The 72089-nt window shown below is 39.2% G+C and overlaps 2 protein-coding genes and 2 long non-coding RNA genes across 8 annotated transcripts in view; 3 read left to right on the top strand and 1 right to left on the bottom strand.

Moving 5' to 3' along the window:
• Positions 1-15798: 15798 nt before the first annotated feature.
• LOC129349453 (uncharacterized) lies at positions 15799-17455 on the top strand. The gene is made up of 2 exons (XR_008602465.1): positions 15799-15991; positions 16958-17455. It is a non-coding gene; the product is annotated as an uncharacterized LOC129349453 (long non-coding RNA).
• Positions 17456-31345: 13890 nt separating this feature from the next.
• LOC111580690 (rho-related GTP-binding protein RhoA-D-like) lies at positions 31346-51474 on the top strand. Its single transcript, XM_023288543.3, has 5 exons — positions 31346-31479; positions 45781-45936; positions 48052-48172; positions 49142-49272; positions 49393-51474. Exons 2-5 carry the CDS (start codon positions 45781-45783, stop codon positions 49564-49566), a joined length of 582 nt encoding a protein of 193 aa, XP_023144311.1. The 5' UTR covers positions 31346-31479; the 3' UTR covers positions 49567-51474.
• Positions 51475-51715: 241 nt separating this feature from the next.
• Positions 51716-62875, bottom strand: LOC111580682 (putative helicase mov-10-B.2). 5 transcript variants are annotated; one of them, XM_055012646.1, is made up of 24 exons: positions 62597-62875; positions 62423-62525; positions 60600-60781; positions 59981-60080; positions 59721-59862; positions 59379-59631; positions 59140-59253; positions 58770-58950; positions 57546-57688; positions 57242-57418; positions 56417-56529; positions 56121-56317; positions 54861-54958; positions 54620-54717; positions 54435-54533; positions 54187-54289; positions 53978-54095; positions 53226-53417; positions 53014-53085; positions 52811-52936; positions 52606-52694; positions 52382-52494; positions 52187-52274; positions 51716-52096 (listed from the first exon to the last, which is right to left on the bottom strand). In XM_055012646.1, the coding sequence occupies exons 1-23, from the start codon at positions 62728-62730 to the stop codon at positions 52213-52215; spliced, it is 3009 nt and encodes a 1002-aa protein (XP_054868621.1). In that variant the 5' UTR covers positions 62731-62875; the 3' UTR covers positions 51716-52096; positions 52187-52212. The 5 variants fall into 5 exon arrangements, with proteins under 5 accessions (XP_054868621.1, XP_023144299.2, XP_023144300.2 ...); XM_023288531.3 differs by having other exon boundaries at positions 52187-52277; positions 62597-62874; XM_023288532.3 differs by having other exon boundaries at positions 51716-52274.
• Positions 62876-67283: 4408 nt separating this feature from the next.
• LOC118471502 (uncharacterized) overlaps positions 67284-72089 on the top strand; it is an 8760-nt gene continuing 3954 nt past the window's right edge. Inside the window, exon 1 of the long non-coding RNA XR_004848826.2 lies at positions 67284-67367. This is a non-coding gene — a long non-coding RNA (uncharacterized LOC118471502). The remainder of the gene's footprint in view (positions 67368-72089) is intronic.

Below are 72089 nucleotides of genomic sequence, written 5' to 3'. Positions count from 1 at the left end.
GATGTTGAAGGTATTCACCTGAATGAAAACAACTTTTCCAAGATCTTGGAAATAAATAATAGCTTTGAGATGGATTTGTAGTTAGCAATGTCATCTGGGTCTAAGCTGGATTTCTTCAGTAATGGTGGCATAATTGCCTGCTTGAAGCTGAGGGGAATTATTTATTTTGTTAGAAAGTCATCAGTTATATTCAAAAATTTCCTTAAAGAGACATAATGGTGAAATGGGCAGTAAATCAGAGTTATATTAGAGATAGATTTTAGTCAGCTGCAAGGACAACACTGGTTGAAATTTCTGGATGATGTATCTCGGAGGAATAGTGGTCTATTGGTGAGATAAAAGATCTAACAATGTCGACTTATTTGAGAAAGAAATTCAGAAACCTCTCACAAGTTTCTGTAGTAGGAGCTGAGTTAGCCACAGTTGAAGCAGGATTCAAGAAAATTGGTAGAGTTAACAAGTAGATCTGTGGGAATATTTATTGATTCGTTCTACATTGTGGTGTCTTAACAGAGCTTTGATATGACCTTAAGCAATCTTGTAAAAAATTCATATGAGACTTGGGGCTTTTCTTTTTTTCCATTTGCGCTCAGTCCTGCTATGAGCTTGTCTAATGACACCAGTGGAGTCCTATAGCCAGGGGGTACATGCAGTGTTGGCCTTGTGTCTTTTGAGTTTTTGGGGAGCTATGCAGTCCAGGTTGTCAGAGCAAGAAGAATTAGAAGGTTACTAGCTCCTCACTACTGATGCAGGAGAGAAAATATCTGAGATACAAGATAAGTGCATAGTCAAAAATGTGTGAGGACCATGAGATAATCCTCACAGTTGTTTCCCACATGGCTCGGCTCTGTACAGTACTACTCATAATAGAAAAGTTACTTTTTGATAAAATTTGAAAGGATAAGGGTGCTGACGTTGCCCACAAACCCCATGAAAAGACCAAAAGTATTTGTGTGTTTGTTTATTTCTCAACACCTCATGACCTTCTCACTGTCTCTGGCTTGCACCCTCAGCTTATCGGCTCCTGCTGAAAATGTGACTCTTTAAACCTGTTTTAATGTATGGAAATATATCAAATGAAAATGTGAAGACAATGTAAAAAAAAAACCAAAAGGGTCAGTTGTAGAAAGCAGAAAATCCTCACCTGAATCTACAGCTCGCCTCACCTCTACAGCTTTACGTTTAGCTGCTCAGCCTGAAACTTCAGTCTTTTCGTTCACTCTCATTGCTCACACAGCAATGTTTCAGGCAGCTCAGTACCAAACAGCAGACAGACAAAGGTAAACAAAGTGAAGCATTTTGCCGTTAACGAGCTGGATATTTCCCTCTGGAGTTGCTGAAGAAACAAAGAGTGAATATTGGACTTACATGTGCCAGGTGGATACAAACACAACTCTAAATGAATGGTAATGTTGCTCCATGCTGGCTGCATGGTTAAATAGGTGACTAACCAGTTGGACAAGTCACACTAAAGGTATCTGATGTGACAATGTTAGGTTCAAAAATTGTTTATGTTGCTGGGGTTGAAATACACACTTTAATGTCAAACAAGTGAACACTGTAAATCTAGCAAAAAATCTAGAACATCAACATCCTCATTCTTTAGCCACCACCTGTTACAATGTTTTCTACCGGGCATCACAAGTTGCTACTACAAAACTGTGTAGCATTTAATTTCATGCGAGAAGAACAAAGTGAAGATGAAAGCTTTACCACGGTATTATGTGTGTGCTCGTGCCCGTGTTTCAAAGCCCTGCCAGATGACTCTTATTACCATCACTGTGTGGCACTCAGTGCTGAGCGCATCGCTTCATTTGGAGCAAACATACACAAACATTCATGCACATGCGCAAAAACACACATTGTCTTCCGTGTTGCATTGGCAGGCAGTAATACCAACATTAGCATATGAAAGACAGCAGCTGGAAGGTGTACCTGTCACTGTTGTTCTTACACGTTGTGTTATTCATTTTGATGGCAGTTTCTCTGTTCTTGCTATTCCTCGCCTCGCTAATGTTTGCTGCTGCTCTCTTTCCCATCTTGCTCTGTGTCCCTCTGTCTATCTGTCATGCTCCTTTTGTCCCTCCACGTATGACTTAACATGTCCCTCAAGAGATGTAATTGGCACACAGTACTAAATGCATTAAAAGCTCTGACAAATATGATGTCATGGAGTTTTTTCTCCGTCATAATATGCGCATGATAAAATCATATGCTGACTATTAGGAAATCCTGCAGGCAATTTCCTAAAAGTTTGCAAAATCTAGAAAATCTGTGCATTCATTTATCAAACTGCTGAAGTAGTCCTTTTTTACTTGAGCAGTGCTTCTCAGAATAATGTGAGTTACAGTGTAAAAAAAGTTCCAGTAGATCACTTATCACAGGCTGTAAGTTGAGTTGAAAGACAGAGCTGCCCTCAGCAGAGAACACTTTATCTCAGATAGCAGCAGGGTGCAACCTACCAACTCAACTCTCTCTCCTCTTGTCTGTTCCTCTCTCTCACTCAAAGATGTAAATGTTCAAACGGACTAATTCCTTCAAAGCTACCATGAGCATGAAAGACTAGTCTCCACCCTCATTCCTAATTGATGCCCTTGCATCGCAGCATGAAGGCTAGATGAGTCTTGCTTGAGACTCTCATTAGCGGTAACTACACTACAGTTAGCTCCATTAAAATTACATTACAGACATTCTGGAGACACCTTATACGGATCCCCTTTCAGCCTAATTCATTCATTTTAAATGTCATTTAGAGTACATGCAAGTGCACTAAATGTGTTCATTTCACAAAAAGTGCAAGGATAGCCCTATTGTTATGCATATAGTTTGACAGTTTAGCATTTCTGTGAGACATACAGTATTGGGCGCACCAAAAACAAGAATGTTGTAATTCAAATACAAGCCATTCAAAGAACTATGCTCAGATGATAAATTGAGGATGTAATAATTCTTTAAAAAGGGCTTCTAAATTAAAATCACTGTGTGATATTCACACTTAATTATCACCTTTAGCTCTTTTCACACCTGCTCTTTTTTCAGAAGGCATTTCAAGTCGCACTTCACCATCTTGTGACCGGTCACACAGAACTCTTGTAGAATGTGCCCTTCTCCTGGGGAAAAGCCGGTAGGAACTAGCATTACAAGCCTAGGCAACTGCTGAACCTCAGCCTCCAGAGCAACATGACATTATGACTGACAACATTTCTCAGATGTTCTGGCAGCACCAGGTGATCCTCCAGGGAGAGCTGCAGGGTGCTGCTTTAGAAAAGGACACCTGTGATGTTCTCTTTGTTCTGTTGCCTCTGTGCTCTTAAGGTAGATGAGCTGCAAGGATGTGGTAAATAAAAGTGCTATAACTGATCCTGTACGACATGCAACAAACTGTAAACACAACATTGGTGTTTTATGGCAAAATTGGAAGCAAGCAGTTGCCTCTTTACACATCCAGTGTATGTAGTGCAACGGTGTTTTTATTTTGGGTTTTGTTTTTGCTTACTCCATAAATAGTAGTGTAATGTTCACTCCCCTTTTAGCTCTGTTTTTGGTCTCCGCCAGTTCCTGTAAATTCAATCATCTGCCTCTTTAGCAGTGACAGCTCCATTTTGTTCACAGCCTCATCGAACATTTTACTGAAAACAGCTGCATACTGCTGCTGAAAACTACACTATGAAGGCAGTGGAAGTTCAAAAATACAGTAAGGGTGTAGGCCTCAAAACCAAAAGAGAATAATTTGGTAATTTTCTGTTGCATTACCAGCACAAATGACGATTCACCGATTCCAGTACATTCAGTCCATTGCTGCAATAAGTATATTGATTAATCAAACTTTAAATACATGCTGGGCTTCTGTGCTGTGGCCTGGAGGTTAGCCGAACTGATTCAGATGACAAAAACCAAATCACACTTTCTAGAATTTGTATGTTGATCTGATAATATTACTTCATCTTTATTTTCTCCTGATTCTCCATTACTAGTGATGCCGAAGGAGTAAGTAGCCACGATCGACACAACAAATCCAGTTTTCAAATATAAACTCAGTGGTTTAGTCCACAAGAGGCTCGAGGATATTCTGGACAGCAGCTTCCTCACATCCAAGTGACTTTGATAAACACAGTAAAATGGGCCACGCATCGTATCTCTAAGGAGGAAATGAGATGGACGCTGTCACTACTTGATGTTGTGTTCTCCTCTGTTCTCAGAGTGACACTTCGTTATGCCACCTTGTCAGGCTGTACACGATCGTAGACACAACAGGAGGGCCACAGGGACACCTCTGCAGGAACATACTGTCCTCTGCAGAAATAAAACAACACTGCTTTTTGGGTTCTTATACAGAAGGCAGTTCCACCAATTTTTAGTCTGAAGGCCAAAATCTGGAGATAATGTGATGATTTCAAAGCATTTCACACCATGGTTTTCTTTAACCATTCTTTCTCTTAGCTTTAATCATGTATGTTATTTGACCAAATTAACCCTTTATGCTCAAAAATGACAGTTTGCATCGGGCTTTTTGAGTTATGACAACTTCTAATGAAATTATGGTCAAGCAACAAACTGTTATAAGTAAGTGAAATTTGCTTTTCATTTATAATCAATTAATTTTGAATTGCCACTTTTAACTGTCTAAATTTATCCATGCATGCTAAGATAGAGGAGGGAACCTGAAATCACAAAGTCAAGGTGAAAAAAAATTAAGCTATTAAGCCATTTTCATTAAGTTACCTCAACTTGAATTGAGTTTTAATTCAACTAACACAGACATTTGAGTTGAAATTACACATAATATTGAGTTGATGCAACTAACAACATTATTAAGTTAACCCAAACCATCAAAATAATGCTTGCAACTTAAATAGTTTATAGGCATTTTATCTTTAGTGTTAATTAAGTGGTGGGAATAGGTTACTTAAATGACTTCTTAGAGGGTAATGACTATCGGTGAATGTTTTTGGTCTTTCAAGATTGCGATCACAGCTGCTTATTTTGACACTGAGTAATTATAGAGCAACATCATCCTTCAGGTATGTTTCTGGCCACTTGGTGAAAGTAAGTGCAATATTCACTTTTTGGCTCCTTCTTTGGTTTCGAGCAACTCCTAAGAAAAATATGACTTTTTTGTTGCAAAATGTTTCACTGCCTTTATTAGCTGCCTGTTATCTGTCTGAGTCTGTCGTTTATTGCTCAGCAGGTAGATGGTTTGCTGCCTTTTACATCAGAAAACAATAGCATAAGAGAGCTGAGAGTTGCTGGACAGACAGCTAGCAGAAACTCAATGTGAAGCTCTATGAAGCCACAGAGAACTGCAGATTTGAAAGCTCAATCTAAGTTGTTGTTTTTCACATTTTCACATGGTTTTGGCGTTGTCATTTCATACACTGTTATTATAAAAATACACATGATCACTCAGGAACCACAGTGATGATCCTTTAACTTATCAGATATCCCTGTGTGGATGGGAGTCAGTTATCCCATATGTGGAGGATGATATGCACGCCAACGGGAAAGCTCTCGTAGTGCAATGAGAGAGGGAGACTTGTTCTCATGGCTTTTTAATATATTCAGTGGTGACGGTGAAGATTACGGCACAGGTTTACGAGGTATTCTGGCCTGGGGAGTGCAAATAGAAGCAAATTTTTTATGTCGCATTATGACACCCAAAGGCTTTTACAATTTTCCAAGGACTAATAAAGAAGAAGAGAGAAAATGCCTGGATATGTCAGAGAAAAGACTTTTCTTTACTGGTTGTATTCAGCCATAGAAAGCATCTTATCTTTATTTTTAAACCTATTTTCTTTGCTGTCAGTCTTTCTCCCCATCTACCTTCTTTGTATCTTGAACAGGCAGCTCCACTCATCTGAGCAGCAAGGCCATGAGGTCATGTTTATAAACTGCTGCGCACAATGAGATACAGGCATTATAATGCAACAGCCACTCATAATCCGAAAGCTTTTCAGGAAAAACAACGCTCCAAAAAAAATCTGGGATTATGTTGTTCCATGCTACCGGTTCAGGGATAGGAATATCTCTCACGCCTTCTCTCAATCTTTTTTTAATCCTCTCTTACTCTCAGTTTTCCTGTCTCTCTCACACATGGCCTTATTCTCTCCCTCTTTCCTTCTCTAAATCTCGTAAACAGCTTTAGTTCTTATCAGGATGGGATCAGACAGAAAGGGCTTCATTTGGAAGCTGGAGAGAAAACTTTTCTGCAGCTTTGTTTGTCAGTTTCATGCTGTACTGTGGTACAGTTAGGAGAGAGTTAGGAGGGCAGAGGCCGACAGGGAGAGAGAAAGGCAGAGACAGTATAGTTTCTGAGGGTTTAGAGCCTGTTCTTCCACTTGCGTTGAAAAGTATTAGCAGACACTGTGCCCTTAACCCATCCCTGCATCCAACATCCTGCTACACTGTGGCTCAGTGTACATAAGCTGGATTAGAAGGTCTGACACAAACACAGGCATGGATGTACGCCTTTAGCTTTACATATTTGAGCAGCACAGCTGGATATCTAGCCCAAGTGAAACAGGATAAAACTTTTACTGTCTCCTCAATCCCACATTTTTATGTTTACGTGGCTCTCTCATGCCTGTAAAGTCTTACGAGAGGGTGGCGATTATTTTAAAAAAAAACTTGTGAACACAGTCTGCCAAACAAAAGTCTATCTGGGCTGAATTCATACAGGTTTAAATTGCCTGATAGTCACACAACATCCCATCCATACAGATGTGTGTCTATAGAGGCATCACTGTGCAGAGCACGGCCACTGAAACCAATTCAGTGTGTTTGTATACGCTGCCGGTGGGACTACACTGCATTCATTCATCCGTCTCAACCCTCCCTCACCCTCGCTCTCCCAGCTGCTCACCCCTCTCCTCTCACTCCTTTTCCTCCGACCTCCTCATTTTCACCCCTGATGACAACACCTACTAATGATTAATGATAATCCATGCTTCCCATTTGCTGCGATTTGGGAGCATTTTATGTGAGAGGCAGCAGGGGGAATTTTCACTCACTCTTTCTCTGTTCCCAATAGTGTCTTTTACTCAACTGACTTCAGCTTACTGAGGAAAAAGACACCAGAGGGAGCCAAGATAAAAGACACTTTGGAGAGGAGAGAACCAGTGAGCCCACATTCCCTGCTACTAATAGCACTATTTTGAAGAAAAATCAGCTCCGAGCATGAGTAGGAGGAGGCAGACGAGGTCGGTGGTTATAAATGTCATCTTGTGGAGAAATATGATTCTTTTCATTTGAATTTGGCCTAGTTTAAAAATCCTAAACTTATCTTCTGAACAATAGACAGCGGAGGTTCATGGAGTGTCAGTGCTGGTAAAATTAGTCCTCATAAAACACCTCACTTGTATAAAAAAAAAAAGAATTATGCAATCATAAAGAAAGAAAAGCATGCAGAGAAGTTTTCTATGTGGTTTGAGGGCCATCTAGTGGTCACATCTGGCTGTTATATAAAGCATTTCAGGTAGATGTGAGGGAAGACGGTTTAATTTTCGTCCACTAAATTTAATTGAGGAAGTGTCAGTCAGACATCAAACTGATAATATGAAATGGTTCATCTTCTGTAACGGCCAATCAGACAGGCAAGCCAACTCTCAAACACAGGACATTTTTCCGGTTATTATTTGTCTTGGTGTCATATATTATTTTGTTGATCTATTTATATCCCCGCCTCAACACCTCCGGTCATCCCCACTCCCCTCATCCCCACTCTTACCCAACTGGTCAAGGCAGACGGCCACCTTCCCTGAGCCTGGTTCTGCTGGAAGGTTTTCTTTTTGTTCCTTCCCACTGTCGCTCATAGGGTATCCAAAGGCAACTTTGGGTTGTTGGGTTTTCTGTTCTCTGTTTATGATTCGTAAGGTCTGTACCTTACTATGCTAATCGCTGCGAGATGACATATGCTGTGAGTCTGCACTATACTAGCAATTTAATTGAATTTAGTTTTCACATTTTTCATTTTTTGATGAATTTTTGACCACCTGTTGTGTTGCTTCAACTATTCACTTGAAGGATTCCACATGAAATGTTATCTTGATATTCTGAGGAATATCATACTAAAAGTAAATGATTAAACTGTCATTTGTGAGATTTGTTTTTCTTCAGGGTTGTGTTGATCCTTCTTCTGAGTATGAAAATCCTTGTTGCCTCCTTAATCTAATTTTTGGAAAATTTCCAAATGATTAGGGCTGCACCTAACAGCTGTTTTCATTACTCATTCATCTGTTTCTTGTTTTCCCCATAATCAACCATTTGGGCTTAAAAATGTCCATTCCTAGTGAACACAGTCGAGAGACTGTAGTTTTCAAATTCTGAACAGAAAGATACACTGTGAATCATTACAAGTTTAATCTGCTTAGAACCATAAGTTCCCCTGCTGCCTGAAAAATGCGAATTAACCACACTTCATATGATTAATTAGCTCAAAGTTACCTTCAGAGTTGTGAAAGTTTAAAATTGAATGAGCTGAATTAATTTGAGAAAGTTCAATTAGCTTAAGATATTAAGTTGAATCAACAATTTACATTTACAATGTTTACAGATAGGATTGTTTTCCTTTTACATTTTCTATGTTTAAGAAGTTTCTTCTATATTTGACATGAATACTAGCAGTTGCAGCCATTGAAACAACTTTTGATCTGAGTCCGTGAAAACACAACCTATAAGGCTGTATCCAAATTGCAAGTCTCTGACCGTACCAAATTCATAACGAACTTTTGTTGTGGTTAGAATTGCTTTGGTTTCCACCATGTCTGTTCTCTTAAGATACAATAGATATGAGCTTCTGTGTAGTTTGAACTCTCTGACAATGCATCATGGGAAGTCAGCTTACATTTTAGTTTTGTTTCTAATGAACTTAATTTATTGAATTGAGGGAACTCTCAGCTGTTTATTCTTTCAAATCATCATTAGAAGTCAAGTTTTTAAGTTCTCATGTGGTGTGAAAGTAAGAATTAGACATCTTAAATAAAATTAACTAGAAATTTGCTAAACTCATATATATACACATTAAGGTTGTTGGAAAATATAAATTGGTTTGACTGAAGTTCTTTAAGATGTTCTACAGTGTATTCAGTGTACTGTCGTGAAAGTCTAAGAAAAGCAAAGAAAATTAAACTTTTTCAAGGCTGCCATTTTTGCCATTTTTGTTTAAATACTACTGATGATTAACTAATTATAAAACAATAATAATATACACGACCATTCAAAAGTTTGGGGTCACCCAGGCAATTTCATGTTTACCATGAAAACTCGCACTTTTGTTCATGTGCTAACATAACTGTACAAGGGTTTTCTAATCATCAATGAGCCTTTCAACACCATTAAATAACACAATGTAGCATTAGAACACAGGAGTGATGGTTGCTGAAAATGTTCCTCTGTACCCCTATGAAGATATTCCATTAAAAATCAGACGTTTCCATCAAGAAAAGTCATTTACCACATTAACAATGTCTAGACTGGATTTATGATTAGTTTAATGTTACCTTCATTGAAAAAAATGGTTTTCTTTCAAAAATAAGCAATTTCTAAGTGACAACAAACTTTTGAATGGTAGTGTACATTTCTTAATATTATTTTAAAATTACTGTTCATCTTTTTTTCTACTTTTATTTGTACTCTATACATGTTTGCATCCATATTTTGTTTCATCCATTTTAAATCTGCTTTTATCAGTTTTTGCTTTTTTTGTTTATTACCTCATATGTTTTCTTTGCAGCTTGTGGCTTCAGTATAAACATGGATCGTTTCAAACTGTGACATATAGAGAGCATACACAACCTTTTCACAGTATAAAAAATAGCCCACATGCCGACTTTTTTCTTTTAACCACAACATGTCAGATGGTTCTCTTATAATTTAACTTGCAGCTGAACAAAACAATGAAAGCAGCATCAAACTGAGGCTTATGCTTCCTGTCCTTCAATATTTCCCAGTTAGATGTATCCTGGCTGTACTATGTGTGCAGCACCACTAAGTGTCACTGTGTCCTCACCTTTCAACACTGTTCGTGGCGTAGAGGTGAAGTGAGGACACCAAGTCCAGCTCCACTCTTATGAGTAAACTTCCTCGCAGACATGATGGGTGACTCAGTAGTTCACAGCAGCCTCCAGCTTGTTCCTTTATTTACTGTGTTCACTGATCCATACTGGTCAGTGTGGGAAAAAGATGAGAAATGCCAAATCTGGGTTATACAAAGACTTTATTGATATGTTTTGATGCCGTGTTCTGAGTGTGAAGATGCTTTATGACCGCAATACTGGAAGCTTTGATAAACTGATGAAAGGTTTTGGTCACTGTATGCACAACTTCTAATGCAGTTATCTTACAGTTAAGCTTTGGTGTTTTATTTTACATGAAAATACAAAAGAAATGTTAATGAATTTGCTTCAGTGACAAATATTTGAGAATGAGATGTTATATTACTTTCACATATAGAAGTGGGAAAAAAATATTAGGAAAAGCATCAATATGTTGATTTTGAAGCTTTACAAAACAGTTACACACTGTAATGTCCTAGAATATATTTTTTTAATAACAACATCAGGATAAACTTATAGAAAACACTGTCTGGCACTTTATGCTAATCAGTAGCAGTTATGTCTATTGTGGTTAACATTTTTATTATAATAATTAATGTATAAAACAGCAGTGTAAAAACAATGTATAAAGTGGTCAGTGATGAACCTACAGAGAATTGCCAGCAGAATCTACAGCTTTACAGAGCTTTATAATAAGTTTCATCATGCCATTTAACTGTCAACTCTGCAGCTTAACTCTTAATTCACTCTCATCGCTCATATAGTGTCATTTCTGGCTTCGTTGGCTGCCAAAAACCTACTGAACACTACCTGCTCAGCCTTTGTATTGCTGCAGAAAGTCCTAGTTTTTGACTAACTGGTGAATATAGTGGAGAATTTAGTAACAAAAGCAACAGATATTTCCCTCAGTAATTGCAAGGAAATAAAAACAAATCCAATCTTGAATTTAAACTCACAAGTTGAGCACAAACACACCTCCTAATAAACATAGTGGTACTTCCACTAGTGTTCAAATGAAGTGCATCACCTAGGAGATATACACTTCTAATGCATTTTTCTGGTGGTATGTTAGATTAAGTCCCTCTCTGAGCATTGATTAAACTTCTAAAAACTACTTTCTGTGTGTAAAAAATACATGTTCAGATGTTTTGTCCATGAAAATAATCCCTTCCTGCCAAAAAAAAAAAGATTTAAATGTAACTCTAGACCATTGCCTCCCTTAGAATGCACAAATATATGAAGTCCCCTTACATCCGTTAACCCGGCTCTCCAAATCACTGCAGCTCAAGCACACCAGCTAACACTCAACTCTGCTCAAACAATGTGAAACTATTGACAACTTGGACTATTGGATTAATTCAGCCATCCGTGTTAAAACCAGGAATTAATTCTGAAGAAAAATGATGATATGCAAAGCCGGAATATTTTCAGAGGAAGTCTTTAATGACTAGCATCACAAATAGAAGTATAAACAAATATATTTATACCGTCATTAAGGCAAAGTTAGAACTAAAATTTGACAAGTCCTGTCAAAATACACTGCCTGGCCAAAAAAATAAGTCGCTACTTGGATTTAACTAAGCAAATAGTTAAGAGCCTTCCATTGGATAATTTATGCACTGATAAATACATTTCAGCTGCAACAACTTATTTAACCCTAGATGATGCAGTGAGGAGCTTCTCATTTCTTAAACAACCATGTTGGAAGACAAATCCTGTGGTCATGGAAAGGATGCTAATCTGTCTCAGAAGGGTCAAATTATTGACCTGCATCAAGCAAAGAAAACAACTAAGATTTCTGAAACTACGAAAATCAGTTTAAGAACCGTCCGACGCATTATTAAGACCTGGAAGGATAGTGGTGAACCATCATCTTCCAGGAGCAAATGTGGTCGATCATGTGGTCTGGTGAGTCCAGATTTACCCTGTTCCAAAGTGATGGGGGCATCAGGGTAAGAAGAGAGGCAGATGAAGTGATGAACTCATCATGTCTAGTGCCTACCAGCCTGTGGGGGTTAGAGTTATGATCTGGGGTTGATCAGGTTCAGCAACGTTATGTTCCCAAAGAACGAAGTTGGCTGACTACCTGAATGACCAGGTCTTTCCATCAATGGAGTTTATCTTCCCTGATGGCATGGACATGTTCCAAGATGACAATGCCAGAATTCATGGGGCTTACGTTGTGAATGAGTGGATCATTTTAACACATAGATTGTCCTCCACAGAGTCCAGACCTGAGCCCCATTGAGAACCTTTGGGATGTGCTGGAGAAGACTTTGTGCAGCGCTCCGACTCTCCCACCATCAATATAAGAGCTTGGTGAAAAATTTGTGTGTCTCTGGACAGCAATAAATTATGTTACAGTGCAGAAGCTTATCAAAAATGATGCCACAGCGAATGAGTGCCATATTCAAAGTTTAAGGCGGTCCAACAAAATATTAGATTGTGCGACTTTTTTTGGTCCTGCAGTTGCAGAGTATTTCGGTTTTATACAACAGTTTGAGTAAACACAAAAATTTGGGTTAAAATTCCATCAGAAGCCCTCAAGTTGCTTCTATTCATCATTTTAAATGAGAAACAAGACAAAATGTTCATCATCCAGACACGAACAGCTTTTACAGAGCGTGCTTATGTAGCTGAAGGTAACAACTGATGCAATACTACATCATCACCTACACGTGTGCATATTACTCAGTGCAATCTGTGAAAAATATTGCGACATACTCAGGTTATTAGGATAACGGAATGACATGTCGATTCATTGTGTTCACAACATGTTCCTGCTGCCAGTTATTGCAGGTTTAAATATAAAACTGCTGCCTTTAAATTTGGCAGTACACTGTCTAATGATGACATTTTAACTTGTTTATGCGACATCTGCACAAAGCAAATGTGCCACAATGCCGGAGATATTCCACACATTGCTGATTTTTACCTACAGCTCTGTAATTCATTTGCACAACTTAGAATTCTCTCTTTTTTTCAAAGATGTGACATCTGTAGTAATGGACATTTCATATTTTTATTTGACATTACACATTTCGATTTACCCAGACCTCAAGACAGTTTCACTCTTTAACCCTCCTGTTGTCCTACGGGTCAAAACTGACCTGGTTTAAAGTTTGAAAAGGTGGCAAAAAAAAAAAAATTTCACAGTGAAACTTCTGATGTCCACATTTTCAACATTTTTGGGAAATTTTTGAACATTATTTGGTCAAATAAAGAAATGTTAAAAATGTTTCTTAAGAACATTCACAAAAAAATCAATCAAAATCCAGCGAATTTCACTGGATTTTGGCTGATTTTTATGTGAATGTTCTTAAAGAAAATATTGGAAGTTTTACTGATATATATGGAATCACTTTAGATATTTTAAGGATTTTTTGAGAAGATTTTCACTCATTTTTAAAAAATATTTACAAGAATTTTCTTGCCAAATTTGGGGGATTTTTTATTTTTTTTTTAAATGAAGCTTTTAAAGAAACTTTTAAGGAATTATTGGAATTTTCTTCCTAAAGGTTTTGCATATTTTCAGAAATTTGGGGAATTTTTTAGCTGAATTTTTGGATTTTTTTTCAGACAAGGAAACAATATTTTTTGGTGCCCGTAAATGAGGACAACAGGAGGATTAAAATTATAAATAGGAAGACTGTTAATAGTATAGTTCTGGTTGGTGTTTAGGAGTGTGGAGCCAGGTACAGTAATATCATTTTTTCTTTATTGTAACTTTATAGTGTGACAGTGGCACCACAATGCCAAAGGGTCAGTGATAAAGTCTATAAAAGTGATTCTGGACACAGCAAACAAAGCTAAGTTCAGAGGTTGTTGTTTTACTGAATGGTTATTTTGACAGCAGTTGTACTTTGACTCCTCTTTCATTCACAGTTCCCGTACTGTGCTGAAGGCGCTCAGTTATTGTCAGTTGTCTCAAAAGTGGTCTGACCTGCTCCAACATCAGGTTCTTCATGTATTTATTTTATAATTGCGTCATCTCAAGCTTCTATATTGTCAGTATACTATATTTCTATGCTGAGCGTCCTTCTTTGGTTGATCTTCCTGAGATTTGTGATACTGAGCAACATAAGGGTCAATATATAATTGCGGGACTTTTTGTAACATAGTTGACATTTTTGCTGTTTTCAGGCCTAAAATCAACATGGCCGCCTATAACCAAACACCACATGACATTTTTACAGAAAGATTCTTCTAAAATATTATTGAGTAAAATTTAATTTGAAAGTTATTTATAAAGATATTGTAGTAAACCTGTTGACATGCCATAAATCCACACTTGACCCACACACTACTTTATATTAAATAACTCAGAAAGCCTTGGAGTCTGGCCAGTCTTTTCTTCAGGAGGAAATGACATCATGTGGAGCAGTATCTCAACTCAATAAAAAGAACACAATCAAAACAATTCTGAATAAACTCATTTTATTATTGTTTAGCTAATTAGAAGGTGGTTGTTATTAAATTCAGATGGTTATTTAGTTGACATTTTAGTGATATTCAGTCATTTTTTTATTAATAAATGATTGTTTCCATAATAAATAATTATGGGATTTGTGAAGACATGATCATAATGAACATAAAAAACACTAGCTTTTTTTTTTTTACTGTTAATAAAAATGTATGCAAGATATGTCCTATGGCTTCAAAAGTCCTTCAATTACATATTGACCCATAAAGCAAATAAATTGATTGCACTTGACTTGACCCCTCTTTTGAAATTCTGTTAGGTTCAGCAGTAGCACTAAATGCTAGAAATGCCACTCCTCTCGGTCCATGCAGCTGTTTAGTGATTATGTCAGGTGCAGCACCATATACTCAATACAAATTTCATTGCAGCCAGCTGATACTGCAGAGAGGAAGGTTTCTAAATCCTTGTTGTTAATTTTAATGTTACCACGTTTTGCATATTGGTGAAAATAAAACTTCAATTTTTCTTATGCTGCTGTCGCAATTTTTTTTTTTTTTAAAAGATTCAGAAAGTAGCACACTGAAATTCAGCCACACCTCCTTGTAAATCTGTTGCTGGAAGCCCGTCAGTGCAGCGACCTAGGCCCTCGGTTGCTAAGCAGGCAGCAAGTTATCAAAGTTATCTCAAGGAAATGCATGTGCACCTTTCATTCCTGCAAACTGTGACACCTTTTTTATGTGTGGAGCAGTTTATAGTCTGGCAGAACAGGTTATTTTAAGGTGGATGATGTGACACAGTTAATGTGAGCGCTTCCTCTCTGTATTAAACTCTCCACCTCCTTTAGACTTTAGCACTAACGATGGGAATTATGGCTCTTTGAAAGGAGCTTATGGCTCTGTTCCTTTCCAAGAGCTATTCAGAATAACAGCTCATAGTTCTTTTGTGTGTTCTTTTTCACAGCGGAACAAGCCCTGTAAGTGTAAATATCTGTCACTTACTGACTGAGTGATGAAGTTATGCCACTGGCTGGCAAGCTATTAGAATCTTACAAGCACTGTTCCCTCTAAACTGCGCACTGCTGACACGGAAAATCTGCGCTGCGCACACACAAAAAAATCCGACCTAAATTGAAAATAAAATAAACACGTAACAATTCATTCTGTGCTATTTTTCAGTGTGAGTCAGTGAGTGACCAGTGACTGGCTGCTGCAGCCAATGATGCGATTCACATACGTATTTACCATAGACTGTATATAATGGTATTTACGCAGCTAATCAACGTCAGGCGTCCTTATGTGCAGCCACCTTGTTGTCATAGATATGAATGAGTAGATAGGACACGCCCCTTTGAGCTGCGTGCTACTGCGAGGCTAAGCTAGTGGGGGCAAAGTTTCAGTGCATTCTGTTGATGTAGACGGCGTGAAAACGGAAACAAGAAGTATGCCGGCTCACTGTGCTGCATACAATTACACACTACGTCGTACGACTGAACAAGGAAACTTGGAATGACTTTTCATAGGTAAGAATAGTTTTTGGCTTCTTTTTCATTATGAAATCTTGTTGAGAGCTTCCAGTCTATGAGAGCTAACTAGTTAGCCACTAGCAAAACACTAAGGCGAGCTAGCAGCTTGACAACCAAATACCAGACGATTAAAAGTAGCTGTAGTATAGTTGTACAAGCAGTAGTAGTAATACTAAAAGTACAAGCAGTAGTAATATAAAATAGCTGTTAGAGTCATAGAAGTAGTATCAGCATTTGTAATAATATTACAATTTGTAGTAGCAGTGCCTAGTAGTAGTCACATTGCTATCACTACCACCAATACTACCAATAGTAGTTATAGATTCAAAAAATGTCATAGTGCAATATATTGTCAAAATAGTATGTTATTCAAGAAAACATCAGAGTATAATATGTCGTCTAAAAAATGCCATAGAATAATATTTCATTGCACAAGTAAAAGTATAGTAAATTTTAAAACTGTTCAAATTCTTATAATATGTTGCTAAAAAACAGCAAAAAAAACTAAAACAAAAAAGGTCAGTAATATGTCAATTAAAAAAGCCTATAGTATAGTGTGTTGCCCAACAAACATCATACTATAGCATGTCGCTCTAAAAACGTCACAGTATAGCCTTTAGTCCACAGCTGTCAGTAGGTGAGGAGCAACACAAAAACAGTCCAAATGCTGGTTTCCAGAGGGTTAGACAAGAATTTATTTGAAAGAGTAAGTTTACAACAACACAACATGTGAGGGGGTTAAAAACAAATGGGTGTTAGTAAAATAAAAATAAATAAACAGAACTAAAAGTGAACTTCATGTTGACATTGATGGGCATTCCAACCAGGAACAAAGTAAAAAATAATCAATACGAAAAAAAACCTCTTCCTGTTCACCTCTTCAAGCCCAAAAACACACTGCAGTAGCACCCTAAACTAAAACTACCAATGGGTTCTCTGTTTCCCTTTCTGAACAATTCAAAGGTCCCTCTCTATCTCCCCACACATCCACCAACCACTGGAACACATCTCCAAAGTTCTGCCGGGCCAGCTCAGCTTCCCCTCAGAAGAAGTTCCACCAGATGAAGGAGCCTTTTGAGAGGCAGCTGACATCATGATTGGACTGTACTTTGGTCTGTTCCAATCCAGCTTCAGCTCCAGAGACGGCAGGCGGGACGAGTCAATGGAGGCCGGGTGGACGAAGGCATGCAGCTGAGTACAATCCAGAAAACAACAGAGGAGGAGTGAAGCGGCCCAGGGCCAGAACAAACAGAGTAGCACATTATGTCTCTTAGAAAACATCATAGTATAACCTTTGGGATGAAAAAAACGCCATCATATACATCGTATATTGTACAAATAACAAGTCAAAGGAAAGAGACATCAACTGTAGAATTGTAGTAATTGTGGGCTGACTGATTTACTGATTATCAGTATTTTATTTTTTACTGATTTACGGTAATAAATACATTTAAAAATGGTGCTACTTTGGCTCTGAACCTTTATCTACCTGTGGTCGCTCTGTCTTCTGGAGTGATTTGATTGGTTATACGTCACGAATAAAACTCCTTTAACATCTGTAAACAAAACCAAAACGTATCAACAAAGTTTTCTGTTAGAGTTTGTGTTCTTCTAAGTTTAACTCCAAGATTTTAAATACTTTCATTTACTGCAAATGAATATCTACTCCAAATGTCTCACTAATAATCATTATCAGCCTTAAAAAACCCACAAAACACCCCTCTATACTCCACGACACTTAGTACAGTCTGGTTCCCCCTTCTATAAATCTGCTTGGAATCTTCCACTTCCTGTTTGTCAAAGTGGCCTTCTACCTGGACAGGTTTTGTTGGAGCTCATGCAACAAACATTTTGGGTAACTGCACTTTAATATGGATGGATGACACTGAATTAGAGTCTGTTTTAATGAGACTGAGTTAAGATGTGTAGCTGTTATTAAATAGGAAATTATTTCTCAGAATTCACAGAGGAAAGTGTGAAATGTTTGCTAGGTTAGCGTCCCACATGTTCTTTGGCTCAGCTAAAGCTAACTCTCTCCAACTTCTGGATCTCTTGAGTTGCTTGTTGTTAAAATATCTTGCTAGAGGTGCTGAAGCTCAGAAAGTCTGAGATGTTTGTTCAAAATAAGCTCATTCTCAAGTCTGATCTGAACTGTTCTCTTTTGTTTGAACTTTCCCTAAACTTAAGAGTTAATGACAGAGCAGCACATCCAGACTCAGTCTCATTTATGTAGAGATTAAACTTCAGTGTCATTCATTGATGTTAAAGTGCAGTTTTTCAAATGTTTGTTGCACATGCTCCCGACCAAACCAGTCCAGGTGGAAGACGATGTGAAGAGAAAGTTCCAGAGGATGAATATCACACATTTACGTTGGAAATAAATGTCCTTTAATTAGACATTGTCATGCAAAAGTTGGATTTCCCTTTAATGATGTTCAAAGCTTTGTTGAGTGTTTTGTTGATGTTGGTTTCTAAATGTTTTTTGACACTCGGCCCCAAAGATTAAAACCTTCTACGGCTCACAAGCTGCAACAATTCACACATTATCAACTGTCTTTCTGACTAAACTAAGATAAAAAGTGAAAAACTGTCTGATTCCTGCATCATGAATGTAAATCTTTTTGGTTTTTATGACAGTAAACTGAATATATTTGGGTTTGACATTTTATAAACCAAAACAAGAAATGAATTACTGGAGAAAACGAGAGATTAATGGACAAAGAATATGTGTTTTCTAACATATATGGCTGAATTACTCCATTACAAGATACATACAATTTCAATTCAATTTTATTTATATAATGCCAATTACAGGTCAAATTGTCTCAAGACTTTATTTTTATTATTTGTCATTTAAAATATGACAAAGTAAGAAATTTAAACCTCTTGACTAATCCAATTTATTATTTAGTTTTTAAGAGACTAATTGACAAAACTTTCTCCACTAAAACTAATAAACATGAGGTCAAATAGAAGGAACAGTTTTAAATACTGCAGTCCCACGATTACAAGAATAACGTTTGTCAACAAAAACAAAATCTGCTGGTGGATTCCATTAAAATCCTAATAAATGATAAAAAAAAAAAAAAGTGTGATACTAAAGGTTTGTGGTGCTAAAAATGTCAAAGTAAAGATATCAAGTTGAACATCTGGATGGAGGGTGATAAAAGTTGACCTTCTTTCATTTCTCTGGAGTCAACATCACGGATTTTATGGATGGTGGTTAAAGACCTGCTCTTCCAGTCATCTTTCAGTCCATCCTGGCCGACTTCAAAACCTCTTCATGAAAACTTGTTCTGCCTCGGACCTCGTGGAAACTCCAGAAACTTGGAGACTTGGAGACTCGAAGAACTCGTGGAGACTCGAAGAACTCGTCGGGCGGGGGAAGGTGTGGTGGGTGGTGGGGGGAGGTGGGGGAGTAGAGGGGGGAGGCCACCACCCATGTCCCCGCCTACTCTCCGCCCTGACTCCACCCAGACTCCGCCTTGGCTCCACCCATGTGGTCACTTCGGAAACTACGATGCCAAAGGGACGACGAATTTATTTCTTTTTATCTGATCTGTAGCTCAGTGAGTTAAGGATTTGCCTATGGAGCTGCAGGTCGCTGGTTCAAGACCAGACACTTCTTAAATTTTCTCAAAATTCTGACAAAGACAAAGAAAGTTAAAGGCCGGTGGCGGGTCTTGAACCAGCTACCTTCCAGTTGGTAGTCTGTCTTCTTTTCCCCTGAGCTATTCGCTCAGATACTAATTCTTCTTTTTTTTGCGCATTTATCATCTATTTTTTGTCGTTTTCGAGTTTTTTTTTAACTTGAGTCTCGACTCGACCGTTTTTCTCAGGGGGTTGGACTTCAGGAGGGTTGCTGGAGGGTTGAACCCTCAGTTCCAAGACTTTCCAAAGCCTCCACACCTCCCGAGTCCTCAGGACCTGAGCTTTCACACAGTCTGAGGGCTGAAATTTTCTAAGTCCCACAGTAGTTCTCTGTTAGATTTAACTTTCAGACAGTCCAAGGACTGATATCTTCTAAGTTCCTGAGTAGTTCTCTGTTCGTTTGAACCTTCAGACAGTCTGAGGACTGAAATCTTCAAAGTTTCTCAGTACTTCTCTGTTAGTTTGAACTTTCTAGTTAACAGAAGCCTTAAAACTTGTGACCATGAGTCTTGATTTCACATTTAGACCATCCACCTGAGTTCTTCTCAGACCTTCACCTGTGGGTTTTTTAGAAATCCTCAACAAACTTTGATTCTCTTCACTGAACAGTAAAGTTTGTGGAGATCAGAAGGTAACATTAGTTTGATCAATGCCTTCAACTACTAGTAGACTTTATCTGGAAAGCAGTTTTCTGAAATGAGCACTTAGTAAATCTGTCTACAATCAAACCAAGAACATAGAAAGAGGAAATGTTTGAAGAAACAACTTGATGTTTTCATTTCAGACTAGAAAAAGCTTTAAGAACTTTATGTGTTTTTGCTCTTTTTGATCGTTTTATTGTCTCTTCTGTTTAATTTGATCTTCTAAAGTCTAACTGGTGTCTTTTCAAATGTTTTGTCTTTAGTTTGATTCTTCTTAAATGTTTAGTTTTGTTTTTTTTTGTCACCTTTTATTCTTTTCTAATGCCTGATTTGATTTTGAAATGTTTTGTCTTTTTAATGTTTAATTGTTGTTTTTTTCAAATGTTTCATTGGCTTGTTTCCTTTTCTTTCCCTGTGTTTAATTTTTTGATTAAATCTTTAAGGTTTTTCTTTTTAAATGTTTTACCACCTTTTAATGTTTAATTTTCTTTTTAAATGCTTCATTGTATTTTCTGTTTAATTCCTATTTGAAGTTTTATTGTTTTTAAGATGTAATTTTCTAATTAAACATTTAATTTTTTAATTAAATGTTTTGTCTTTTCAAAGGTTTAATAATCTAATTAAATGTTTTGTATTTTTTTAAATGTTTAATATTCTTCTTGTTTAATTGTATTTTTTAAATGTTTAATATTCTTCTTGTTTAATTGTATTTTTTAAATTTGTAATTATCGAAAATATTTTATCTGTAATTTTTAATATTTGTATTTGAAAAATTTTAATTTCATAATTACAGTGTTGTATCTTGTTTAATTATCTAATTGAATATTTTGTCTGTTTAATACAGTTAAACATTAAATACAATTAAATGATATTAAACAGACAAAATATTCAATTAGATAATTAAACAAGATACAATACATGTAAGCATGAAATTAAACAAAATTTTTCAAATACAAATATTAAAAATTACAGATAAAATATTTTCGATAATTACACATTTAAAAAATAGAATTAAACAAGAAGAATATTAAACATTTAAAAAATACTTTTTAATAATAAAACTTTTTAAAAGTTTAATTGTATTAAAGGCTTTTTTCCTTTGATTTAATTGCTTTTTGTTATGTAGTTTATTTATTTAATCTTCTTTTTCTGTCAATATTTTAACCCCAACCTTACAAATGAAATAAACCCTTAAATCACAATGAAAATACTTCTGTTGTCACAATCATGAGTTAGCCAATTATTCAGTTTATCAATTCAACTTTATTTGTTTAGCACCTTTCACACAGATTACAAAACTAAACAAGCAAAGAGAAAAAAAAACTGTGCTAAAACTATGATTAAAACTCAAAAAACAAACAAAAAAGATTTAACATCGTAATAAAATATGTTGTGTCCAGGGGATGGAAGGATTTTATTGAAGTCTTCTTGGGCTCACATGGGAAAGAACTACAGACTCTTCACAACCTGCTCAAACTCTTGGTACAGGACCTCACCACATGGATCAAGAAGGTTTGTCTCATTTCTACTCTGAAGCTCACCTTCTCCTGCTCAAACTGCTGACAAATGTTTCTGCTGCTCTAAAGTCTGGTCTCCAGAACTTCCTAAAAACTCTCAAAGTCTCTTCTGCTGCAGGTTGCTTTGTAGAACTGTTGCAGAAAACCTCACTAAACCACATGGAGGGGCCTCAAGATAGTCATCTAAATGAAACCATACAAAAACCAAACTAGCACAACCCAAACGCTAAAGTCTCCTGCAGCCTACCAGAGAACCTCTGAGAACAGAGAATCAGGACAGGAACTCTTACCTTCTGGACAACCAACGCTGGTTCACAAACAAGAATACAGAATGTGTCTGACCAAAAACCTCTAAAGATTCACTACAGCCAAGATAAAGACACAACTCAGCTGCACCAAATCCACTAATTACTGCACACAGTAGCACCATGTGCCAACTGTGGCTAAAGAACCACATTTACCAAGACAACTATCCAGTACAAAGCCCTGAAACACACCAAGAAACACATTAAAGATGATTTTACTGCTGGAAGCTGCAAGCCAACGCCTAAAGAACAAACTAAAGCAAAGGAGTCAAACCCAGTTCTGTGGTGAAGAGAAGCAGAGGAAATGTTTGTCTGCAGCCACATAAAGCAGGAAGACACTGAGCTGCTCAGGTGTTCCTGATAACACCAAGCAGCCACCTGGACAGCCAATAGGAACACAGCCACCTGGACAGCCAATAGGAACACAGCTTCCTGGAAGTCCAGAGGGCTGGCTTAGTGAAGGAAATTTAATTTAAAGTTGAAGCAGAAAGTTAACAAAGAAAGTTGAAAACCACCTTCTGATCCCTGAAATCTCTGAGTTTTCACACAAAGAACACCTGAACATGTCAAACTGGTTCCATAGTAGAAGCATCATTGTAAAAACGTCATAGTATGGTGTGTTGCTCAAAAAACATTAGGACCCGGCTGTCAGGGGACAAACATGTAAGAAACATGAGAACAGAGAGAACCCAACCAGTAGGTCACAGTTTATCATCATCTAATCATCTCCTGAAGTCCATATGGTGAGAGACATCAGTATCTGGTTGTTAATTTACCAGAGGATGCTTATCATCATGCTGATGTGGTCTGTACTCTACAGTATTTTAGTGACTCAATAAATGCCTAAGTTGTTTTTTTAAAAATGCTTTTTAGTTTTTAACAAACATTTAACAGCCTATATGTAATCAATAAATGGCCTTTGCCTATCTTAAGAAAAACTCACTCAGAACTCTGATATGTTAACAGTACTAAATAAATCCATAAATACATGCATACACACAAAAATAAGTTAATACATTAACTGTGTTAAGATAAGATTTAGATTTTTAAAAAGTTGTTTATGTTTTTGCAGAATCCTCACTGGTTGGTCATTACATTTTATTAGTTTGATTTCACTGTTTAAAATGATGCCACCTCTTTTCAGACAGGACCTGTGATAATAAAACAATACAAAATTTTTAGTTCCATGTTAATAAAGCACTTAAAGCTTTTAGTATGGCTAAATGTTTTTTTCAAAATTAAATATATCACTCCTTAGGTGGTAGTGGCCCCAAGTTCAGTAAAGTTGGAAAGATATTCACAGATTCGCACTTCCAGCATCAATAACTCATTAGATATAGGTTGTCAAAACATAAACGGTGCCTCTTTCCCATTGTTGCAAGGCAGACAATGTGCTACAAGCCCAGTTTTATCAAAAGTAGCTGTCTTTCAAGCTACAGGAATAACATTGGTGTCTATGGAGTGAACAGGGTCCGTCTGCAATTTGCAAAACCGCTGCAACAGTAAAGAGAGACAAATATTCAATAACTTCACTCTTATACATTGTAGTGTCACTAAAATCACTGCAGCCTTCAACTGGCTCCTGTTGACAAAGTGTTTTAACAGAAATGTAAATGCTGTAATTTGATTCTTTTAATGAACCATGTCACTTGAATGGATGCGATGCTGGTGTGACCACAGTGCACACGTCTGATGTTGCTCACAGTGGTCCAAGGGACGCTCAGGGAGTTTGTGTGTTTGCTCAGACTCATGAAAAATTAGAGGGAACATTGCTTACAAGTGGCTTTTACTTTGTTAAAATAAGTGAGAGTAAATAAAGCAGCTCATCATTACACATTTATCACACACAAAATAGAATATCCTGATCACCATTTGAGACACCCATCTATACACTGGGTCTTGTTTTTTAACGGCCGGGGGTTAGAGTTACTCCTGGAATACACTCTCTCCCCTCAAAACTACATGAGACTCTGTGTGCACAACACTAAAATGCTGCTCCGTTCACCACCACAATTAGATTAACAACCTGTGGGAAACACTGCAGTGAAATTTGGGCACAGTGAGGAAAAGAGCAGCTCTCACTATGACTCAGTTCTTCGTTCGACCCAAGGAGAACTGGATCTTTCACAAATGTCACGTCACCAGCTAAAACTGTGAAAATGAATTACCACTAGGTGAGGCCATAAAGTCACACAATGTCAAAGTTGAACTCTGAGCAAACTTTCTGAGCAAGTTTATTTAATTTCTTTGAGCGTTCATTTAGACTCAAACCCAACACTGATTCCAGAACAAGATTTTAGATTCACAGCTGTAGATGGGTGTTTTTGAAGTGTAGACCCAAAATGGCAGATGATACAGTCACAGCAGGAGATTGACAGACTTGCAACTGTGGCTCCACATCAAAAGCTTCTCCTTCCCCAGGAAACACAGAACATCAGACAGAAAGCGCCTCTTCCAAACAACTTACAGAAATAGCATCAGTATCTCTGTGTCACTGGGAGGCCCCCAGTGTGCACTGTTTTATCTGAAGCTACAGTATGCGGGTATTAACCGTGGATTACTGTCAAAAACACAGGATGCAGAGAAGTCACATATAGCCCATTTAGCATGTTGCTAAAGCTTGTGGTTCCAGTATTTTAACAACTAAGTCTGTGTTTTGGCTGTAATGGACCAGAAATATGTTGCTGGATGTTTTTATTTGGGTGCACGAAAACTTTATGATTTGACTTTAAGTGAACTATGTCTTGATATGATTATGAGTTCTTATTGGAGGCTACTGTTATCTGTTATCTAATGATATGCATCCTGATGGTAGGGAAATATTCTTTCAACCCCAGAGCTGCTACTGCTGCTGTGTTTTTACAGCGTACCGCACCCTGGAGTGAGTGAACTTACGACCTCATTGACGGAATGGCATGTTAAAAAGCTTAAATCCCTGTTGTGTGATTTCCTGTTGAACTGTGGGAGAAAAGCACTTCGGTCAAAGTCCATATCTTTACACAACAAAAAGAAGCAACAACAACAATGTTCAGTTAATCATAATATTAACAGTAAGAATAATCTAATCTAATAGACATAAAATAACTGGTAGCAAACACTGGTACAGTTACTTCTAATTGTGCACTTCCCAGCAAAAATTAACAATAAATTAAAAAAAAAAAAAATCAACATTAATGATTACAATAACAATGGTTATAATAATAAGAAGAAGAATAAAAATAATAGAAGAAGAAAAAGAGATTCATAAAACGTAGACAAGCAACAAAACAACATCTTTAGATAAATGTCATTAGTGTTTAACCGTAAAAGGGCGGGGACGTTTAAACTGTTAAATCTATTCAGCCAATAGCGTGCAGGCGTCGGAATCTCAAAAGAGCAACACACTGTGCTGCGTTCAAGGGCAGTTGGGAATTTTGTTCTCACCAATTGAGTGACCTAAATGAGTAGCGTGGCGTGTCCTACTCTCTGCCCTGAATGTCCACTTTCGATAAGTACTGTGAATTTTAAGACATGTATAAAACTTGAAAAATTACAAAATATGTCCGTTAATTTTTTGTTATTAATGGACTATTTTTGTCCTGGGGTTCTAGACAACACAAGAATGCAGGAACTTTTTAAAAGCTGCAAGAGAAGATGATTGCTTGGGGAACATCTCACAAAAAAAATTAACAATCATAATTGTTACGTTAGCGTTATCTGGCTTAACGTTATACGGGAGACACAGACGACACCATAGTAGTGCATAACGTGTTGTTCTTTTTAATGCCAGCCTTCAAGTGCCACAACAATATATGTCCGTGTGGGAACACCAGCCATTCACACACACACATAATAGTTCCGCTTTATCCAACACCTCCCCTCTTAAGTCAAAACCTTCCACACATTTCAATATAAACATGGCTGTAAACATTTTCTTTCTTTTAACCAATTGTACCAGAATACAACTCATCCATAACAATAACCTGGACTGTTTCTTTCTTTACTTTAACACACTTCACTTTTTTTTTTTTTTTTTTTTAAACAGTCCTTTTTGTTTTCTTATAGAATCAGCAGCAAACATCGTTTAATAAACATTAACTTTGCAGGTCTAAACGTTTAGGCGGACGGGACACTCGTCCTGAAGCCGTCACATAAGGTGTGCCTGTAGTGCCCTGTGTGTTACTACTGAGTGTGACTGATGTACTGCTTGTTTGTGTATCACTAGTACTTGGTTCACTAGTAACTTGTGTTTCAACAGTTGCTTGACATAAAGGTCTCACATGTGTGCGATTTCATCTGATATGTCCCTCCTCTGTGTGAATGACATACGATCTAGGTGTAGTTGCTTTTTCTACAACAGTCCCTTCTTTATTCTCTCTCGGGATCCACACCTGTTGACCCAGTTGCAGGGGTGTAAGTGGACGGGCCCTGTGGCGACGGTTGAATTGACATTGCTGGTTTTCTTTTGACAGTCTCTGTTTGGTTCTGAAGTTTTAATATTTGGCCACCGTGGAAGTAAGGTGACAGGGTGCTGTGGCAGAGTAGTTTGCAACTGTCTGCCCATCAGGAGTTGTGCAGGAGAATAGCCTGCACTCGAGAGGTGTAGCATGATATGTGAGTAGTGCTTTTGTTTTCTCACCTCCACCTTTCCACAGTCCTTTTACTGTAGCCACAGCTCGCTCAGCTTCTCCATTTGCTTGCGGGTACCGTGGGCTACTGGTGATGTGAGTGAACCCAAACTCTGCTGCAAAGTCTTTAAACAGTTCACTGCTGTACTGTGGTCCGTTGTCTGACACGACTGTCTCTGGTATCCCATGGCGACTGAATGTCTCTTTAATGGCTGCTATCACCGTAGCTGCAGATGGCACCTTCAGCTTCGCCACCTCAATGTACCTTGAGAAATAGTCCACAAGAAGAATGTAAGTCTCTTTTTCCCAGAAGAATAGGTCAGTGCCTACCCTCTGCCAGGGGCGCTGAGGTACTGGTGTTGTCATCAGTGGTTCTTTGTGCTCAGCCCTGTGCTGTGAACATGTGTTACAGTTGTCCACATATTGGCTGATCTGTATTGACAGTCCTGGCCACCAGACCGATTGGCGGGCTCTCGCTCTGCATTTGACTATGCCTTGGTGACCACTGTGGAGCAGGTCTAGAATTTCCTGTCTCACGCTTTGGGGAATAACCAGTCTTTGTCCTCTTAACAGTAGCTCTCCAGCCATAGTGATGTTTTCCCTCTCAGGGAAACCTGTAAAGTTAATGTTTATTAAACGATGTTTGCTGCTGATTCTATACGAAAACAAAAAGGACCGTTAAAAAAAAAAAAAAAAAAAGAAAGAAAGTGAAGTGTGTTAAAGTAAAGAAAGAAACTGTCCAGGTTATTGTTATGGATGAGTTGTATTCTGGTACAATTGGTTAAAAGAAAGAAAATGTTTACAGTCATGTTTATATTGAAATGTGTGGAAGGTTTTGACTTCTGCACTTGACTGGGGACAGAGTTTAAGGTGTTGTCTTTGCTGGATTTCTTTTAGTCTTTGTGCTGTAGCTGGTAGACATTGAATCACAGAGTCCACAAACACTTTGACCTCTGACTCGTCCAGCTCATCCTGTGTCAGCGTGTGTTTTACTGGCGCTCTTGAGAGTGTGTCTGCTGTTATTAAGCGCTTACCTGGAACATGTACAATGTCAAACGTGAACTTCATTAGTCTAAGGCGAAACCTCAGTACTCTGGGTGGAAGCTCGTCCAATGCTTTTGTGCTTAGCAAAGGTACGAGAGGCTTGTGATCTGTTTCCAACTTGAACCTCAGTCCATGAACGTAGGGTGCTAATCGTTCGCATGCCCATGTGACTGCCAAAGCCTCCTTCTCTATTTGAGCATAGTGTTTCTCTGCTTCTGTTAAGCCTCTTGAGATAAACACTATTGGCCTCCATGTTCCATCTGGTTGTGCCTGTGTGAGGACAGCACCGAGCCCATATGATGAGGCGTCGGCTGCCACACACGTCTCTGCTGTCAGTGAGTAGGGTGCGAGAACACGTTGTGAGCTCAGTTCAGTTTTCAGTTTCTGAAAAGCGTCTTTCTGCGGGGCTCCCCATTGCCACTCATTCTTTTCACTGAGAAGGTCCTTTAATGGTCTTGTGTACGATGCAAGATGAGGGAGAAACTTTCCTAAGTAGTTGGCCATGCCCATAACTCTCCTCACGCCTTCTGCATCTGTCGGCTCAGGCATCTCCATGATTGCTCTGACTTTGTTCGGATCTGGAGACACGCCTTCAGCTGTAACACAGTGTCCCACAAACAATATTTTATCTTTTGAGAACTCACATTTCTCGTTTAGTGTCAGTCCTTCCTTCCTGAGGGTCTGTCGCACTTTGTGTAGTCTCTCGTTGTGCTGCTTCACATCTTCTCCAAACACGACAATGTCATCCGCGTGGCAAACTACTCCCTCATACCCCTCCAGCATCTGGGACATGCGATGCTGAAAGTGTTCTGGAGCAGGTGAGATCCCAAATGGCAGGCGGTTAAATGCATATCTGCCAAAAGGGATGATGAACGTCGTGAGAAGCCGGCTTTCCTCGGCCAGCGGAATCTGCCAAAACCCAGAGGTGGCGTCCAATTTTGTGAAGACCTTTGCTCCGGATAGCATGGCGAGTGTGTGGTCTACAGCCGGAAGGATGTGTCTCTCTCTCCTCACCCACTTATTCAGGTGGGTCATGTCCACACACAGTCTTATTTTCCCCGGCCGTGCCTTTGGTGCCACCACCAGTCCAGCGCACCATGGTGTGGGTTGTGTCATTCTGGATATCACTCCCATTCGCTCCATACACTCCAGTTCCACTTTAACTTTGTCCCGTAGGGGCAGGGGAACTCTGCGTGGAGTTGACAGGGCATATGGGATGGCTCCTGGTTCCAGCTCGATTTTGTAGGGCTCCTTTAACTTCCCCAGTCCAGAAAACACTGTTGGGTACTGAGCTTTAAAGTCTTTTGACTGTTCTTGCACTGCATTGACACGTTTTATGAGCTCCAGTGCTTTAATTGCAGGAAGACCCAGCAATGGCTTGTACAGTTCATTAACAACATACACATCTTGTATACTTGTCTTCTGAGCCAAGGTTAATTTACCTTTAAAGCATCATCTGACGTCCAGTTTCTGTTTGCCTGGACCATACAGTATTTTGCCTGGTGGTTGCAGTGTCCCATGTTTCTGTAGGGAGTAAATGTTGCTTGGGATTGCTGTAACACTTGCGCCGGTGTCCAACTTGAAGAGTGCTTTGTCCTGATTTAGGTGAACTATGTCACTCCACTCTTCCTCCCCCATGCAGTCCATTTCACCCAGAAATGCAAAATCCTCTTCATCTGCACTCCGGCTGTGAAGCTCTGTAATGTTGTGGACCCCCCCAGCCGATCTGCATTTCTTAGCAAAGTGTCCTTTCTTGTGACATCGCCTGCATTCTGCATCTCGCACTGGGCACTCAGTTCTTGAGTGTTTCTTTAGCTGTCCACATCTGCTGCACTCACATGTCTTGGTGTCTATTTTGTCTTTAAATGTCTTAAATGGCTTTGCAGGCTTTTTCTGGATTGTCTCTATTTGTCCTTGTTGATTTTCAGCTCCTCTTAGGACTGGCTGTTGTCTTTTTATTGTTTCACTTTGTCTCACTTTTGTCATAGCTTTTTCCAAAGTCTGCGTCCAGCTGTAGGCTCACTAATAACTTAGCATCTTTTATGCCCACAACTATGCGATCCCTTATGAGCTCATCTCTCAATGTACCAAACTCACAATATTCAGCTAGCGTGTGCACTGCTGTTATGAAGGACTCCACACTCTCCCCGGGCTCTTGGCACCTCCGGTTGAAGCGCACTCTTTTGAATATGACGTTCCTCTTGGTCACACAATGCGCCGTGAAAGCCGCTGTTACTGCATCATACGACCTCTTCTGAGCGTCATCCAGTGGCAGGACGTTTAAAATGTCCTCTGCATCGTCACCGGCAGCGTACATGAAGCTGTTTACTTGAAACTCTTGAGACTGCTTATCTAGTCCCGACGCTATTCTGTAGCGCTCAAACCGCTTCAGCTATCTTGGCCACTCAGAAACTTTTGCAAAGTCGAACCAGCCTGGCGCCGCTAGCTGGGGCACAGCTGCTCCGCCGTCTCCGTTCTGCCTTTGCGCCGCGTCCTCTTGACTCATTTTCGTCGGTTTTCTTCTGACACCATGTTACGTTAGCGTTATCTGGCTTAACGTTATACGGGAGACACAGACGACACCATAGTAGTGCATAACGTGTTGTTCTTTTTAATGCCAGCCTTCAAGTGCCACAACAATATATGTCCGTGTGGGAACACCAGCCATCACACACACACATAATAGTTCCGCTTTATCCAACAATAATAACTTGCATTTTTTTTTAAAGAGTCAGAATTCAGTTTTATTTCATTAGAAAAGCACAAGCAGAGCAATGTTGTATTTGCAGTCCAAAGCAGCGAATAGTGCACAGACTCATACATAAGACTAAACAACAGCTTAACATGCGCATGGCTCAACAAAGGATCTTCTCCTCAGGACAAGACTCAGCAGCTCACCTGCGACTGAAGGATAAAGGACGTTCCTTTGAGGACAGCAGTGTCCACATTTTGGACAGAGAGGACAGATGGTTTGAGAAAGGAGTAAAATTGGAACAGCCATCTCTAAACAGAGGAGGGGGTTTGGGACACCCCTAAATGCAGTGATAAGGTCACTCCCCGGAAAGTTTTGCCATCATTAACATCTTGAGTCACTCCTGACTTGGAAGATTCACGTCCTTTGTTGTGTTAACTTGGCAGCCCCAGCACTATGATTGCTGTCGTTGTTGGTGGACCACCTGGTTTCACAACAATTCACATCTGGAGGCCATGTGAGTCCTGCATGTGGCTGGGTTGTTACATGTGAGAGTTCAGGGTGGTGATGGCTCTGAGAAAGAAGCTGTTTTTTAGTCTGTTTGTCCTCGCTTTAATACATCTGTAACACCTCCCAGAGGGCAACAGATCAAAAAGCTGAGAACTGGGATGTGAACTGTCCTTGGTGACGTTATGAGCTCTGCTGAGGCAGGTATCTTATAAATTTCTAATCTTTTATACACGAAACGATTAGTTAATGGATCTAGACATAAATAGGCAGATTATTTGGCCATGAAAAAAAAACTTTAGCTCAGTTAATGTTGAACAAATATATATATTTTAAAACAGTACTGAATTCTGAGTTTCCCAGGGGGTCGTGAACGCTGCACAGTGGGCGGGGCGTATTTTCAGTTTTTTTCAGTGCTGCTCGGCCGTTCACTCTGATCCCAGCCGTTTCAGGGGAAGGACGACGACAGGAGGGAAACACGGAGACCGTTCGTGATCAGAAAGCTCACTCTTCGGACGGAGGTAGGCGAATAAATGTTAAATTTGTCAGTTTTATCGAGCTGAAGATTCGACAGTTTTAGTTAAAATGGCGAGTTTTGACGGGAAAGTAGTTGGTTAAAGCGGCGAGTTAGTGAGTCGAGAAACGAGCAGCTCGGCGAGTAGAAACCTGTTACTTGTTTAAAAGTTTTCCGGCTAAGTTTCGAGGTTTGGTCGACGAAAATGTTCGAGAAATGGGCTATAAACCGGCGGACACACCTGTTTGTTATCTGCTTGCTGAAAATATGGTTCTTATCTGCTTTTCCTATCACGCAAACCCTGCCCTCTATCCTCACATAATATAGTTAATTTCATATTTTAGTCGTGTTTTGGAGTCCGGGGTGTGGAGGCTAACAGAGCCGAGCTGGACAAACTTATCTTCGCTTTCTCTTTGCGAACCTGTTTGACTAGTAAGCGGCAATTGAAAGTATCGTGTGTTTTTCTTCCAAACGGGAATTCTTGGAAAGCAGAATAAAATATCGAAAACACTTTGTGATTATGGAGTGAGTGGCCTTTTTTTTTCTTCTAAAATGTGGTTATGCGGTTAAACCAAGTCCTTCCTCCTCGCTTGTGCTGAATAACTGTTAAAACGTTGGTCTCTCCGGAGGAAATTCCTTTCTCCGAGTCACCACACCCTTGTTGTGCTGCTCGGCTACTGTAGCGCAGACTCTTATATCTCACACAGGCTTGTTCCCTTGTCTTGGCATGTTCACTGTAACCAAACTGCACTGCTGCCTGTATCTGGCAAACCTGCAACACTCAGCTTCTCCTGCTCCCATCTGTGTTTCTAGGCACACTTGGAGGATGTTGCAGAGGAGGACACACATGTGCAGGCATAAAATATGACCCTGCATCCTCTTGGTTCCTCCTTCTGTGTGATTGCGAGCAGAAAATGTGTTTGAGTTTGTGAGAGTATGATGTCATTGTAGCTCGAACAGCTGACTGCTGACCCAGCAGGTAGCGGACAGATGTGGAAGCGATAACCAGTGGTGTACAACACACGGAACCCAAAGCTGTGACGGGAAATACAGTGGAAATCCCCACTCTTAACTGCATAATACAAAAGCTGCTGGTGTCCTCAGAGAGTGGCTTTTACTCTTCCGTGATGCAGTCCATACATACGAACACTGTAGATGGTGGAGAGGATATACTAGTTTGCAGAAAAGAAAGAGCACCCCACCCACTCATACACATAGGAATCCTTCCAAAAAAAAGAAAAAAAAAATTATCAGGAAAATTTCTGAAGTTGCAATATTGGCATTAAGTCTTTCTCAGGGTTTTCTGACCATGTGGCGTGTGAACTAATGAGCAATGGTACTGTAAGAGTATTAAATCCAAACAAAAATGCAGAAAGAACTTAAGTAGTGTAAATGGGTTTTAGAATTAGTGGTATTTCCAAGGTCGATTAATCTGACAGTGATTGTTTTGATTAATTGTTTGGACTATAAAATGTTAGAAAATACTGTAAAATGACCATCACACTTGTTTTTTCTTTTTCTTATTTTTTTGCTTTAAAGGTGACCATAAATTGATTAACAGCGTAGTTGCTAATTGATTTTATGTTGATTAACAGATTGCTTAATCCACCAATTGTTTCAGCTCTGAACCGCAGGTCGTTTCACTCATCAAGGAGTGTCATGTATCAGCGATGTTATAACATTGTGGTTTCCTGCAGGGGTTTTATGGGTGGGCTGACATGTGAATACACTTTGTTTATTTTTACTCATGACCCTTAACCTTTATTGGGAAAGAACAGTCCTTATCTTACACACATATATACGCATGTGGATACTGTTCAGACTAGCATCTCCTATCTAAACTTTATCATATAGCATTTAAAATATAATTCCAAATAGCCAAAATATTGTTATTTGAAAATGAAAATGACAAGACACACATTGTGTCTCGTCGATGGAATTGATATAACAATGTGTATGTCTAATATTTGGCATGTGAGCTTTTATTCTTCTTGTCAGGTCAGACAGACAACTGAATAGCTCAGTAGGTCAGTGTAAAAGCCTGCATGAAAGACTATTATCAAAACGTGCATGTACTGTATGCATTTATAGCCTGAGGCCATTTCACTCTGATGTTGTACCTCATTTTGTTCCCCTTGACGTACAACTGACCTACAATGAACGCTTTCCACAGACTGTACGTGCGAACCTGTGCTTTAGTGATGGCGAACATGGGAAGTATCTTACATGTCCTAAATACAAGCCTACAATCAAAATATTTAGGAAGTAGTACAAGGACAGAAGAGGGATTACTCAGATGGCAGTTTTTCCATCCGTCCTGCTCACCGTCATTCTGTGAAGAGCTGCGGGTTTGTTCATTGTTAAGCTATAGGTGCTTATCAGCTGAGGTGTTCAAACACAATGCTCCACAGTATCCTGTCTCAGATTTATATGGGCAAGTTTCCATCAGCACTGTTTCCCAGTGTCCTTCTGAAAACTAATTTGACTGCCGCTTGTTTTACACAGTGAGCACAGGAAAATTCTCGGCTTGGGCTCCTAACCATTTTCCAGTCATTTGTCGGTGACTGACAAACATGTCTGAATGGAAAGCTGTGTCTGTAGGATGTTGGGTGTATCATGCACAGGCAGCATGCAGGCAAGAAAATCCTCTGGGTAAAAATAAATAGTCTTTGGAAGAGTTTCCTGTTTGGATCTTGGGACTAACAGTTTCAGGAAGCCTTAAAAGGGACCTAAACATGATTTTCTCAGTTACTATAACAATGGGCTCTGATGGCTCACTCCATTTTTGAAGTCAGTTTCTGATTGGCAAAGTAACTGGTTTTGTTAAACTCTGAAGTGGGGCTGCCTGATCTTGGCCAAAAATTGCAATCACAATTGATTTTAAGGGCACAATTGTATTTATTTTTTTTGTATTTCAATAAACAGAATGCAGCTTTCACTTCCTTGCTGTGTTACATTCCTGCTAATGTACAAATCTTTTCATTTAAATAAGGTTCTTCATCTGAATTCAGTGTGTCTGCTAAAGGCAAAAATATAAATATAATTTTACCCCCAAAAAACTCACTTGTTCAACATCTGCTTATTGGTAAAGACTACAATTTATGGGTGTTTTCTAAAGCCTCACATGCAGGCCAATGTTAAAGGCTCGCTAGGTAGCTATGCACAGAGAAGCTTCTAATCACTCCACTCAGTCCTGCAGTACACAATACGGACAACTCTTTGAAAGAGTGAAATACGACAGTCTAATATTATATTTACTTTAGTTCAAACCAAGTGATTTCATCTATATGACCTGTTTGTATTTGACCTGTGTTTTTTTTTATGAGCGGAGCACACATTTTATGTCAGTTCAGTCACAGTTGATCGTGTTCATTTTATTGTGGGTAACCAAAATTGTAATCATCATTAATATTTAATTAGCTATACTGCCCTACTCTTTTCTTTATTATCAAAGCTGATCTCTTGTCATTGCTTTATTAGCAAAGACCAATGAAAAACATATCAGTAGCAGTTTTTCATTATTATTATTTTTTTAAAATCAGGTTCTTCAGTATTTGGGTTCCAGTTGTAAACCAAATGTTATTAAATTGAAACAATACATCCAGTATAAAATAGAAATGAGTACACTCCTGTGCAATATGACTTAAATGTCAAATGATTTAACATCGTTTCACATAACATTATTTGAATTGCTTCTTAACAGTAAAGTATTTGTTCTTATGGTGAATTAAAAACTAAGAGTACACATTTACTCTATTAAAAATACAGGCCTCACAGTAGGAACCCAATACATCTAAAGTTAGTTTCATTACTGAGATTCGTATCTTTTATTTTGTTAATATGTTGCATGTCCAACTATTTTTTTTACAGTCAATGTTCCTCTGCATGGAGAACATCACATTTATTGAGAGACTTTTCCCCCCGCTGTTTCTTGCCAGAGGGGTTTGCTGTTCTTCGCTTCTGTTTAAAATACCTAAAAGGTCAAGCAACATATTTCATTGTCTTCACTTTGTTCTTCTTTAGAGTGTCTTCCGTGATTTTTGGAAGTGGGCTTTGGATTGTTATCATGCAGAATTGTTTTTCTTTAGTTAAGCTTCTGGAGACTCTGAGTCATCTCAGATGGCATTTCTCATGCCATCGGTAAATGTCATCTCCTCAAACACCTCCTCAAACACCTTTTGCACACATGCAACCCCATATTGTCACACTCCCACCTCTGTACTTCACTGTCAGGACTATGCATTCACTCTGACAGTTCAAACATACTGGGCCCCATGTTAATTAAACACATTTCTCTTGGTATCCACTGACCAAAGAATGTGCTACAAATATTCATCTGGCTTCTTTTTTTATTTAGCCAAGTTTGATCTTGACATTTTGTGCCAAATGGATATGACAACATTCAATATCCTTCAAAGAAGGACAGTGGGTTGGTCACAGAACTTTTCCATCATTGTAAAGTCTCCTAATCATTTTCCTTTGGAATCCTTCTCTGTTTGAAGCAATACCATACAGGTAGACACAGTCCATAGGTCACAAGCTGAGAAAGTTCTGGTGTTCACAGGCCATTTTAAAACCTTGTTAATGCAGTAAGGTTGGGAGTCACAGGTGTGTTTCATTTTATTTCAGGTTTTCTAAGTTGTGCATCAGTGTATTTGCTTTTGTTGCATTGAATTAGTACTTTGATCTGTATATGCAATACAGTCTTTCTTTAGAATTTGTTTTGATAGTTCATAAGAGGAAATGCTTTACTTGTCAACTAAGAAAAAATGCAATTATTGGGAGGTGATGTATTTTGAATCATTTGACATAAGTGATACTGCACAGAGGTGTCCTTCTGTAGTGTATTGTATGATATAGCTCCTCTGATTTCCAGTTTTTAAGTACAGATTGAAACTTACTTTCACTGCGACTAAAACTGTAATGTCTCCACCTTTTTAGCCAACCAAAGGTCATTAGAAATCTTTGATTATAGTTATTATAGCCTTTGGTTACTTAATAATGCTGATCGATACACTTGATAAGATTTGATGAGACATTCTGTAGGATTTTGTTTCAGTATTGCATTTGATAACATGCTAAAACACCCTAACAATTCGCAGATGGACTGGACAGATGAGGGAGACGGTGTTTGTGCTGGAGGTGGCGACTCCATCAAGGCTGTGTACATGTGTGTCAGCTTTCATTTTCAGCGTTCATTTGTGCTGTATGTGTGAATCGGAAAGAAGGGATGCAGCACCCTAAAGATACGCAACATTAGCTTCTTGATGGTGACATCACACTGCAACACAGGGAGAGAGAGAGAGAGCAAGCGAGGGAAGGGAAGAGATGAGGACACAGTGAGAACAAGAGCCTGGAGGAGGATGGGTAGAAGAGAGAGAGAGCTAACAGAGCAAACAGTGAGGAACAGGGTGCAATCCAGTCAGCTGCTGTACCGCGTCCTGCTGAGTGTGTCTGTGCATATGCACACTTTATAATCTTGTAACAGCAGCCTCTGCGAAAGACTTGGAAAGCAGAAATTTCTAAGCAACTTCTGATTTGCTGTGTTCCCAAGTCAGCCCATGACTAATTCATCCATTTATTTATTTCATGCTCATTGAATTTTAATGAAAGATCTACTTCTTACACTTTAATATTTTTAAGTTTCTCCATATGTGTTGCGGCAACTCTCACACTCTAGATCTGACCGCCATGCCTTTCTGTCCTTCCTTCCTGCCATCTGTCTGACTTTTCTGTCTGTTTGTACTGCAACCAGGAGGCTCAGGGGTGGATGAAGGGATAATTCTGTGTGATATTTCGCTCTTTCGTCCTCTGCTCTGAGCCGAGCTGTGTGCACAGTGATAAATTGGGCTGGGGGAGTCTCAATGGCTCTGTCCTATTTTGGGCTTCAGCTTGGTTCCCTGACTTTAGCTGCTTCCCTGGCCTGGATCCTTAGCAGCCACTTCTGGTCTTGAGTTTGATTCAGCCTTGAAAGTTTGAGCTAGGCTTTTTAACTTCTCTGCAATTTTTTGTAAAAATCCAACCTTAAGAGGACAAATGGGCTGTTTTGTAAGTAGAGAAAAATAAGGTCTAACCAAATTCAGCATTATTTTCTTGCTAGAATCTCGTCATTTTTTTCATCCTCCCCATTTTAGAGTTTAATTCTTTATGCACATATTTTAATTATATATTTAATTTGTTGTTGTTTACATTATACAGCTCCACAGTGCACACTTAGCCATAAGTAGCTCTACATTAAAATTAATATGAGTCTGAGTATGTTTGTGAATTACATTGCTCTGCTTTAAGTGCAGCCTGCATCTCCCTAAATGGTTTCTCTTAAAGGGAAAGTCCACCAATTTTACACATCAAAATGTGCTTAGACGTCTTGGTGAGTTCTGCAGCTTATGTAAAAAGTTGTACAAAGACTTCTTTTACCCCAGAGGGAGCAGCAATGTAGAGCATGCCTCACTTGATATCACTATTGGGATTGAACACTACAAGTTTGAAAATGAAAATATCTGTTGATGCGGAGCTGGAAAGAATTGAACTTGCAAGACCTCCCTAGTCCACTCCTTATCTCTGCTAGAAGAGAACGGCTTACGGCTGCTTTAGTCACCATTAACATAACATATCTAAATGTCCAACCAAACTGTTGATGGTGAAGTTGGATTGTGGGTCATACAGGCTGCAGGATGTTTGCAATAAAAAGATTCCGCTGCTTTGATTTGAATACTTTATTAATGCCTCAGCACCAGTGACAGCCAAGGCTGAAATCATTGTGTTTTCAAGATTTCTGTTTTCTATCCTAACCTTGTGGCCCAATATGTGTTGAATGCCTGAAGGGAATTTATCGATATTTGGCACAAATGCTAACTTGGACTCTGATAAACTTTGTAGATTTTCTTAGTCATAAGTCAAGGTTACTCTGACCTCATAAAACAAGTTTTTGGCCATAACTCAAGGATTCATGTGCCAATTATGACCCAGTTTCACACAAATAACTATTAGGAGTGATGAAATGATGATAGTTTATTTCCAAAAGGTCGACTCTGGATAGACATAGCTGTAAACTGCAACTTGACAGTGTTTCAGGAGTGCAGTGCCAGATTGGAGTTCTCTGTTAAGACTCTGTTCATCATTTATCTGCTGATTATTTTATAGATAAAGCAAAAGTAATTAATCAAAAAAAATCCCTATCATAAATTCCTTGAGTCCAAATTGACATATTCAAATTTAGTGTTTTGTCTTTGGCAACAGATCAAAACCCAAATATATTTTTGTTTGTGATCAGATAGATTAAAAATCGTTATAATAAAAATAATTAACAGTCATTTTAAGTAGATTTTTTTTGTTAGTTTAAACAAAAAAGGCTAAATATCACACAAACATTTCAGACGTAGCTTTCTGAGTGTTCAACCAAAACAAGCAATTTGATAAAATCACCTTGGGTTTTGGAAATTGTGAATTTTTTTTGCGTGTATTTTTCCACTTTCCCTACCATTGTGTAGATTACACAACTGATAAATGAGGACAGTAATCCTCAGATTAATTGGCAATGAAAATAGACAGGGAAAAACCATAAACAATCCATCACCACTGAGAAGGTAGAACATGTGATTCCCCCCCCCCTTTAAAAAAAAAAAAAGAATAATCAGTTATTAAAATAATTGATCGATTAATCTTATCAGCTGTAATATTTAGATTTTTTTTCCATTGTGTTCCAACATAAAATATACAAGCTGAAATGCTTCACTCAGCCAATGGTAGCTTTAACAGAAGGAGCATCTACTTGAAGCAAAACAAGCTGTTTGGAACAGTAAGCTGCTCCACCCTCATAACACTGATGGTTGAAACTGCAGGCTGAGCTTTTCCTCAAGTTGGTTTCCAATGCTAATTCTTAGTTTACCTCACTGCCTCAAATTTATTTATTTTTATTTACCGCTGACATTCAAACCTAAGAATTATACTTGTATGAAATGAGAAAACAAACATATGGTACATATAAAAAGAACAACAACTTTAATGCAACTATAGAAAACATTCAGCACAATGCACAAGTAGTATCCATTGTAGCTATGATTATACACCTGTGTATCTCTGGTATATGTGCTTTCCAAAGAGTTGACTTATTTTATATTCCGTCAGTAAATGAAAGTTTGAGATGTTGGAGGGGGAGGGATGTTGTGTGTTTAGATGAAATGGGTGAGGGTTGTTGAAAGTGGGTGAGAGATTCCTCATGGCTTATGTCCTCCCACATTTTTACATAGTCAGACAGGGCTGTGTGTGAGCACTTAGTGACCCATCATTAATCATCACATGGCATGCACTTTGCTGCTTTGACCAATCAGAGAGTCAATATCTGAGCAGGTAACACTCAGTTAATATTTTTCTTTAACAACTCATTTATCACCTGCAAGTGTACAGTTAGTTTACAGTTGACAGGAGCATCCTGGCATAGCTTCTTGTGTTGCTTTCCCAGAGAAAAGCATAGTATTTATAATCACATGCGAGTCTGCTGAGTATATATTTATCACATTGGTGTTCAATAACTTCAGACTACACATACAGTTGGAGTCTGTGATTGTAGAAAAAGGTTGTTGATACTAAGCTAGTTAGCAGATTCAGACAATTAGCATGTGCCAAATTTACCATGCACAGAACTCGTTGGAATAATGGTCTCGGTCTGAGCCACCTTGTTTCTCCTTTACAGAACCAGAGCCAAAGATTATTTATATGAACACTGGATTTATTTTCGAGTGCTCACATAGAATGGACAGTTTGCGGTGCATGAGGAGATGTAAATTCAGAATCAATTTGGACTCTTCTCTTCACACCCTGATGGAAATATTTTTTCCCTTTCTCTCCTGATACTGTCAGGCTTGATGGAAAGCATCTTTAATTGAAATGAAATGACACTTGAACGTCCCTCTTAAATTTTTCAAGCCTGTCCTGGCCACTGAACTTTATTCATAGATCCAGTGTTAGATTGCCTGTTCTCCCACAGGTCATTGTTTGAGTTGAGTGAAGGTATTTTGGAGAACCTGCTTGTATTTTGCTCTGTTCCCCTTTTGACCTCCTTCAATTCCAATGACTTTAAAGTTTTTACAAAGCAAACTGTGTTCTCCCAGTTTCACCATATGGAAGATGTCATTTAACCATCTTGACATCTTGTCGCTTGACTTGTGCAACCAACAGCTCTAACCCTCAAATAGGGAGTTTAAAATGTAGTGACGCAGAAAATCAGAAATCTTACATTATAGGACTGCAACAGTTTTTGCTGGAGTACCGTGCTGCATTATCAGATTGAAGGAGTGGCTGTATTTTCTTACATCTTGATGCTAATGTCAGTCTGAACGCAGCCTGAGGCAGGTGATGAGCATCATGTGGTTTATGACTGCCAGAAAGTGATTTCTGCTGATATTTTGGCGTGTTTTGTAGATTAGAGAAGAGTGTTGCAGGAGGGTTGCATATCTTCCCGTGCAACAGCAAAATACTTACGTGGAAATGCAGCTGTCAATAATCAGCAGCACTTCAAAGGTGAGGTTCATCTGCAAGTTTCTACTCAAAGCCATTTTGTAATCCAAAGCAGCCGTGATTTTTTTCTACTCGCTTATTATTAATTAAAACAGCTGTCCGAACACAAACTACACAGCACTTCCTCGGTTGCTTCACTCACCACGCTGTGCTGTTCCACAGTTTCAGCAGAGTACAGCAGGGCATTTTACAACAGCTGGCACACTTGGGACAAATCGAGAAAAGATTGGAAATGTGTTGTGCCTTTAAAGAGCTGGCATTAATTCATCAATAAAAGGCTGTACTGGCTCAGAGAATGCCTGGTTGTGGTTGTCAGCATGTTTAATATTATTACATTTGTATCAGTGTCACTTTTAAAGTAACTGTATGGGTCTCTTGCTTTTGGTCTTTTGAACTCCTCAGTGGCTTTATATAATTGTGACATACGAGTTGTGCTCTATGATGGGTATGATAGGAGATACGGAGGTGTGTTTGTCGGCATGGTGATCAGTGACGTAAACTTGATTGGCTCTAGCCTATGCTGATGCTTGAAAAGCTGAACTTTTCTAAACTTTTCACTACAAGCAAAGCAAAGCAACGGACAAACAATTCACTTCCACAACACATAATGTCACCTTGTTCAAAATGAACACGAAATAAGTCTTTAAAGCTTAAAATTTGTATGTGAGTCCTGCCTAATATCACAAAAGCATCAGATTAGATCAGAACGAAACTTTATGACTCCTCGACTTGCAATTCCTCTGTCAACTCAGCTCTTATTTTATTGGCTGATAAATGTTGTTCTGTGAGTGAGGCAGAGCCGCAATAACAGAGCAATGTAGTTAGATTGGTACAATCTACACAACATTTAAGGGTAGAGATTTTATGGCCTGTATACACTGGTAATCAAATAGGTCATTAAGTGCAGAGTTGATGTAAATACCTTGACTTTGCTGATCCATGTTAGCTCATTAAGCCATTTTGCGTTATTTCTACCCTCTACTACTTCTAATGAACAAGGCTGTCTAATGTGTTACCCCAGCAGGTGGGTTAAACCCGTCAGATAGGAAAATTGTTGGGGAAAGGCATCTGTGCTGCATATGCTGGGAGAACTTTGTCCTTTGCTACTCCACACAGATACAAACATTATGCAAGACAGGATCATTCATTCTAAGACACGTGTGGACATGCAGCCTACTGCACAGTTATATGACCTCTCTCTTTGAGGCTGGTGCACGTGCAGGTGCTTTAAATGTATTCACTACATGTAGTACATACATACATAAGTATACTTTGGTTTACTTGTGCAGGCTTGGTTTTATGAGTGATTATAATGCCACACACAGTTAGCTTTCTGTATTTCAGTTATTTATGAGTGCCTTTCAACTTTTTTTTTCTTAAATGTATTTTTTTCCATGCACTGACAGAGTACAACTTACCACAGCATAAAATCTAGGGCACACCTACTTAGTTATGGCTGATTATAACACAGTATATCCAGTATTTCCCTGACTTTCATGTGCTAAATGTTTTAAGGATCTTAAGATGCAGCCACATTCATTCAAAAACCATGCATGAGAATTGTTGTAGGCGGTATTGACTCGATACCCTTAATATTTACACAAAATCATACACACCCTTGTCATCGGTATCTGTTCTCCACAAGTTCTTATAAAATGTAACTGTTCGATAGCACACTTTTATGTGAACAAAAATGAAAACCACAAACTGAATCCAGAGCTGTTGACTTCAGGGAAAAGAGGAGGAGGGATTGGTTGTTTTGGAATGCTCCTTGTGCAAATAAGGCTTATTTGAACTGAACCAAGGGGAGAAACTCAAAGAAGGAGATAAGTTAAAATGACAAAACTGGTCAAGTCCAGCAGTCGTTCCTTTTTCCCTGTTCCCTCAGTTGCTATCATTAATGTGTTACAAGGAAGTCACTTGAAACAACCAAGAGAAGTGAAGAAGTTGATTGAGGGACAGAGAATTCATCACAAAACACCGCTGTTGTTAGACGATCTAGAGTTACTAGACTCAAAGTTTTGCAGCTTTGCTTAAAAAAAAAAAAAGAGTTTGTTCTCTTTGCTTGTAGACTTTCGCAATGAGTAGAGCAGGACATCTGCACTCATGACCCCGGTTTCATTTTGAGGCACAAAATAACTGAATTGATTTGTTTTGAATCTTGATGGTGATCTACCAGCAATTTGCAAGGCTCAAGGCAGTTATATTATAATGTAGCCTATTGTATAGTGTATGGCCTAACTATCATTTGTGCTAGTTTTTAACTCAAAACAACTTTCTCTGATATGCTGTATTAATTTGATCTTTGCAAAGTAGGCTTCAGATATAAATTGACAAATGAGCTGAATATTTATGAGTGAAATTCATTTGATTTGATTTCCTTTAAATTAAATGAAAGATTTTTAACTTCACCTACTTTTGTGATATGCAGAAGTTGTGTGTTTTTGAAATAAAGACTTTTGTATTTGTCATCAGGTCTGCTACCAACAGGTCAAAACAAAGATATTCAGTAATTTGATTAAAAAAAAAAACCAAACTGCTAGTCAGTTTATAGATTAGATGACTCAATGTTTGAACTCTCCTTGTCTTGCCTCCCGAAGCACACCTCATCTGACTACTGATGTAATTTGGCATGCTTTTTAAATCTTTGGGGGATCACCTTATCGAAGATGTAAATAAAGCATGGTAACTGTAACAGTAATGTTCTCTGTATTTTATTTTATTTTTTTAACATATCGGTGATATTGCATAATACCTGAGCAAATCATATAAATATTATACCAGGGCTAAAGTGAATTGTTTCATGACATATATGAATGATGACTCTTATTTAGAAAAGAAGTCCTTAGAGTCTTTTCCTGTCCTTGTCCTGACACAGTGTGCACACACACACACACACACATTAATGCAAAGTGAAGGAGCCATTATCCCCGCTAAGCACCATGTGCTGCCACTGTCACAGTAGGGAGCCTGCTGTGAGAGCTTGTCATCAATAAGCTGCATTATTTTATCACAGCACAACATCTGCAGGACTATCCCCATTTTCTGAAGCTTTCTGTGGTGTCACTGTAGCTACTGGTCGTGTGTGTGTGTTCCTGTATGCATGTGTTTGTGTGTATCTTCCCTCTGGCAGTGACAGTATGATGTATGGAGTAGCAGCAGCCTGCTATCACAGAGAACAGGTGGCTCTCTCCAGAGACAAACTGACAACACACTGGCCTGATTTAATGTGTGGGAGGGGAAAAAAAGCAAACTGAACAATTGTCTTTTTATTCTTGTGGTGAAAATGGTAGCTGTTGTGGCACTGAGGGAGGGTGAACGTCTGAGGCCTGCTCGAGAATAGGGATTAAAATAAAGGGTCATGTAGAGATGCGAATTTCATTCTTTACCATATACGAAAACCTTTTCTCTCTTTTAGGGTCAGTAGCATTTACTGGAGAGAAGGAATGTATTATGCTTCCTAAAAAAACAGAATAATACAAGGAGTCACCATGCTCCCTGTGAGCATTTATTTCGCTGTAATTTCTGTGAAGATTTTGCATCCACAGGTTCTTCACAGCTCATTTCATAGCAAAATGCAGCAATTTACCACTTACCACCCGACAGCACAAATCGATGTTAAATGACTTGTACTAAAATATGTGTGTTTGACAGGTTTGTTGATGCACAGTGATGAGTCAGGGTGTACTTAAACAGATTTCTTGCTTTCCAAAGCTACTTTCTGCTTGTTATTCAACAGGAGGTGTCATATTTTTACTCACTTGTTACTTTAAGGTGCAATGTACACGTTTTGAGCATAAAGTACAGTAATGGCATTCTTAGTTGTGTGTATTGGAATTTGAGCTTCTCTGTTCTATGTTTTGATAGCATTTTTGGCTGCACATGCATATAAGTGCAAGTGAGTCCCTCCCTTTGAAACTGTTGGCTCTCCCTATTTATATACAGACAATAATGATGATGATAATGATAATTTTCTGTGGGTTCATCACTATGAGTGACTGCTTTAACTAATTGGGTTTTATTTCTGAATCCTTCAGCATTTATAACTTGGACAGTGTCTGTAAGTGATGGCAGAGGTTTTGATCTTTGTGTTGGTCCAGGTAGTTCTGTGGAAGCTGATGCTACTGGCAGCCAGCCAGTGCGTTGTCTCATCTCCTACTGCCTTCTCGCCATTATTGTCAGCCTGTGGGAGATGGCTATTGATCTGTGTGTGTGTGTGTGTTTGTGTGTGTGTGTGTGTGTGTGTGTGGCTGTCTCCCTCTCTCGCAAGCCACATTTCACTCACATATACACACCTTTCAGGGATGCAAGCAAAGTGATGCGGAGAGAAATGTGTGCAATATAGAGGTGTCAGACAAAACCAGTAAGAGCTGTAAATCACTTGGCCACGGGAATGTACAAGTGACACATTAAAGATCATTATTAATGTATTGTGAGGCTGAGGTCATGCATGTGCAGCAGTGTGTGGAGCACTGAGGCTGCAGCATTTGCAAGTCTCTGACTCTCCTTCTGGTCCCTTTCCTCCTACTGCTTTTCTAGAGCAGTGCTGAACTCTCCGCCTGAATCTGTTTTTCACCTCACACAGAGGACACAGCCCAGGAAAGGGAAAAGGGTGCGGCTCTAAAACAGACTTCGATCATCTCTCCTTTTTTTTTTCCCCCTCGTTCTCACTCATTTTATTTATGGTTTCCTTCTTTCACCTCTCTTTTTTTTGAAAAGACTTGACTCTTCACAGTGTACTGAGTGTCTCAAACCTTAACATATAGACTAACAATGTATATTCTGTTTGTAGATGGCGGCAATCAGGAAGAAGTTGGTGATAGTTGGTGATGGTGCCTGTGGGAAGACCTGCCTGCTCATCGTCTTCAGTAAGGACCAGTTCCCGGAGGTCTACGTCCCCACTGTCTTTGAGAACTACATCGCCGACATTGAAGTTGATGGCAAGCAGGTACGCTATATTTAAAGCTTTTTTGTTTTGGTCATATAACTGTCAGTAATTAGAAGTGATCAAGTCACTTTGAAGTTCTTGAACTTTACTCGAGGACATCCATTTGTTGTAACTTTACACGTGTACCCCATTACATATCAAAGGGAAATAACATGCTTTCAACTGCACTACATGTAATATGACAGTTATAGTTACTGATTACTTTACCGTTGGAGATATAAGATAGAACTGTATGAAGTACCTGGCATTTTTACATACAAAACTTGTGACCCACTGACATTTGGCTTGTGATCCTTATAACACAGCAATATCTAGTTTGTGCTCCTTGTCACAATTCAGATATTTATGTGTTGTTAACGTTCCACCGAAGACACCCCCTTCTTCTCAAATGGTTTCAGTTAAAGAAAAGAGCTAATATTCTCCATTATCTGACAAAAACAGCAAAAACAACAGTAGAATGAAAAGACTGAAAGCAGATTTGGGGTATGAAAACTTAATTTTTTTCTTTGTCTTGTGACCTCTTGACTTGACTCCTAGGTTGTGAATTACCAGACTAAAATAATTACAAAGTAGCTCCACCACTACCAACTATGACAACAAAATGCAATTTACACTTTAGATTACAATTACAATTTAAAAACTGCTACTTATATATTAATGCATCAGTATTAACAATCTAATGATGTCATATGCTTTTATGTAAGATTATGAATTCAGGGCTTTGACTAGTAATTGAGTCTTTAACACTGCTATACTCCTACATTTACATAAATAAGAATTTAAATGTATCTTTCACCACTGGAAATTAGAAATGTTCCTCAGAACAGGCAGGTTTATGTGACACTGTTGACCTCAGTGGTTGTGAACCACGTGCCTGTAAGACTGATGGGGATAAGTGCGTATTGTGAACAAATCCTTGGCCTATTTTATTGTTACAAAGCAGCAGACCTCCAGCCAACAACAGGAAATGGATCAGTGCCACCTTCCTGTGCGGGGTTGAAACCCCCCTCCCCCATACATCATGACTAATGTCCCATTTCCTGTTCCTGTTTCCTGTGCTGCAAAATGTGGGATCAGCTGGTTGAGGTTTTGTCTGTATTATGCAAACTCCAGATCTCTCAGCTGTGGCATGAAGACCTTTAAAAAAACTGAATTTGATGCAGTGAAATATTTCAGAACAAGTTGCCATCACTGTTAAATCTGCTGCCTACTTGTTACTCATTTATTATACTGACTTGTGGCCACAGCAACTAAGGATGAGATGAGTCTCAGGAGGCTGACTCCTGAGAGACATCTAGTGGTAAAAGAATCAAAAACAGCGGATGGAGGTTTGTCAGTGTGTGGAGTTACTTATTTGCAGTCAGAAGTTGTGCTGTAGTTCACATACTATGGAAAATGCCGTACCTGCGGTGGACTGTGCCAGAAGGTTATGTGTCCAGTCAGACTTGCCAAGGCAAATAGTCTGTAAGCCAGTAAGAAAAACAGGAGTGTAGTGAGATGTCAGAGAAGTACAGATGAACTGCTAAGATACCGTAGTTGTTCTCTGGGGGACGAATAAGACAGTTTGTCTGTATACAGTTCTTACCAGCAGCAGGTGCACTTTTCCAGCTGTGATTGTAGTCGTGGTGAAGGTCCGGCTCGAAACAAGAGATTGCAGTTGATTTCTAGACACTTTTGTACTTCAAAAAAGGTATAATTTTCTTATGAAATGACACTTCCAGGCTACTGTCTACTAACCACTGTAACAAGTGCTACAACTCTTGTTTAGCTCTAGTAAATGATTTTTGCTTGGCATTTGTTTTATCTGGAGCAGGTCAGACACATTGGGACTGCTTACAGTTTGATTAACAGCCTAAAGCCTGTGGGAACCACCTCCACCTCCAGGGAGTTGCTTTTTAAGTCTAATCGTAGAGCAATAAATCATTCCCAATCTTTTTCCTTTATCCAGCATTTTTTGCCTTTTTGCTTGTTGTCCATGTTCTGATTTTATGTTTGTCTTACTCCTTCTTCATTCTGTTGGCAATAAAGTCTTATTTTAGTAATGTAAATGAATTTATGCTCTGTGGTTGTAGTCATTTCCATCCCTTGTTTGTTCTTTTTCCTCCTCTGTCCCAGGTGGAGTTAGCATTGTGGGATACAGCAGGCCAGGAAGACTATGACAGACTGAGACCACTCTCCTACCCTGACACAGATGTTATCCTCATGTGCTTCTCCATAGACAGCCCTGACAGTTTAGGTAAGGCTGAATACACTTGCCTGCTGACGTAACAAGAATGGAAGTTAGATTTTAGCTACCTACTGTGCTTTAGTTGAGTAATTTTACTAAAATTAAGAAGCAAAACTATAATACTTCTTGAGTTATTGATGTATTGTTTTTCTAGGATCTTTCTTTTTTGGCATTTTTGCCTCTTTGACATTTGACAGTGTAAAGAAAAAAGATATGACATGCCCCAAAGATCCTTTGGTTGGGAGTTGAACTGTTGATATTCCAGTTATTACCTGTGCTATTATTGTCCTTTATTGTTTTTTCCATTCTGCTATATTATTTCCATAAAAATACCATATATTTTTTCCTGTCTGCAGACCTCATAAAAGCAATGATCTAGTTTATGGAGTTACTACTTATTCAGAAGGTGTGTCTTGTAAATGTTTGTAAATGCATAAATTGTTGATATTGTAATTAATCTTGTTGATGACTGTTGGGCAAAGAATAATCTAGGCTGGCTGGATGAATGCATCCATAATAGACTTTTATGGAATGAAATGTAGTTGTTTTCACATAAAGAGGAACAACTATCCAGAACATAATGTAGCTGCTGTTGTTGCACAGTGCTCATGATTAGGATTACAAAATATGCCCCATGTATTTCAGCTTTGGATCAGCATGTTCTTGGCTTACAAATAACCAAATCAAACATCTAATATGTCTTGGTTGATAAAACTTCAGTTTTTCTCCCCCAGTTTTCTCATATGTGCAGTGACACCAATGGCATTCCTCCTGTAGCACAACATGGCATCTCCTTCCAGAGAAAACTGCTGGTTTTGGCCAGCAAGCTCAGAACCATTTATTAGTCAGGGGTCAGTGACCTCTCGATGTTTGTCTATACACTCACAAGGGAAACTCTTTTTACTGTCCTTGTAAGGGGAAAAGTCTGGCGTGTACTGCGCTGTGACTCTTTTAATTTCATATTTTAAATTCTGTCAGAGAACATTCCCGAGAAATGGACACCTGAAGTGAAACACTTTTGCCCCAATGTCCCGATCATTCTGGTGGGCAACAAGAAGGACCTTAGGTATGATGAACACACACGCAAGGAGCTGGTCAAGATGAAACAGGTGTGTGTTTCTGCATACTGCTGTGTTACAGGCAACAAATTATCCCTAAATAAATCTCCCTGTTTCATGTCCACATATCTTGTGAAATTTTAACCCTCTGTCTGAACATGAAACCTCCAGGAGCCAGTGAGGTCTGAGGAGGGCAGAGACATGGCCAACCGCATCAGTGCCTTTGGCTACCTTGAGTGCTCAGCCAAGACCAAGGACGGCGTGCGGGATGTGTTTGAGATGGCCACCAGAGCAGCACTGCAGGTTCGCAAGCGCAAGAAGAGGGGCGGCTGCCAGCTACTGTGAAGTGGCTGAGTGTGTTGGCCAATCAGAACCTGAAGGAGGATTCACCCGACCCACGGAGCAAACTTGGAGAAACTTTAAATCAATGGCTTCCATGGACTACACTTAACTTCACAGATGCAGATAAGTCATAGGCAAGTATGAAAGACTGACACACCTGTTTAAAAGCAAAACAAATCAGCCTTTTTTTAGAACTGTTTCCTCTGCAACTCACATTCTGTTATTGCTTGTTTCCTGTTTGGTTTTCCTCCACCAGCACACCCGTCAGTTTGTGTGAAGGATTGCCTCCTTCCTTCTATATGTATGGATTGTTTGTATTTATATGTGCATATACTTTACAGATATGTCATATGTCTGCTTCTGTATTATGATTGTTTACAGAGAAAGGTCTGTGGCCTACATGGCCACTGACTGTCTTTCTCTCACAGCTCTGACTAGCAGACAATTTTATGTGCTGCTTTCCCTGCTTCTCTTGGTCTCTTTTTATACATCAGCTTCAGTCCCAATCTGTCATCTGTTTCTTATACCACTATTAATTTTACACCCTGAAATTTCTATTTCACCAAGTGCTGTGTCAGCAAAGCTCTGTTTTCCACAGCTTTCTCTTCTGACACAAAGGACTAAATTTAGAGTCTGTTCGCACTGCATTAATCCACTGAAACCTACATAAACTGAAGCACCAGTGACTATTTGCATGGAGAGGTTCCGGACTGTACCTTGATCTCTCTTCCATGGCGATGGCTTAAACTGGCACTGGAGACAGTGGTCTATTGTCTTGGACACAATACTCGTAGTCACGCTCACACAGGCTCTGGCAGACGTCAGCAATGCCTTCCCCCAATGAGTTCTGTCTCCTGTCTGAACTCTGTACTGTTTCAGATCCAGTATACAGTGTTCACACAACACTGTGTACTGGATTTACTGAGGATGAATGCACACTGTAATCCACCAGTTTCTGGATGCACACTGTATACAACCATATTTATATAACATAATACGGGCTTATTCTGTGCACAAAATTTCTAACTAAATACCCAAATGTCAACTAGATCTGCAGCTGAACTTAGCCATTACCGGTGTACCATCGCCTCAGTGTAGCTCATCAACATTAGAACCATTGGCCGTTTGAAATTGGAGCTTTGTTGGTGTGTCATAGCCCTTTATTTGACACTAAAGTGACATTCCTTAAAATGTGAGTGAACAAAGAAAGGATATCTGAGTGTGTAGCTAATGTTCGATTAAAATGTTGTTCTTGAATTGACTTTTATCAATTCGTGAAATGGGTCCAAATAATATGAACAGAGGGTGTATATGTCTGGAAGTAACCGAAGATAGGCTGTAATTTGAATTGGTAAATTTTTAAATATTTACATCAATGCGTCATTTGTGATGTTTTACAGCAAATTTGGGGGGGGGGACACAGAATTGTAATTAAAAAGCCAGAGATCCCACTTTGTCAGTACACTATAGTTTCTCCAGACATGTGTTCTCATAATTGACAGGATCATAAAACCACCACCTCTCCAAACATGCAGCCCTCTGAGTGTGTACTTAGTGTGTACTTTTCTATCACAGTTAAATGAAAGAGATGCAGTGTAGTCTGTGTCCAGTCCTGTCCAGAGAGCCCTGAACACTCTGTATGCAAGTGTTTTTAGCGGTCCCTACATTGATTTCACCACCGTCACATGGTGCAACTGTGGTGATCTTGATTTTATCTAGTACCTTCAGATCAGCAGGTCAGAATGTAGTAGGCCTGGGCTGATATCTGGACAATGCCTCTGTATTAAATGTCAAACCTCATAATTGAAGAGAAAATGTTGATTGTGACGATGCTTTACAAACGGGTGGGATGTGTTGAATGTCTGGATGAGACAAACATGTTAATAAAGTATTTTTGAAATACTACACAAACTTGACTAGTTTTGCTTTGTTTTGCAGTACCAGAATTTAAAAATATTTAATGCGTTTAAACAAATATTCAGTTAATTTATAACTAAATTACTAATATTCTTCTTCTGTTGTCATTTAAATAAATTGCAGGGTATCAAAATCAAAACAGCATTTCACAGAAATCCAAAATCCACCTTCCAATGAAATGCAAAATGAACACATGATCCAGGCTGAATGTTATGACAGAAATAAGCTTGAAACATTTAGTGCTGCTCAATTTAATCTTTTACTTCATTAATTCAGAAAATACAATCTGGTTTAAAATAGATCAAACATTTTTCACATGGTATACATGAATAAAAAGGCATTCATGAGCAATCCTGAGACTGGCAGGTGTGGTTGATAAAATTCATTTTCAAAAGAGTATAATTTATGATTGAATATGTGTCATGGTGACTGGATAAAAACAGCATTTGCAGTAGTTTGTAAAGACACAGACAGTGGTGTTAGTGCAGCTGGCTGAGGTAAAGATGAATCAGCTGCCTGTTCTTCGTGGTCTTTGGTCCAGTTCCTACTGCTGACATTAAAGATGTACTCTGGTATGTGATTGGCCGATGAACACTGGCTGTGTTCCATACCCTCACTACAGAAAGGTACCAATCAGACTTTGTAGGAAAATTTGTTAATATATCTATCGAATAATTGACTTAAACAAATCCCTTCAAGTGCTTACAATGGAGGTCTGTGCTCTCATGGTGTTTACATGTCGGACCTCCACTCGGGGTCCAGTTGTTGCTGAATGACACTCTCTGCAGTCTCAACTGCTGTGGAAAGATGTAGAGGAAGAAAGTAAGGTGGACAGTTTAAACATCAATTTCAAATATACACTTTAGGGAGATAATAATAAAAATTAAAATGTGGTCGTTACCCTGAACTCCAATCTCAAGGCTGAGTACAGCGAGTCTGGCTACCACGTCCTCATCTTCCTCTGCATGAGTAAAGCCAGTGTAGCCTCCTTCGTCTTGGCAGTACTTGATGAAGCTGCAAACAAGCACGGAAAGATAACAATGACAGTTCATTTTCTTCAATTGAAAATTAAATGTTAATGTACAGTCTATATGCTAAAAGAAAAGCTAAACATATGAAACATACTGGGCCCAAGTAGGATCTGTGTTCAACACAACGGGGTTTCCCACCACAATCAGCAGGGCTTTAGCCCGAGTCACAGCCACGTTGAATCTCTGGAACAGAAAAGAGTTTGTTAAAATAATGTGCAAATACATACAGTGTGTATGTGTGCGTGTGTGTGTGTGCGTATGCGTGTGTGTGTGTGTGTGTACGCATAGAGGGTGTTTACCTTTTCATTCTTGACAAAGCCCAGGTTGAACATTTTGTCATAATCTGTGTAATCGGGGCTGCTCCGCACTGTAGACACCATGATCACTTTCCTCTCCTGGCCTTGGAACTCCTCCACTGAGCCAACCTGTCCACACACATGTATGTTAAGACACAGTGGCTGCTCTGTCCTTCCTATTGTTTCAGTGTAAAATATTGAGTTACCTTAAGGGTGTTCATGTTCTTAAATTTGAAGTCTTTTCCAACTTTTTCCAAGGCCTTACGGATTTTCTGCACCTGTGAAAGAAAAAAAAAGCAGCAGTTTTTAGTCTGTTTATAATTAGAAACAAGTTAACGTATACTTGGACTGAAGTAGTGTGGCAACAAGAATCTGAATCCTTGCATTCAGAATGTATTGGAGCAAATTTAATTCAGACCTGCTTCCTGTAGGGGGCGATGATGCCTATGTCTCTGGGTGCAATGGTTGACAGGCCCCGCTTGCCATGTGACAGCAGCAGTTTCCTCACATAGTCCATCAACACCTCCACTTCTGCTACGTTGAAGAATGAGGGACTAGTTTTCTCACGCTGATCAATACCCGCCACCCCGTGGAAGATCACTGGGAAGCCCTGAAAGATATGCATAGACTGTACCATTCTGGACACCTTCGTGCAGAGACTGTAAACATCAAGATAGAAAGAAAAATAAGAAGCATGCTGTACAAAATGTTTACTTAAAAGGAAAAAGTTCTGCTCAGGTCGTAATAGACGGAGTTAGTTCTAGTGCTCTTTTTCAGGGTCTTCAATAAGAGGTTTGTTTGGGCTGAAGCACAGGCATGTGAGTATGTAACTTTATCTGTTTTTTACTGAATTGACTATTAAATGGGTTTGCTCTAATTGCAATTTCAGTGAAGAAACGTAAACAAAAATGTATTTATTCATCAGATAAAGTCAGTAAATTAAGATGTCAGACACGTTCAATGAAAATCCTCTATCAACAGGGAGAAAGTTATGTTTCGCCAGTTAAATTTCTACTGTTCAACTAGTAGAGTAATCAAGTACTTGTTCTATTTCTAAAATGAGCCAAAAATGGATACATAATATTTTGAAAAACAAAAACATAACAGAAATCTTGAATTGCAGCCATATTGGTTTCTCTTGCTGATGTCTGCTAAAAGAAGCGTCATTACCATCTTTGGGAGGTATTCCCATCTGCAGTAGGAGTTGCGTAAAATTTCATCCGCGCAAACCTGCAGCTCTCCATCATAGAAGAGCTCATTAGGAACCTTCAGAATGGCTGGATGGGACCTGAAAAAAAGAGATAAAAATAGTGCGTTCTACAAAAACTAGTATATAATTTCTGTAAGTGAATGAACTAAAGCCATCTCTTCTATCTCACCTGTAGTTGCACAGCAGTTTGGTGACAAAGCAGTTGTTGAACACACCATCTTCTTTGCAGTACACGGGGAAATCAGTCATCAAACGCTCCAGGAGGGATATTCCTAAAGACACCACAACCTTTTAGCTAATCAAACAGCAGCACATCATACTAACACAAGTAAGTTAAGACTATAGTTTTAAGTCTTCTACATCTTTAGTTATACTACAGTGAAGGCAACAAGACTGTGTGAATGCTTCTCTACATACCCATGCCAAATTTCAGTGCAAAAGGAGATCTGAGAATGGGCCCGAGCTGCTTGGGGTCTCCAGCCAGAACAACTTGACCAGACTCCGCATTGAGCAACCCTTTGTACCACAGACGGCAAAATTCAGCCACTGTATAAATGCAGTTCATTGCAGTTAGGGAGCACACTGCAGTTTGTTTTCTCTACCTGCCAATGGAATCACACATTCAGGCTCCACAGCGTGTCCAGCCTCGTCCACAAACACATGAGTGAAATGTCCTGTAGGAATGCCTCCTGTGACCAGCCTGCAGAAATCAAAGAGTGCATACACTGTAGCAAACTTGCATCCCACAAGTTTATCTGATCCGTAGTGTTAATTGTTAGTAATTTGGATGTAAGTAATGTGTTGCATGCAGGTGAGAAAACTGCAATCTGAGTCATTCACTACCTTCCAGCAGTGAACAGGGTGGTGACCATGATCCTATACTTCATCAGCTCCTCTTTAGCAGGAAAGGTGTAACACTCCCCTACCAGGTTACAGCATGCCTGTAAAGTGCCACATAAACCTCAGTGACGCTAGAAAAAGACTAAAGAATACTGCAGTATCGAACGTGTAAAGCACCAGGATACACACAGTAGCAGTAGCAAGACAGCGAGTGAATGGTCCTGATTCACTGTGTTGTCTTTAGACAGTGTGATGCATCATAATGTCCACCAGGGGGTAGGTAATCTAACTGATCAACTAAATCAGGGGTGTCAAACATGCGGCCCGCAGGCCAAAACTGGCCCACCAATTTGTAAAACTATGAATTTAAAATAATTTCTGAACAATTAGTTTTGATCAAAAAGTAAAATTGTATATCGCTCATTGTTCTTTTGTAGCTTTGTGTCTCATTTTGTCTTGTTTTCGTAGTTTTTTTGAGTTTTGTCGTTTGTCTCATGTCTGTCGTTTTGTTTCTTGTTTTTGTCATGCTTGTATTTTTTGCCTTATTTTTCTCATTTTGTTTTGCTTTATTCATTGTTTTGTGTATCGTTTGGTGTTTTTTGTCTCGCTTGTGTTGTTTGTCTATTTTTTTGGCGCTTTGTAACTTCGTTGCTTAATTTTTTAAATCTATTTTCTGTTTTGTTTCATGTTGTTTGTCTCATTTTTTGTCATTTTGTTCTCATTGTCATTTTGTGTCTCATTTTCATAATATTTTGTCTCGCTTTTTGCAGTTTTTTTGTCTTTTCTTGTCCGACTTGTTGTTTTGATCATGATTAAATGTTTTGTGTCTTTGTAGACGTACTGGTACTGTGATCTGTAAGTTGTAATGTGTAAATGATAAACTGAGGCATAGTGTTGCTGAAATTGAATTTTTTTTTCTAAAGAATTTTCAGGTTGTTCATAATGTTTTTTTTTCAATAAATGTGAACATTTGAAGAACATACTTTCTGGCAGAAAACAAAGGAAAAATGTGGAGTTTTGTGGGTTAATATGCTGTAATTTAACTGGTCCGGCTCTCTTAAGATCAAATTGGGCTGAATGTGGCCCTTGAACTAAAATCAGTTTGACACCCCTGAACTAAATAAATGTGTTTTAATGACACAATTAGTGAATAAATCATCTAGGAGTTACTCTCTGTACAAAAAAAATCCTTCAACCCTCAAACAAACATGCACTGAACATGCAAACACAACCACTTGGAATACAAAGGCATCTGACACTGACCTTCAGTTCACCAGGGACCATTTTTGGGTCCCAACTGCTGGCATACATGCGGTACACTTTGTGCTCATCCACATGCTCCAGAATCTTCTTGCAGAGCAGATCAGTAGCGCTGTTGGAGGGAGCACAGGCCAGAATGTGGCAGGAGTGCTCGGTCTTCTCTATCTGCTTGATGGCTTCCACCAGAGTGACAGTTTTACCTGAACAGACAAAGGAATATCACAATAAAGTCAAGTATGTTAAATTTCTAGATTTGTTTGAAGTTGACTAAGGAAGTAATATGCTGGAACTTGTATTACCTGTCCCAGGTGGACCAAACACCAGGTATGGGGCAGGTTTGGATGAGCCAGCTACAATGTGTTGTACCGCTCGATACTGCTCCGGATTTCTTTCCAGTTTGCAGTCAAACAGCCTATTGATAGAAGAACAGAGGAATGATGATAGAGTTGAATCACAAATGGAAATGTCAATCACATACTCTTATCAGGTGAATCAAGTATCTGGTTTATTCCAGTATTGTTAGGAGAACAATTTGTCGTGACTCCTCAAAATGCATCTAAATGTTTCTGTCATTTGGTTATAATTGTGAAAGGACGAAAGCAGCATCTACTAATACCATTGTCAGGATCCTCATTCTACTCTGCAGTTAATTTAGTAAATTTGCACAGGATTTAGAAATGTTTGTCATGTTTCAGTTTTGTATGGCACGAAGTTGAGAAATCTAGCTTGTTTGGAAAATTTCTCTGAAGTTATGAAAGTAGTTGACTAAAATGTGTTTCTGAAAACATGTGAGGCGAGAAATATACCATGAAATTGCTTAATCTGTCCTCATTTTAGATAGACAAGGGTTAGTTTAAATTTCTTTTCAGAGGACGCTAATTAGCATGAAGCAACCTAAGCTTCAACTTCATGCAAATGAGGAGTAGCCAACATGATGCCTCATCTCTTGAAATGCAACCACTAGATGGCTGCTTGCATAGACAAAGAACAGGAAATGTAGGAATGGTGGATCCTGTGAACACATGACTTGACAAATGTGTAGTTCAATTGTTATCATACTTTACATTTTCCTATGTACAGACATGCCGTTTAACATATAAATTAACCTCAGGTGAGAGTCTTACTTGAGTTTAGGAAGCTCAGTTTGCTGACAGGCGAAGGGGGGTGCAGCGGGAAACAACACTTTTCCCAGTCTGTGCGTAGTTGCCAGTTCTGCTGCTCTGTGCTGAAGACGCACAGTCAAGCGGTTGACGGTGAACTCGACGCTGAACTGCATGCCTTCTATGAAGCGATCCAGCAGCCTGCAAGGAAAATCTGACAGCTTGAATCTCAAAAACACCAAAATATTCTATATTCTTTGTTTAAAATCAGATATCGGTATTTCTTTAACTTTTACTATTGTATGTTACTGCACTGTCTTGTTCTTACTTTGAGCTGAAGCCCAGTTTGACTTGGTCCAGCTGCACACAGTGGACGTAGCCACGGTACTTCACCTTCGTTTCTCCAACAGGACACACCAGCAGCTGATCTCCTCGTAGCACAGACGGACGGTTCTCAGACACACCAGGAACCTGGTAGGTGAATACAAATATAAAAACTTATTCTTAGCAGTGAATGTTCAGGAGAACCTCTTGCAATGGTGATCTAAATAATCTCAAATGTATCAGACATGATGAGGTCCTTTGATTCTGTTTTTGTTCATACTGTAAAACAGAACTCAGAAATGTATTCTACCAATCAGTAGACTGCATCACAGACTGCCCTTCAGCCATCACACTGGCTGTATAACAGTGGTCAACCACCAAATGCAAGCCTTTTTGTGTTTTTTTTTTACACTATGACAAGCATCAAAACTTATATAAGGCAGATAATGTAATATACTAAAATCATCTTGCATGCAATGTTTTCAGAGCCTAGTTATAAAAACAAATCTTATTTTCTGAGCATTTTTGTAATTAAACTAGGGTTGAGCGTGTTAACGTCAGTGCAGACAATTATTTTATCATGTGTTAACGCAGTTTTTAAAAAAATTGTTATTGTGAAAGTCCGTTGCTCACTGGCTTTGAATACACAGACAGACAAACCATGGATCACAGGAGGGCTGGATGTTGATCACTACTTGGGATGGGTGTCATCACGTCTCACCCAAACTAACAGTGGAAGGAGGCTTCAGCAGACAAGCTAACAAATGCCGCAGCCAAGTAGTTAGCTATAGACTGCATTCCGATTAGTATTGTGGAAGATGTTGGTCTGAGGAACGTTCTTAGGATCGCAACGAATGCATACGATGCATAGATTGTTTCTGCTGCTCTCTGATAAAAAAAAAAATGTTTCTGCTAGTACCTGTTCAGGAAAAAATAGAATACAGATGTATAAATATTAACTTGCTGCTGCTAGGAAGGTTCCTGTTATAATGTTATGATTGTGGCTCTGGACTCTGAGGGTAGCTTGTTTTTCTATTTTTTTCTGCGGGAGGCAGGTTCCAGCTTGAATAGAACAGATTCTGGACCAACACTTTTAGAGCATCCATCAGGTTTTAGAATTCTGAGGGCACTGCTTCCTCTATTTGTGGCCCTGTAGCAGCTAATATTCAGTAAAGCTATGAACATTAAATATGAGCTCAATGAGTGGGTGAGAGCCACAAGGGTTTACCTCCAGAACAAGAAGTTTCTTATTTTGTGGGTCTTGGTACATGACAGCACATTCTTTTTCATCATTGGGGATGTTGTATCTCTTGATGTCCACCTCCATCTGAAGCTCCTCTAGATACAGCAGCAGCTCGAACTTCTCTGTGTAGTTCTCCCAGCTCAAGGGACTCTCCAGTAAAGCTCTTCTGAACAGGACACAAATGTATGGCAGTGAATACTTTATGTTGTAGCACAGAAACTAGACTGTTTCATATGAAGAGTGTTTACTTGTGCCTCCTGCTCTCTTTTACGAGACACTGGCTACATGATCAGTGAGGTTAATGTTTTCCATAGTCTAGCCTAGTGTTAAACTTCAATTAAGCATGTAAATCTACCTTTTATCAGAGGAGGAAGTAGGCCGCTTCAGTGACTGGATGAGCTGTTTCATGTATAGTGGTATTTGATACTTTTTTAGCACGACCTCATATTGTAGACGCATCACTGACAGCCTGGTATGAGGAGACAAGATGGAAAGGGTTGTATATAGCACTGCAAGACAGCATATGAAACAGACAGCAGTGAATTTTATACATTTACTGTCTGTATTAAAGGTATGTTGAGTAAAGGGTGGTACCCTTCAGGTTGCTGTCCATCCACAATCTCGCAAGGAGCTTCAGCCGTCCAGACCGGAAGGGAGCGAGGTTTGTAAGGGGCTTCAGGGGCCAACTCCAGTCCTAATGAAGTTATACACTGAGCCTCAATAAAGCGCACAATGTAAAACGCAGCAGAGGAGGGTTGCAGGTCTGGTTTGAATTCAAAGGCCAGAGTAGCTGGATAGAAACCGACCAGACTGCAGTTGAATTGAACCTGGATTTCATAGCTGTCACCTGAGAATAGAAGAGGTAATACTGATTAGTGCACTCTTGTACCCACAGTTCTCTAAAAAAATAATAAACATCTGTTGCATTTGCATCACCTGGTTTTAGTGACAGGGGGCTCAGCTTGGTCACTTTGTGCTCATCCATCAGAGTGAAGTATTTGAGCCAGTGCAGTGCAGTGTAGTAAGTAAAATACACAGGTTCTGTTCCAGTGTTTTTTACATTCAGCTTTATCACACACTGTTGAAAAAAGTAAAACAGAAACATTCATATTTGTACAAACAATGACCAACAATGTTTTTTTTCTGTTTTGGCAGATTACTGTCAGAGGAGGGCTTTAAATTCAGAGCATGAATACCTCATATGTGTCTTTCACTAACAAGCCGAGTTTTCCATTCTCAAACGGCTTATGGTCACAGCTTATGCAGATACCATGTTTGTCAGCGATAAACTGAGCCCTGTGGGTGCAGAAAGAGCAAAGGTTATGATTCATAGGCAGCAGAGTGGCCTGCATTAAATCAGAGCTGAGCGTCAAGTATATTCTTCCTTTAGCTGCATGAAGACTACTGGCAGCAGAGAGGGATGCCTGCTGTGAGTGAACGGACAGTAACGGAGGATAATAACATTGTGTAATTTAGAAAATCGTGGACTGCTGTAGCCGTGCTTGCTCTTGCAGTTAAAACCCTGCCACCACGCTTTCTTGCCTCGTTTCCCTTTAGCTACAGTACACGAGAGAAACATCCTGATTCTTTGATTGTGGCTTTTACTTAATGCCTATAAACCAAAAATGCAGTTTTCTTTTTCATCAACTTGCCTACAAAAATATAAAATATGTTTGACTTGGAGGAATCTCATGTAAAAAGGAATAATAGGAAAAACATGCGAGTCACCAACACTTCAAAACAGAACAGACTTGTGGTGCTAAGCGGAAGTAAAAACAACAGAAAAGGAGCCTAAACAGGAGTCTGTGCTCCTACCTGTCCTTCCTGAGTCTCTTCATGAGTTGACTGGCCAGTTTTCTCCGGGCTCTAACTCCCGTCTCTGCCTCATCTGCGGAGACGAAGGCCAATGCAACTCCAGGACTGGCTGTTCCATTCTGGACCGGCTGTGGCTGACGGGTCCTGGGTGTGTGCCACTGGTCCACATAAAGAGCTCTGACCTGTGCAGATTATCACTTCATATCAGTTTTTGTTTGGATTTAAAAAAAAAAATCCACTGTCAAGTTGAACATGTCTGCTTCCTTAGTATTTTTTAATGGAACTTGTGAACATAATTGTTGTTTTGACTGTTTTTAAAGAGATCTTTTTGTCTGCTCCTGTAAATGCACATAACTATAACAGCAAGCTTTGTCTTAAGATATTTAGAAGGGATTTTTTTAAGTAGTAGATTTTGATTTTAAAGAAATAGCACCATCCTGGCATGACAATAAACAGTGACTCTGTGAGCCACTGGGGCTTGAGTCAGTCAACTTGTCGTCGATGACACATTGCTGTTGAGGGTTTAAAATAATAGATGTAAATGTCTTTTACCAACATGAGCAACAGAACTTTTTGTCTTTCTTCTTTGTGTTAAATAAAAGTTTTTCAGCTCAGGAAACAGACTCCACACATCAAAAACGGAAGAGAATCTGCTTATGTATTCCTTCCTCCGCTAGCTTTTTGTAACTTTTGTACCATTTTGTAACTGCAGTTAGGAGAACCTCAAAGCTGTCCTCTCTGTGAATGACAAAGTGCAGTAAGAGCAGTGTACCATACGCAAATCTCTGTTACTTGGATCTTCTTTCACATCAAGGTTACAGCGCCCCTTATGAGTCATTCAACAACTGATTTAACAATTTCACATATTCTTAAATTGTAAGACACCTTATCAGTTATGTGACGATCGACGGAAGGTCAGAAATGATACAAGGACCACCTGATTCGATTTTGTATGTATCCAAAAAAACAAATCTGGCATGAGATTACATATGGTGGCAATGTTCTATTACATCAACACTACAGTGATGCAAAAAACAACAAAACAAAACCTAAACATTTCTTTCTCTAGAGGAAAGTGCACTGGCATAAGAGAAGTTAACAACAGAAAATCAACCCCTGATTACTGCTTAAATGGTATACATTGGTATATATCATAATAAAAATGCAGTAGTGAGAAGCTGCAATGTGAAATTTAAAACACGAGTAAACAATATGCCAAAGCATCTGAATACAACCAAGATAAAAAAGAATAGATCACTTTACAGTGCAGCACTGCATTATAGTATAAAAGGACATCCCTGGTGCATAGATCCCCAGTCCAACAGGCTCCTGAACACACCCACAACTTATTTATGATGTGGTCAAATGTGTACTTTATTTGGACTTTAAACGTCAACTCAGAACAACTAAACTCTAAGATTACATTTGTGAATCGGGGTTCTTCATAAAGAGACATTGTGGCTACAGTCACCCTGCAGTAAATCTTTCTTTATTCAGGTTCACAACAGTGATTTTAAATTCTATTGACATATCCTCTACATTACTTGGTCATTTTAAACTTAAACTAAGATGTATTAAAACCAGAGAATGATTCAAAAAATATCAAATTGAGTTTCCATTAAATACAGAAATGATGACCAAAAAGATGCTATAATAATCTGAAAAATATATATTATCCTGGGGAAAAAAGCATGCGGTAAAGAAGGAAAATACTGTAATTTTGCTGAAGCAGGTAATCAACGCTGATGATTTTACTTATTCTGCATTGTTTCCACTTATATAAACAAGTATATGTACCTAAAACACCATGCAGAAATGCTTACCGTGTCGTTAAAGTGAATAATGTTGTTTCGTCTTGTTATTTTGTTGCTTGCTTTCAGTGAATAGAGGACGGAACCAAAGTTTGGATCTTTGTTCCCTGCAGACCTGAAATTAACACATAATCATTCAATTACGGATACATTTATAAAATATACCGTGTGTGATCAAAAACTTACCTGCTTCTGAACTCGTTATTGTAAATATCTCTCAGCTGATCTTTGTCTGTGATAGATGTTCGATTAGTCTCCTTCAAAAACTCAAAAAAGTCGAGTCCAATTTTGCTGAGTGAGCCTAAAGACTTTTTAACCATGATGAAAACTCGCAGACACCAAATTTTTCCAAAATCATCGGGTTCTCTTCATCTAAATGCGGATGTAGAGCTCATCGACGCTCTGCTCTTGTTTTCATCAGATGGTTTTTTTTGAGAGGATATTACTGAGACGGTCGATCGCTTTCGTTTCCCGTGCAGTCAGAAGAGGCGGTGACTCTGTACTTCCTGTGACACAGCTGCAGCACCCGGTCAACCAGGAGTTTAAAGCAGGCGCACCCACTTACAGTCTGCTCTCAGAAACGAAACTTAACGCGTTGAAACTGTAAAGACATACCAGCAGCGAGGCACAGCAAACAGAGAACTACGAAACATCTGATTATGAGTCAGTCAGTGAACACGTCAGCATTAATAGCTTTATTACTATGTATTATATGGATAATTTAGGTCAGCATAGAAACCACATAGCGAGACAGAGTCAGGTACAGTTTGATGACTGGTAATAAGTGTTTCCACAGTCACCTGTAGGGGAAAATGTCAGATGTGAACAGAAACTGTAGTTTGTGAATTTAGATTTGTTCAAAACATGATTGTGGAGCTGACACTGCAGTTTCAGGAGCCTTGTTTGTCTCACCTGCACCATCAGTGAAACTGACAGAACAGTAAAGTTTACTCAACCCAAAATACTACTCACAATAATCAAACTTTTTTACTCCACGTTTCAAAAAAAAGTTATAATTAGGCTTGGTTAATGCTGGGCGTGAACTACTGAAAAACTCAAGTATTTGGAAACGTTCCATGTGCGTCACACCCTAAATCAAGCAGCAAATGGACCATGTCAACAGTCAGATCATTTTAAATTCTGAATTGCAGCAGATGTTTTTGTTCTCCAAACAATCATAGAGGAATAAAATACCTCATTTGTCATTTGTGCTACTGTGGGTAAGTTAAACCTCCACCTCCATGGAAACAATTTATGTAATTGCAACGGTGCAAAATGCAACCCACACTATATTTCTTTGGTAAAATGATAAATGTGTCAGACTAAGTGATATAAAGTCACAAATTCCTGTGTCTCTGTCAACGCAGGTCTGGAAACCCAGGTACAGACACAGAGAGCAGGCTGAGACAGGCAGAGTTTTCAAAAAGGATTTATTTGTGCAAGGACAGAACTCCGGGTCAGAAAGGGGCATTATCTTGTTGAAACATCCAGTTTTGACCTTGATGGAACAGAGCATGTGCAGAAGGGAGCATGTGGGTATGGAGAATGGCACAATATCTGGCAGAGTTCAATGTGCCATCACAGACAGTGAGGAGACCAACACCAGCAGCACTTATGCATCCCCTAACCATGATACTGCCTCTATCGTGCTTGACAATAGGTACTGTACATGCTGGAGATAATGCTTTGTCTGGCCTTCTGCATACCCTCACATTAGCAGGAAGAAGATAAAGCTGGAAATTGGACTCATCTGACCACAGAATCTTCTTCCAGTTCCTGGTTGTCCAGTTCTTGTGTGCTTGGGCCAAACGACGCTGGGCTAAACTCTGTCTCCCATTGATCAGGGACTTCTTGACAGCCTTGTAGGACCTTAAGCCATGATCTAAAAGTCAGTCATGTACAGTGCAGGTGAAATGTTGATTGTGTTTGTTTTTTGAGATAGAATACAAACCACTTCTCTCCAATTTAGCTGTTTATTTTCTAAATATCAGTGTTCCAAAAGAATCTTGTCCAATGACATTTTCTCTTTGGAACAGCCTGACAGAAAAGGATAAAATCAAAAGTGAACACAACATTTTATTCAGTCTAGTATTGTGTGAGAGGTCATACATTTAAACATCTAATTCAAATACTGAAATGTGATCGGCTAAAGGTGGGGATAAACCGTGCTTTAGACTTAGTTCTCCCATTAGTTGGTGCACAGATATGTCCATATCTCTTGGCACGATTCATCCAATCCCAAGGAGCTGCACCCTGTAAAAAGAACCCTCCTGCAAACTTTTTCCCACTTTCGACCAGTTAGTATCATTCCATTGTTAGCTGAGATGTGATGTAGCCATTAGTGGTATCTCATAGGGAGGATGCAGGTGTCCCTTAGGGAGGATTATTATGGTTTTCTCCCTCAAACAACCTTGAGTTAGCAGTTTCAGTAAAATGAATTGTTACATTATAAGAAAATATGAATGTGCTGTGTATCAAGGCCAAAGCTTTATCTTTGTTAGTGTGTGCATGTGGAGAAGAAGAAGCGTTTTTTTTTGTAAGCGGATGTAACGTTCCAGCCTGACCTGGGAGAATCTGTATGCATACATTCTGATCATCCAATGCTTACTAGAATATTCTTTAAGAATATTTTTGTTTTGAGTCTTCACTGCTTCAGAGTGATTCCTCAACAGCAAACAAGGAACGTGCATGACAGTTAGGTTCCTTCTTTTAGCCATTTTTGTCTCTGAAGAACTTTCAAATGTACTGGCTTTAAATAGACATGAAGCACAGCAACAAAAATTGTCCTTCATTAATGGATCACTGGTACCAAAATGACCCAATACTCAAAATTTCTTATGTATTTTTTATGGAACCAATCAATTTTAAGACCAGACTGGATTTTTTAAAAAGAGGTTTGATCACTGCTGTTTTCAAGGCATGAGGAAACTGCCCTGACTGAAGAGAATTGTTACTATCTACAATACATCAGATGCTATGCAATTAAAAACATTTTAAAAGAAGTTTGTTGGCAGTGTCAAGGCAGCATGTTGTTGATTTTAGCTTAAAGGCAGTTTCTACCAGAGCAGTAAGATCTGAGAGTTTAAAATGTGCTAGATTAATCAGAGAACCAGAAGGAACAGATAACACTGTAGTTTGGCCTGAGCTGGAGCTACATACTGTTTGTCTTATCATTATTATTTTATTATTTTATCTATGAAAAAAGCTGGAAAGTCATCACATGGGACTGACGCTGAGGGGTTTGTCAGCCTGTCAAAAACAGAGAATAGTGTACCAACGTTGTTAGCATTCCTATTGACAATCTCTGAGAAAAAAAGATTGTCTTGCATTTTTCAATTTCTGGTTATACACAAGAAGACTCTCTTTGTACTTGTAATAATGAACCAGGAGTTTGGTTTTCCACCACTCACATTCAGCCTGTCTGCACACTCTTTATTGAGCTTTAGCTAGTGTGGTGTTTGTCCAAGGTGACTTCTTCCTTCCTGATAAGACTTTGGCTCTAACTGGGGCAACAGAGTCAATGAGAGTCATCACTTTGTTCCCAAAACTATTAACGAGGTCGTCAACAAAGACTGTGGGAAGGGCTGGTGATGGTGTAAAAGCCTGGATGAATAATGCACAGGTGTTATCATTAATAAAGCACTTTTTGATCACCTCTGCTGATCCTTTAATATTGGTAGTGGTGGTCATTTTAAACGAAACACAGTAATGATCAGAAAGAGCAACATCAGCCACTACAACCTCAGAAACATTTAAATCCTTGTAAATAATTAGATCTAGTATATGCCCTTTGTTATGTGTTGGATTTGTTACATGCTGAGAGAGCCCAAAGTTAACCAGAATGTGAAGAAGTTCTTTAGCATTTCCGTCTTGAAGATTATCAACATGAATGTTAAAATCACCCACCAAAACAACAAAATCAATGCACACAATAGACAGTAGTTTGGCACATTCATCAAACAAACTTTGCATTGTATTTTTGGGGTCTGTAGATATTTGCATATGTGGTGTTGGCTGTCCTCTGTATCCTGATAATGTGTCCTGTTGTTTAGACTCTCCTTGTCTCATGTCCTTGGCAAAAGGAACCGTGATACGCAGGAGGAAAGAAACTGAGGTGTGACGAAGGAGCTGGCAAGTGGGTACTTTGATGAGTTGGGGGAGAGGTGGGAGCAGAGTCAAATGTGTTGAGGAACAGATACAGTTCGTTGGCCCACTCCCACTCTCCTGCTGCAGCTCCCCTCTCATGGCCTCTGCTGTAACCAGAGATGGCTCTCAAGTCTCTCCAAAGTCTCCAGAGTTTCCATCTTGGTCCTGTGGCTGGCCTTGTCCTGCCAGATCATCTTCTTTATCTCCTTCTGCACCCCCCTCAGCTCCTCTTTGTCCCCAGATCCAAAAACCCTCCTCTTCTCCTTCAGCGGGGCTTTCAATTCTGAGGTCACCCATGGTTTGGTGCTGGAGAAGCACTCCTGGTCGGTACAGTGATCTCTACACAGAAGTTGATATAGTTTGTAACACAGTCCGTCATTGAGTCAGTGTCCTCACTGTGTGGGCCACCGTGTGTTACAGCAGTCTCCCACAATCAGAGTACCTTAACATACTATAGAAAATTATAGCATAGTATAGTATAGTTTAGAATAGTATAGTAAAATATAATATAGTGATCCTAGAAGTTGTTGCATCAGTAATATTAAAAAGTAAATATGAATGCATCCCTAAAATAATTAATATATTTGTATTATTATGGACTTAAGTGACAGAAACACAGATATGCACAAGCAACAATCAATGTACACATTTTTCAAGGCAAGGAGTTGTCCAGCTAGTTGCCAGTGTCTCTCCACCAGGTGGCAGTGAATGAACATTCAGTTAGCTGGTTAACCTAAAAGGAGCCACTTGAATTAGTCTGTAATGAGGAAGGAAGTGACAGTAGCATCAATTTAAATACCCGGATGTAGCGGTAAGTTTGGCGCTATCTGCTCGGTGTATTATGGGATTTAGCAACTTGTAACAGTAGCCTATGAGTACGTTGTGCAACATCTGGCTAATTATTAGAGATAATATTTGTATATCGATAGCATAGCAACTACCGTAAACGTGAAACAAGCCAAGCTAGCCAAACAGTGATGCACTTGACCAGTGTTTCTCAAATAGTGGGGCGCGCCCCCCTGGGGGGGCACAGAGGCATGTCAAGGGGGGCGCGGGCGACTGGGAGGAAAAGGTCCTTCAACACGGAACTAGTTAGCTGAACTATTGTTTTAACGTCGGCCTGTTTTTCGCGGCGTACAACAATACTGAAATTGTGCTGGCCCACAGACTGTATATGCCATAGATATAAATAATAATAATAACAATGATCTTCTGTATATACCTATGGTATATGCACTGGCCGTTCAGACTCCGAAGTACAGACTCCTGAGAACGGGAGAACGCATCGTTAATGTGCAGTCGGAACTCCAGCGTACTCGATCACGTCACATACTCGGCTCATCTCCTCCGATTATTTTTACCAGCAATGTCAAACATACGGCCTGTGGGCCAAAACCGGCCCACCAGACGGTCCATTTCGGCCCGCGGGACGACTTTACAAATGATAAAAATTCCAACAACATTAACTGTAAATTTGTAAAGCTGTAAATTTAAAATAATTTCTCGAACTTGACAAGTTGTTCTGATCATGAAGTGAAATACTAGATTGCTCAGTTCCAGATAGCTGTGACTGAATGTTTTGTATTTTTGTAGATAAGCTGTTATCTGGCAGTTACAATGCATGTGTAAATGATGAACTGAGGCATAATAGGCTACTGTTGAAACTGAACTTGTTTTCCTTAAGAAACTTCAGCTTCATAATATTTTGTAAAAAGATAGTTCATTAAATGTGATATTTTCAGAATGTACTTTTTTGAACTAAAACAAGGGGAAAAGTTGGAGTTGTGGTTATTTATAGGTTATTATGCTGTGATTTTACTGGTGGGGCCCACTGGAGATCAGATTGGATTTATGTGGTCCCTGGACTAAAATGAGTTTGACACCCCTGATCTTTACTGTGAAAAACAACAAAATGGAATCAGATAAAATAACACAGCCCTGCATATTCATGTTTTCACAGTTTCACACACACACACATATATATATATATATATATATATATACACACACACACACACACACACACACACACACACACACACACAAAGTTATTGAGGGGGCACGAAAGTTTTTTGTCCTCCAAAGGGGGGCCCGACAGAAAAAATTTGAGAACCACTGCACTAGACCTTTGTAGCAAACATTTTTTACTTTATGAGTAGAGGACGGCAACTTAGCAGAATGAGGAACTCGCTTTAAAGTGCATTTTAAGTATTGAAACTTAAACTTCGGTACATACAGGTTGTTATTTTGACGGTAGTGCAACAGTTTTAAAGTTTCAACATTACAGCTGGAGATTTACGTTCATTAGTGGGGGTAATAGTTCCGCACATGCGCAGAAGAGTGAATCAACAGCTGGACGCACAATCATTTAATCAGAGATTAAACTGCCTGAATGTTTAGATATGCATTTAACTCTTCTTTCTCAGCATTATAGACACGATCATATATACTATTTAATAACTTTCTAATAAGTGCATCAAAGCTAATATATTCATGTCATCCACATCTATTATTGGTATTGTTTTCTGCACATGAACATCAGCAACAATTTTAATTTTGGACTTGTCACCAAGTATTTTTACTTTGAAGTATTGGTACAGTTAATTAAGCAGAAGATCTGAGTACTTTTTCCACCACTGGGGCACATACAGGATGCGTTTTCAGATGTGCATGTATATCGCTTAATGTGGAATATAAATATTTGTACATATAATGAATGAAAACCAACAGTTGCCATTTAGGACCAGTTTTTCTAAGCGAAAACTGCACGAATTGTTAATCCAACTCAAATCTTTCTCTTCCTCTGTGATTCCCTCTCCACCTGTAAAGTCACATGACTCAAGTTTGTTTATTTCTTGGAGGTGTTAACTTTGAACAAGTGAGTAAAGAAGCTCACAGCTGGGACCACAGAAATTAGATGAGGAAATGGCAGATTAATTTATTTAAAAATTGTTTCTGATGGCTCATGTTTAACTCTTGTTATTTTACATTCAAACTCTGGCCACTAGGAGGAAACGCAGACTAATTTTTGCTCAGTATGTATAACTGACCCTGTTGGCTGTCTTGATTGTCCACTATCTAGCTTTCTGGTAAATATGAATAGGTCTATAATTATAGCTAAGTGTACAATATTTGTCATTGGTGAGATTTTTTGCAGTCTTCAGACATTGTATTAATTCATACTAGCTTGTACTGTATACCTGCAAGACAGGTGAGACATAAGTGAGTAATTCTTTTGGTACAACTCTAATATTTCTTTAAGTTTTTTAATTTGTCTAGGTATATTGATATGTTTATTATGACTCTCAAGATTTGTCTGTTTGTAAAGAGTCCATGTGCTTATGTAATTGTACAGTCAGTAGTAAAGTCAACCTCATCGTGAAACGGAAAAAAAACAAAAAACAGCACATGCAACCTGGCAAATCAGGTGATCTTTTTATGTTCAATTTAGTTCAGGATTAAACATACAAATCTAGTGTGCAGAAGTCTGTAAGTGGGTGCGTATAAATGTCGTTTTTTTTTTGTTTAAAGAGCAAAAACAGAGCAGAACTTAATTAGGTTAAACTGTGCTGGACAATGTGCGCAATAGTTCCTTTGAGCAGCACTGAACGGTTTGCTAAGTCTTTATGCCGGCTGTGAGGTTCGGGGGGATCAGAAGGGGTTAGTTTACATGTGTTAGTATCTGAGCGTAGGAGGTGTCTACTGACGACTTTGAACAAAGTCTGGAAGTGGCCAAATGAGGATTAGAAGGACAGGGGGTCGGGTTTGTTTGACACAAAATCTTCAGAACAACCAGGGGTGTTTGTTTATTCTGATCTGTGTTTGTGCCGTGCATGCATCTGTTTGTGTGTGTGTTTCTGTCAGCCTCCCTATCTGTCTGCTCGACCATATCTGTGTTTGAAGCTAAATTCTGTCAGACTGCACAATGGCTCAGCCGTCCGGATTGCCTTACTGTACCATCTGTCACCTCTCTCGGTCCTGCCGTGAGCCAGTCGCCATCACGCTGTCCGGGCTGCCACGACCCCGCATGAGCCATGCGCCCAGACAGCAAAGCTTGTGTGTGTGAGAGTACCCTTCATAGCAGTGTGCATGTGTAAATGTTTATCAAACGACATGTCGATGCATTGTGTGTTTGTGCCCAGAGAGACAGCAGGGCCAAGAAATGACTTAAACGGCCGCAGCTGCATTTCCATGGTAACGGTGTGTTTTAATGGAGGGACATTATGGACTAGAGCACAGGGTAATGACCGCTTTGGCTGTCGGAATGCCTTGATCTTATCACCATGGCAAGAGGGGATGCTCCCACTTTCTGATGGTCTGTAATGGCCCTCTGCTCTAATAGACAGGCAGCCTGGGCCACCGAGGTCACCCGGAAACACAGACCTCCCGGTACACACAAACCCGTAGCGCTGCTGTGTCTGGTCCTCTGGTGATGTACTGTATGCGTGGTTAAATGCTTACTTATTATAACACTGTCTCTCTGACAAATTGGGTGCACGTTGCGAGTGTATTTGCGACGGTAATGTAATCAAAAGGCATTTGCTCCAGGACAGGAGAGGAAGAAACAAGGGAATGGATGAGGAGCGAGCCGAAGATAAGAACTTGTTGAAAACCTGTTTGTAGAGGAATGGCCTGTCACTGTTTTGGCACCCTCGCACACTCTCGTACTCGCGCGCCCTCCCAAATCTCACACAGCACGGCAAAGTGTATACACGGACAAATCCTATAAGTCCATTTGAATACCACAACAGTCTTCTCCTAATCTGTTTGTTTGAAATTTGTGATGAATCTGCAATTTTCGGCGGACCCGATGCAGGCCTTATCCACACCTATTTGTCCATGTTAATGGTTGAGTTATTTCTCAACACAATTGGTTGGATGCCAGCGGTGGAGTGTGTGCGTATGGGGGTGTGTGTGTGTGTGTGTGTGTGTGTGTGTGTGTGTGTGTGTGTGTGTGTGTGTGTGTGTGTGTGTGTGTGTGTGTGTGTGTGTGTGTGTGTGTGTGTGAGTGTGTGAATGTTGCTCTTTATCTCATTCAGTGAGTGAGTGGAGGTTGGTTGTAAGGCCATCTGTCCCTCTCAGACACCTAATCTGTCTCTGTCACTGTTTGTGAAGTACACACACACACAAACACACACTAATGTGCTCACATTCAAATATGTTAATGAAAACGGTCTCCTTAGTGATATTTCCTTTGCTAGATGCCATGTCATTATGCTATATGGCACTGCTCAGAGCAGAAATGACAGTAAAGTTATTTTAGATGTAGACTAATCGAAAGATTTCAGTTTTTAAAAATCTGGTTAACATGTCCATTTAGTGTTTTGTTTTTTTCTTTTACACTAGGAAACATATCTTGAAATAAGCAGTCGTCTTCATCTTAAAACCTCAGTGTACCGATGACAGTCTCAAAAGTATGGATTCAGACTTTCAGTGTTTCAGATGTAGCAAACCTAATGATTGAATTCTGTCAATTTGTTGACTTCACATATGAGTTTATTTTACAGTTTTAGAGCAGTTTTAGGTGAGCTGG

Source organism: Amphiprion ocellaris, chromosome 8 (assembly GCF_022539595.1).
Source record: "Amphiprion ocellaris isolate individual 3 ecotype Okinawa chromosome 8, ASM2253959v1, whole genome shotgun sequence".
NCBI lineage: Eukaryota > Metazoa > Chordata > Actinopteri > Pomacentridae > Amphiprion > Amphiprion ocellaris.
This window is presented reverse-complemented; position numbering and strand designations above follow the sequence as displayed.

Bases quoted from the DNA above. Each gene is read 5' to 3' on its own strand.
- LOC111580690 (XM_023288543.3), top strand. From the start codon at position 45,781: ATGGCGGCAATCAGGAAGAAGTTGGTGATAGTTGGTGATGGTGCCTGT. The intron at 45,937-48,051 runs GTACGCTATATT...CCTCTGTCCCAG, and splicing joins TTGAAGTTGATGGCAAGCAG to GTGGAGTTAGCATTGTGGGA. The intron at 48,173-49,141 runs GTAAGGCTGAAT...AAATTCTGTCAG, and splicing joins AGACAGCCCTGACAGTTTAG to AGAACATTCCCGAGAAATGG.
- LOC111580682 (XM_023288530.3), bottom strand. From the start codon at position 62,730: ATGGTTAAAAAGTCTTTAGGCTCACTCAGCAAAATTGGACTCGACTTT. The intron at 59,254-59,378 runs GTACCACCCTTT...TCCTCATACCAG, and splicing joins GATGGACAGCAACCTGAAGG to GCTGTCAGTGATGCGTCTAC. The intron at 57,419-57,545 runs GTAAGAACAAGA...TTTTCCTTGCAG, and splicing joins AAACTGGGCTTCAGCTCAAA to GCTGCTGGATCGCTTCATAG.